The 71,199-nt window shown below is 43.5% G+C and overlaps 7 protein-coding genes across 7 annotated transcripts in view; 3 read left to right on the top strand and 4 right to left on the bottom strand.

Moving 5' to 3' along the window:
• The window catches only part of cdh26.1 (cadherin 26, tandem duplicate 1), a 12,925-nt gene extending 3,424 nt beyond the window's left edge, over positions 1-9,501 (top strand). The window contains exons 2-19 of the mRNA XM_080014887.1: positions 1,337-1,408; positions 1,501-1,593; positions 1,731-1,889; positions 2,217-2,364; positions 2,601-2,773; positions 2,879-3,007; positions 3,243-3,428; positions 3,518-3,795; positions 3,897-4,042; positions 4,133-4,363; positions 4,498-4,719; positions 4,884-5,008; positions 5,273-5,344; positions 5,957-6,019; positions 6,392-6,463; positions 7,711-7,749; positions 7,895-7,966; positions 8,197-9,501. Of these exons, the coding sequence (XP_079871013.1) occupies positions 1,337-1,408; positions 1,501-1,593; positions 1,731-1,889; positions 2,217-2,364; positions 2,601-2,773; positions 2,879-3,007; positions 3,243-3,428; positions 3,518-3,795; positions 3,897-4,042; positions 4,133-4,363; positions 4,498-4,719; positions 4,884-5,008; positions 5,273-5,344; positions 5,957-6,019; positions 6,392-6,463; positions 7,711-7,749; positions 7,895-7,966; positions 8,197-8,394 (2,478 nt within the window). The 3' untranslated portion in view covers positions 8,395-9,501. The remainder of the gene's footprint in view (positions 1-1,336; positions 1,409-1,500; positions 1,594-1,730; positions 1,890-2,216; positions 2,365-2,600; positions 2,774-2,878; positions 3,008-3,242; positions 3,429-3,517; positions 3,796-3,896; positions 4,043-4,132; positions 4,364-4,497; positions 4,720-4,883; positions 5,009-5,272; positions 5,345-5,956; positions 6,020-6,391; positions 6,464-7,710; positions 7,750-7,894; positions 7,967-8,196) is intronic.
• Positions 9,502-15,157: 5,656 nt separating this feature from the next.
• On the top strand, positions 15,158-21,445 carry cdh26.2 (cadherin 26, tandem duplicate 2; the record flags this gene model as incomplete). The annotated part of the gene is made up of 15 exons (XM_080015289.1): positions 15,158-15,193; positions 15,643-15,789; positions 15,950-16,094; positions 16,248-16,420; positions 16,553-16,684; positions 16,766-16,948; positions 18,095-18,378; positions 18,484-18,626; positions 18,711-18,935; positions 19,564-19,716; positions 20,338-20,456; positions 20,553-20,642; positions 20,760-20,864; positions 21,064-21,129; positions 21,218-21,445. The coding sequence occupies 15 exons, from the start codon at positions 15,158-15,160 to the stop codon at positions 21,443-21,445; spliced, it is 2,229 nt and encodes a 742-aa protein (XP_079871415.1).
• Positions 21,446-22,723: 1,278 nt separating this feature from the next.
• On the bottom strand, positions 22,724-24,582 carry LOC307241536 (uncharacterized protein SCO4629-like; the record flags this gene model as incomplete). The annotated part of the gene is made up of 5 exons (XM_080015685.1): positions 22,724-22,842; positions 22,943-23,152; positions 23,453-23,605; positions 24,147-24,270; positions 24,511-24,582. The coding sequence occupies 5 exons, from the start codon at positions 24,580-24,582 to the stop codon at positions 22,724-22,726; spliced, it is 678 nt and encodes a 225-aa protein (XP_079871811.1).
• A 2,600-nt stretch (positions 24,583-27,182) lies between these two features.
• On the bottom strand, positions 27,183-29,897 carry mtg2 (mitochondrial ribosome-associated GTPase 2). The gene is made up of 6 exons (XM_080014594.1): positions 29,458-29,897; positions 29,041-29,188; positions 28,767-28,882; positions 28,424-28,642; positions 27,881-28,019; positions 27,183-27,772 (listed from the first exon to the last, which is right to left on the bottom strand). Exons 1-6 carry the CDS (start codon positions 29,653-29,655, stop codon positions 27,384-27,386), a joined length of 1,209 nt encoding a protein of 402 aa, XP_079870720.1. The 5' UTR covers positions 29,656-29,897; the 3' UTR covers positions 27,183-27,383.
• A 3,737-nt stretch (positions 29,898-33,634) lies between these two features.
• Positions 33,635-41,361, bottom strand: LOC307240858 (calcium-responsive transactivator-like; the record flags this gene model as incomplete). The annotated part of the gene is made up of 11 exons (XM_080014750.1): positions 33,635-33,661; positions 33,863-33,990; positions 34,430-34,549; positions 34,670-34,762; positions 35,296-35,397; positions 37,816-37,980; positions 38,689-38,982; positions 40,076-40,208; positions 40,349-40,433; positions 40,549-40,625; positions 41,293-41,361. The coding sequence occupies 11 exons, from the start codon at positions 41,359-41,361 to the stop codon at positions 33,635-33,637; spliced, it is 1,293 nt and encodes a 430-aa protein (XP_079870876.1).
• A 1,158-nt stretch (positions 41,362-42,519) lies between these two features.
• lsm14b (LSM family member 14B) lies at positions 42,520-44,758 on the bottom strand (the record flags this gene model as incomplete). Its single annotated transcript, XM_080015288.1, has 6 exons — positions 42,520-42,670; positions 42,767-42,905; positions 43,017-43,163; positions 44,071-44,200; positions 44,289-44,452; positions 44,638-44,758. The coding sequence occupies 6 exons, from the start codon at positions 44,756-44,758 to the stop codon at positions 42,520-42,522; spliced, it is 852 nt and encodes a 283-aa protein (XP_079871414.1).
• A 1,475-nt stretch (positions 44,759-46,233) lies between these two features.
• LOC307240682 (transcription initiation factor TFIID subunit 4-like) lies at positions 46,234-62,630 on the top strand (the record flags this gene model as incomplete). The annotated part of the gene is made up of 16 exons (XM_080014524.1): positions 46,234-46,468; positions 46,591-47,253; positions 48,051-48,205; positions 48,377-48,496; positions 48,628-48,783; positions 48,918-49,040; positions 51,556-51,645; positions 53,001-53,240; positions 53,318-53,453; positions 56,077-56,191; positions 59,218-59,387; positions 59,493-59,623; positions 59,852-59,977; positions 60,073-60,129; positions 61,027-61,146; positions 61,262-62,630. 16 exons carry the CDS (start codon positions 46,234-46,236, stop codon positions 61,448-61,450), a joined length of 2,826 nt encoding a protein of 941 aa, XP_079870650.1. The 3' UTR covers positions 61,451-62,630.
• Between the last annotated feature and the right edge of the window lie 8,569 nt (positions 62,631-71,199).

The raw sequence follows: 71,199 nt of genomic DNA, 5'->3' as shown, positions 1-71,199 counted from the left end.
ACAAGAAAAAAATTATTATTAAACGTTTAATACTCAATTTCATTTTTTGTGCACATCAGCACAAAAGAATCTGCCCACAAAAATATTTTAAAATATGATAAGGTCAGTATTTTAATGTAGGGAGTAAGTTTTAACGTCCCTGTAAAGTTAAATCAATGATTCAATTATACATGTTAGAAAGTAATAGCTGAAAACGTGTGAAAAGACTGTTCCGTTTCATTTGTGTTTTATTTAATTGGAACCCAGTGACCGTTTCATGTTCTATTATTGTTCCTTAGTGAATAATGAATCAACCATGAAAAATAACCATAAACAATCATAAACACACAAAAAATGAGCAATCTCACTATTGAGGTAACTGAAAGCTGCAGCGGTACTCTGTATGTGCACGTGATCTGTGTGTCATCACGTGAGCGTGATCAGATCACACAATGTATTTGTCATTAACGTAAAGCAGATATACCCAATGATTTCTCCGATCGCGGATATAATCTCAAAATGATCGGATGACAATGTAAGAGATATTTAATAGTCAATGTTTTATTATGAACATACAATTGAATGAAATTCTGAATCAGCGGGTCAGTTTTAAAAAAAATCCGTAATAGGAATCGGCCAAGAAAATTGCAATTGGTGCATAGTTGGTAAACATGTTCGGTGACTTTTCGAGATGATGCATCTCAAGGGGTATGTCCTCATCAGATAAATTAGTTTATAGAGTTAGCCCTAGTAGCTACGATGTGAATAACTGATGGAGTCCTTTAGCTGCAGTAACTCAAACAACTCCCTGTCACACTATTGTGGTACTCACAATATTTTCCCAAGGATGGAAAGATTTAAAACAACGAAACTTAGCTTGGCCGCACAGAATGTCACATTTTATGAATAGACATTAGCCTGGGCAACATAACCTGCAAGCCTGTGTAGTAGTACCTGCTCCAATCGATTAAAAACAGCCAATAATGAAATTACAAAACAATACATGGACAAAAAGTACATACAGACTAAAATCTCTTAACAAATAAACTATTGCTTGTATATTTGCTTAACTATATTGCCTATACACATATTTATTTATTTGTCCATCTATTTATTTATTTATTTATTGAATTATATTGTTATTTTTATTATTATTATTATTATTATTTTATCATATTATTTTTATATTTCTGATTTAAAATATATTTCTTGTTTCTTTCAACTTTTTTTTTGCAAAGCCTTTGGGGTTTGCACAAAATGTAACAACTTGTAAGAAACAATGAAACAATACATTTACAAAAAAAAAGGGTTACTATGACAGAGTGTTTCTATAAGAATGCTTGACTCTTCACTTCAGGCCACTCTGACCCTGGTCTTGCGAGGAGTCCTCTGCGCCAGCAACCAGATGAGTAGCAAGCGGGGAAGGACGGTACGTGTTATACTGTATGTGACTAACACATATGTGACCAAAAATTCCCAACATAACACCGTCCTCTGACATTCCATACTTCCCTCCGACAGGATCTTTTACTGCGCTCGAAAAGAAGATGGGTTCTGTCCACCATCGAACTGGTGGAGGAAGACCCCGGGCCGTATCCCAAAACCACCACGCAGGTGACAGGATCTCCATGGATAGGAAACAAAATCCAAATATGACGTTAAACTGTTCTTCATGAACAGTATTATCATTGTGTGTGTGTGTGTGTGTGTGTGTGTGTGTGTGTGTGTGTGTGTGTGTGTGTGATCCCCAGATGTTTAATGACAGAACCAAGGACGAAAAGGAACTTATATTTCATATTACGGGCATGGGTGTGACCAAGGAGCCCCTGGGAGTCTTCTCCATCGATGAGATCAGTGGGATGGTCTACGTCCACAAGCCCATTGACAGGGAGAAGTACCCCTTCTTTCACGTGAGCCAACCAACCTGGAAAGCTTGTAAGGCGGGCCCTCTGTGCTTTTATCCACTCCTGTGAAAAGTGGGTAAAATGCAGAAAATCCGTTTTTACTGGTTGAAATTGTGAATCAGAATCAGAATCAGAACCGTGTGTTTTTAATATCAGAACTCCATTCATACATTGAATGAGTATAGCTGTGGCAGGATAAGAAATGGATGAACTGCTGAATCAATTGTTGAACTCGGAAGTTACTTAATTCATTAGTTTATCCATGATTAATACTGCAAATATATTTCAATGTATGTGTTGTCCTTCTTGTAAAATGACAATATTTTTCCGCAGATTAATTTTGACATCTTGGACAAAGCGACCAAACTGCCAATCGACAGAACGTTGTCTTTTGATGTTGCGATACAGGACATTAACGACAACGCACCTTATTTTGATCACAAGATCATGAAAGCAACCATTCCAGAGAATTCGCCGGCAGGTAAGCGTGAACAAAATACATTGCGACGTAAGCTTTTGGTATTACAGAAACATGCAACCACTATAGCTAAAATAATCATTTATAGTTGACATTTATGTGAGATACCCTCTTTGTTCTCTGGACGTCCTCCTCCATTTTGTCTCACCCTGCTGTTTTTTTTAATTTTTATTTGTAATTTTGTTTTAATTTCCCTTAATTTTCCCACCTCTGTGCTGTGTTGTTCCAAATACCCTCAGGGTTCCTCCCAGTGCAGCTGCAGGCCTGGGACATAGATGAGGAGAATACCATCAACTCCACCGTAACCATCAGGACGCTGTCGCAGGAACCGAAAGAACCAGCGATGGAAGTGAAGCAAATCAGCGGCGGCAGAATGGGTCAACTCAGCTTCTCTGGCTGCTTCGACTACGACGTGAGCTCAATATACAGATACGGGAACACGCGCGCATTGACAAAATGACATAGAGTATATCAGAGGTGCAACATCAAACGTCTGTCTTTTAATATGTTTTCTCAGAAAGCAAAGCAGTACAAAATCATTGTTGAAGCAAAAGATCATGGAATACAACCCCTTTCATCCACTGCTACAGTCAATGTTTTTATTGCCGACTCCAACACTCATCCCCCAAAGTTCAAGGAGAGAGAAGTAAGGGTTTGGGTTCATAAAAAAAAATAAAAAAAAGAATATATATATATATATAAATATATATAATTAACAATAACAATAATAATAATAATAATAATAATAATAATAATAATAATAATAATAATAATCATTATAATAATCATTATAATAATCATTATAATAATAATATAAATAAGAAGTCATCTGCCAGTTTAAGATGTGAGGTGTTAAAGTCAAACACTTTCCACCATTCCAGTACTACTGTGAGGTTCAGGAGATGAAGTCCAACAAGGAGGTGCTGCGAGTCTCGGTGGAGGACAAAGACATGCCGAAAACGCCCGGCTGGCAGGCCGAGTACTTCTTCATTGCGGGGAACAAGGACGCAAACTACGTCATCGAGACCGACCCCGACACCAACGACGGCATTCTCACCATTGTCAAGGTAAAAATGAGCTTCCCTCACAAGCCATCGGAAAAGTAAAAGCCATGACCCGATCGGTAAGGAGAGCTGCCTTCCTGTTTTGCCTACAGGGGCTGGACTATGAAAGGACGACCAAGGTGGTCCTGCAGCTCGGAGTGCGGAACAGGCAGGCGCTGTTTGTCTGCGGTGCCAAGACGACCGGCGATGCGGCGGCGACGATCCCGGATTCCGATTCAGTCAACATCACCATGAAAATCATAGACGTCAACGACCCGCCCAAATTCGACACCTCTGAGGCTGTGGTGTACGTACGGGAGGGAGAGGAACCGGGCATGAAGCTGCACACGCCGAAGGTCACCGATATGGACTCCGACGTAGACAAGATCAGGTTCGCGGCGACGCCCATACAATCATGCTAACCACAAGTCAACCTTGATGCATGTTCCCTAGTAATTTCTTCTTCTATTCCCCTCCATGTTTTATGACTAGGTTTAAACTGGTCGAAGATCCGGCCGGTTGGTTCACCATCGATGAGAAAACGGGAGCGATCACCACGGCGAAGAAGATTGATCGAGAGTCTCCTTTTGTTAATGCCGACAACATCTACAAAGTCGTGCTCGTCGCCATAGATGACGGTAGGAGATGACGGCGCGCACAGCTCGAAGAAAAGGTTAAGCTTAAATGTCTGTCATTTGCCGTATCGATATCTTTGCTGCATTCCTCAGGGGAGCCCCCAGCCACGGCCACAAGCGTCATCCTGGTCCACGTGACGGACGTCAACGACAACCTCCCGGAGCTGGCGGCCCGCACCACCGTCATGTGTTCCAATAAGGCCAACAAGGTCATGGTGCATGCCAACGACACCGATTTGCCACCGTTCAGCGGGCCCTTCACCTTCGCCCTGGGAGGAGATGACGAAACGCTGAAGGAGATCTGGAAACTAGACCCTGCGACCGGTTCGTAGACGCCGTTATTTGTACTTTTTTTCTTGGAGTTTACTTTTTGGGCCCATGAACAGTCAACGTCAACTTTCAGGTTGCTTCTGCCAAAGAGCAGGGCTTCATTTTATTCCGTGCAAATTCCTTTCCAGGGGATGCTGGGGGACTCGTGTGCCTGAGGAGCCTTCCCTATGGCAACTACTCTGTACCTCTGCTGATTCAGGACCAGCAGGGCATGGTGGGAAAGGACATTTTGGACGTGGTGGTGTGTGACTGCGGGACCGGGGACGTGTGCCGTGGGAAACTGCCGACCTCGATCAAACTGGGCGGGGCAGCCATCGGGCTGCTCATGTGCGCTCTGCTCCTGTTCCTTTGTAAGCTTTGCGAAAAAATAAACCTCTGCATTTTTTTTTTTTTTTTTTAATTGCCGAACTGATTAAGTTATTTCATCCTGCATTCATTAATTTCAATCAACATTCAATCTACATCCCGGAACAAATTACAGATCTATCCTCTCGCTTGCTTTATGTGCCGTCAGTGTTGCTGCTCGTCATCGTGTGCCAATGTGTCAGCAAGCAGTTCAAGCATATCCCCATAGGGCAAGATGAAGGCAACCAGACTCTCATCAAGTACAACGAGGAAGGAGGCGGTTCGGCATGCATGGTGTGTTTTGGTGCATATTTGTATTATGTGTGTGTGTGTGTGTGTGTGTGTGTGTGTTTGTGTGTAAAGGATGTGTCTGAACAGGTCAAACAGTCAAAGAGTGAGATATGGATCGGTGTGTCTGGTGAGATTAAATTGCTCCCTTGATGTTAAGAGTTTGAGGTATTCAATGTCGGAAATGTACTTTTATCATCCTTATAAACTTGCCGTGAACTTCAAAATCTTGTCCACCTCTCACCCTGTTCCTCCGCTTGTTCCCTCCAGACGGAGCCCACCTGCCTGCTGACTACCACCAGTGCAACTACGATGGATGGGCCGAACATGGCCCCCTTGCAGGTATGTTTACTGTATGGCACAATAAAAAAATCCCTCTCTCGTCCGTCACCTCATGGATACACCCGCTGGTCCACAGCGGGGCTATAGGCGTGTCAGTGTGCGCTCAGTTTCAGGGTGTGGATTGGACAGTGTGACGGAGAGGGTGACCCCCAGAGGTAATGGCCTGACTGCTCCAGTCCCAGCAAGAATGCGCTAATCGGGCACGGGCGAGACGTGAGAGACAGCCGCGATGAATTTGATGAACCGGCGTTGCTATTGTGAGCAGTTTAATACAGTGCCCGCATAAATAGGGGCTTAAGTTTCTGTTAAGGAATTGATTGCACTTGCTCACGAGAAACGCTCTGTTTTCCTTTCCAGGTGAAACGGGTTGCTGATATTAAATAGTCAACAAAAAATGGGTGCAAGAGGTTAACTCATGAGGACTGTCTGGCAGCAGTTTGACATGGATATATGATGGATCTAAGTCTTATTTGCACTTATTTTCTATTTAATAATATCTTTGCCTTTTTTTAGAATGCTGAGAACACTGTGGAAAAACAATAGACCACATGACGTTTCCATAACAATTTCACGAGATGGTTAATAATTATTTTCTTTCTGCTACTTTAAAAGTCCCAGATGTCGTACGTATCGACGAGGGAAGAGAACTCCAGAACGGGAACGGGAACCAACTTTGTGAGTCATATTTTGTTGTATGAAAGTTTCCATGCTTGTTGACATCCTTTTGAATGGCTCCCAAAAAAGCCGATTGGGTGTGAAGGCGAAGACTAAACTTGACCATTTTATAAAGCCAGTGTTTTCTAGTTTATATAACCTATAGACAGTGATGTCAAGTGCGACCCCAGAGTGGAAATAAATCCGAGAAGATTGAAGTGATGAGCTTCAGAGTGAATAAATTATATGTTTACTCATTTTATGTTTTGCACATGTAAAATACATATACTGTACATGAATATGCAATGCAATTTAACATTATTTCACAATGATGAAACTGAGTGTCAGCCAGGCCTTCTGTTACAGTATTACCTGTCATTTATACCTACGCAGACAACCTCCTTGGGCAGGCAGCACTACCAGCAGCAACAATTCGGTGAAGCCAATAACACTCTGCAGAGCATGGTGGGTGCTTTCTCTCCCCATGTGGCCACAAGTTAATGGACACTTGCACTTTGAAAAGTCCCGCCCTCGCCATGCAATACAAATGAATTTATTCATTTGTATTGCATCGTGTCAAACGTTTATCTAATGCGGTTTTACACCAAAATTAGCGGGTAAGCCCGGGCTCTTTAAACGTGGTAAACTCGCCAAAAAGTAGGCGATTGACACTGTTCCCACGCCCAGTGAACGAGTGTGCCTTTCTTTTTTTTCCGGTGTGTCATGTTCAATGACACAAACACACCGAAAGGGGCGTGTCTCATTAAAAATGTGAAATGGTCCAAATGTGGGAAAAAATCAAAAAGAAAATAAATAAAACTTTGGATTTTAATTTTGGATTCAAAATCAGATATGAAGTGATGGAATGATACGTGGATATTTCTGTTTATTTACATGCCAACGTCGGGGACTTCAACGCACGTCGCATTGCGCCGGTAAAGGGGCCAAAATGACTGGTCGACCTGAGTATCATTTTTCACTGCCGATTGGAGCCGATCGGAGCCCGTTACTATTGCAGAGTCATTTGTCCCAGGAATGAAACCCAGGCGTAACCGTTCCCACTAATGACAAACGCCGGATGTCAGCGGGTATAATACGGGGCGCGTTTGATACGATGACGATCCAGGGGAGCGCCATTGAGGCACCTTACCAAGATGGCTGCCGCTGACGTGGCACGTTCTGTTGAATCCGCTATCGCCGTTGAGGCACCTTACCAAGATGCTTTCCCCTGACGTGGAACGGTCTGTTGAATCTGTTATCGCAGTATCAATCACAGTATTAAACAAACTGAATGGTATATTTTCTCTAAAAAGCGTGATAAAGATGTGTGCTGCTGTACTTCCGACAGGATTTGGTTAAATTTACATTACCTAATTTAACTCACGCTCAGTGCTATGTTACACGTTTCGTTGCTCTGATTGGTTGTAGCTCTATTCAATGCACTGATTGGTTGTAGGTCTATCCAATGCACTGATTGGTTGTAGGTCTTTCCAATTGCGTCCAGAGTTCATTGCGTCCTTGCGTCCATTTTGGTCTGCGCCCATTGGTAAGGCCTCTTGGAAGTTGAAAATGAACTGAGAGATTCCAGACTGATACGCATTTGCATATTGGTCTGCTGATGTCAGGCTATGATTTTCCACCTCTGGTATTGTAAAGATTAAAGACAGAAATTGGGAAAGATGGTGTAGTGATGTTCATTTCTTAATTTTTAGCATTCTGCATGGGGGACAAATAGGATGGCCGTCAACAGAGTGAGTAATGTTCTCCTTTTTTTTTTTTGCGTATTCACTGCTCCACATAAAATGTTTCCCTTTTATCAGCCCACTTTACATTTTACAAATGTTCATTTTTCCTCACTTGCCATGTGATGTCATGACTCTCTTCCTTGATGCACAGGGTGGATCTGCAAGATACACTCATTCCTCAAGCCTGCTCTCGGAACAGTTCATTGCAGACCACATAGACAGAGTAAGATCTTATACCTCTAAATAATCGCACATACAGCGACATAATGCGTGATGAATATGATGAACATTAAGGATGTTACCACAGTCTGTTTCGCTCTGTAGAAGAAGTTCAACGTTATGTCCTCAGGATGGATCAATAACTGTGCCCGTGTACTGAATTGTAATTTAGGTTTCTGACAAGTTCCCATCGACAAGTCATGAGAACTGGTCTTTGTTTCCTCCACTCTGCAGAGGCTCTACAGTGTCGGGGTAGAACATGGAGACTACCCCATGTACCTGCCCTACAACTACACTTACGAGGGCCGCGGCGGCGGGTGCGAGTCCCTGGACAGGCTGTCCCTAAGCAACCTGGACAGCGAACTGGAGTTCCTCAACGACCTGGGGCCTAAATTCAAGACCTTGGGAGCCATTTGTGGACGGGATATTTAGGAGGGAAAACAAAACAAAATGAAAAGCACACGGCTTCAAGGATTTTGACACGATGCAACGCCTGCCCCTGTGTCAAGTTCAAAGGGATCTATGGATCTAGGGGCGCGTCATTTGGAGAAAAGTATCCTGCATTATTGTGGCGATATCAGACTTTAGGTGTCCCCACCTCATCACAGAAACTCGGTCTGGGCCGTTGGCTCCACTCAGCTGAGGCTGTTTTTGGCTATACACAAACAAATGGTGGGCAGTGGAACCATTTCTCCCAATCAAATAGGGTCAAGGTTTGGTGAGTCTGTTTGAGAGTTTGTTTTGTGATAGAACTGGGTGTGTTGGCATGACTTTTACATAACTGGTCTTTGGTTGATAGGTGCTCCACTCTTTACTGGTTTCAGATAATTTCTATGCAAAAATCTTGTCTTATCTTGTAAACATCTTAAATACTGAGATACAAAAAAAATACAATATCATAAAAGCTACTTAAAAATAAATTACTTCACTTGAGTTTCATTGTTGAGCCTGGGATTGTTTTCACATTATATGAAAAAATAAATAAATGTGTATATATATATATATATATATAATTTTTTTTTTGTCTATCATTTTTGATCAGGGATGATGGAGGGGGAATTTAACTCTGCAATCCATTGTTGTTGTTGTTGTGTTTGTATTCGATTACATTGTTGTGTGTAAATAGTGTTCTGTAGAAAGTGATTTATAGTTTTCATTACTACGAAAGCAAAATCCAAAGATTATTCATGGCTAGACCACGTATTATTTCACAAAATTATATGAGCTTACTGTTCACCTATAAATCGGCCCGATGTGAGCTTGCCACAGAGATGGAATGGTTGCAGCAACTGGTATGTGTTGTGTTGTGACAAGGACACTGCTTCAAAGTTAATTGATTTCCCTTTATTTGTTTACATTTATTATGAAATTAAGACTTTACAAGGTTTAATCATATAAAAGCATAGACAGATAGATAGATAGATAGATAGATAGATAGATAGATAGATTGATAGATAAGAGGGATCCAATTAAGACCCAATAAACTATACTGTGGCATCAAATTCAAGCTCTGTTTTTGACCAGAACGCTTTAAATAATAAAAACATTTTAAGATAAGATACAATAAGATATGAGATTGTACTTGATTAATTTACTTTATTAATAACTAGAGCTGAGACACTAAAAATCAGAAAACAAGACACTGACAGGTGAAGTGAATAACATTGTTTATCTCGTTCCAATGGCACCTGTCAAGGGGTGGGATATATGAGGCAGCAAGTGAACAGTCAGTTCTTGAAGTTGATGTGTTGGAACCAGGAAAAATGGACAAGTGTAAGTATCTGAGCGACTTTGACAAGAGCCAAATTGTGATGGCTAGACGACCGGGTCAGAGCATCTGCAAAATGACAGGTCTTGTGGGGTGTTGCTGGTATGCAGTGGTTAGTACCTACCAACAGTGGTCCAAGCCAAGGGAAGACAACCGGTGAACCAGCGACAGGGTTATGGGCACCCATGGCTAATTGATGCGCGTGGGGTGCAAAGTTTTGTCCGTCTGGTCCAATCCCACAGAAGAGCTACTGCAGCACGAATTGGTGAAAAAGTTAATGCTGCTACGATAGAAAGGTGTCAGAACACACAGTGCATCACAGCTTCCTGCGTATGGGGCTGTGTAGCCACAGACCAGTCAGAGTGTCCATGCTGACCCCTGTCCACCACCGAAAGCGTCTACAATGGACACGTGAGCGTCAGAACTGGACCATGGAGCAATGGAAGAAGGTGACCTGGTCTGAATGACGTTTTCTTCAACATCATGTGGATGGCCGGGGTGAGGGTCCGTCCGATCAAGCAGGTGTGGGATGTGCTGGGACAACAAGCCCGATCCATGGAGGCCCCACCTGTCAAATTACAGGACTTAAAGGATCTGCTGCTAACGTCTTGGTGCCAGATACCACAGGACACCTTCAGAGGTCTTGTGGAGTCCATGCTTCCACGGGTCGGAGCTGTTTTGGTGGCACGGGGGGGAGCTACACAATATTATTGGTTATTAGTGGTGGTATTAATGTTGTGGCTGATCAGTGTATATAGCCTGAGTAATTCATTCTGATATACAGTGGTACCTCGACTTACGACTGCATCTACTTACAAATAATCCAAGATACGAGTAGCGATAGTCGCGAAAATTTGTATCGACTTGCGACCGACTGATCCAAGATACGACCATGGAAATTTGCAATCAGCAGTCAGTCAGCGGGCGACCTACATGGTGTGTGCACGTAGTTCGTGGCTTATTGATATTTTTTTCATATTTACTGTGTTTGTGCTGTGTATTTTGTTTATTTTCACCCTTCATGATGAGTCCTAAGAAGATGGGAAAAAGAAAAAGGCAATGGCTCCCATTGAAACTAAGAAGGAAATCATAGAAAAATATGAGCGTATGGTGTATATGGGAAAAATTGCTTCGACATACGACTGTTTGAACATACGACCTTTCTTATAGAATGAATTACAGTCGTAAGTCGAGGTACCACTGTATTTCTTTTTTTCAATCCATGAACTGTTGACGAAGGCAGTTACATAGAGCTAAAGTGGTAGAACTTATTATTTTTATTAGATAAGTTAGAAGTGGAGGGTGAGAAGCATGTTTTAGGTGTGGCGTGCAAGGCTTATTTTTGTGGTTATTACTCAGACCAAAAACTCTTAATCACTCAGGGCCGTAGGACAGACAGTAAAATTCTACTGTGTTCTACTGCATCTGTACCATGAAGGTGGTGGAGGACCATTTCTAATGTGGTCTAAAGCAGACATAAAGAAGCTTCAAAGCTTAATTTAAGAGCTTCACTTTCAAACCCATGTATTCCCTGGGTTAGTTCTTTAGTCTGAATGGGACACTGGCTCCTTCTCCTTATAGGCAGGAGCTCCGATTCTTGTATTGTATATGAAATCTTGCCAATGCTCTCCTGCAGCACCGCACCCTGTGTGGATAGGGCCTTTGTTTGACTGCAACAAACATGCATGGCTGTGAGAGTCTTGCAAATGTCTCAAGTGATTGATGCTCACATTTTTATATGTATGTATATATATATATATATATATATATATATATATATATATATATATATATATATATATATTCTTACCTTCCTGCTCTTGCAAGAAAGGGTTGACTTAAGGTAAAATCATGTAAATTCAGGTTTATTTATTTTGTGCTCAATCTCGACAACATTCAATGCGGCATTATAAAATGAGGGGAGAGTAGATATGGCCAGGAGGTTGTCTTGATGGCACGACCTCCTGGGGAGAATGAGAAGCCTCTTGAGTATGTCAAAATTGGACATAGACCCTCTAAAATATGTTAAAAATACACGTTCAATGTACAGTATGATTTAAATTCAGATAGTATAATGTATAATCTCTCTCTCCATATACTGTATTTATATTTATGTTGAGAGTGCAAGGAAGGACAAATAATCAAAATATACATATATTTACTGTATATGTGTATCGCCTGTCCCAGTTTGGCTGACAGAATAAACAGAAGATCATCTTTCATCGAGTGTTTATTGCTTATTTGATTGGAAATTGCAACCAGTAATTAATTTCATGAAAGGACCGAGTGCAAGACAAATAAACTGACCCGCTAAAAGCCTTTCAACCCAGCGTGGGCGGAAAAGTATTTGTTGGTTTTCGTCATGAATAATTTCTGTGCTCATTTCCCGTATAAGAATAAGGAAAGGAGCCAAGGAGAGGATCTACAGTAATCCCTCTTTTTTTTTTAAGGTGGCAAAAAAATCACCAACATTCTATTTGACCAAAACCATTGCCTCACAGGCTTTTTTTCTGCATGGTGCCAAGTGGGAACAAAAAAAAGCCGGTACCATTGTTGTGCAAGATGAAAATAATTTCCAGTTTCTTGTTCATAGTGACACATTGGCCCTTTCTCAATCTGCGTTCTTGTCTGTACTTGTGTTCTTGTGGACTTGCTCTGCCCATTTTATCGAGGATGCATCTGTGGTGACTTGTGTGGGCAGCCAAGTATCCCAGAATGCATTTCGCAGAATGACCGTCCTGCGTCCTCTCGTCCCCGGGGGTCTGTACTCCCAAGTGGAACTTGCCAAGTCTGAACTACCAAGTGGAAGTGTTCCATGGAAGTGTGGTGCTGACGTTTTTTCTTCCATGGAAGTGTGGTGCTGACGTTTTTTCTTCCATGGAAGTGTGGCTGATGATTACAATGTAATTCGAGTTAACAAAGAACCTGTTGAACAGGTACACTCACACCTGTGTGTGTGTGTGTGTGTGTGTGTGTGTGTGTGTGTGTGTGTGTGTGTGTGTGTGTGTGTGTGTGTGTGGGGAAATGCATATCTATTTTTATTGCACTCATCCGTACTTACAGTTCCGTGCCTGTATCAAGGTTCTCTCAAGTTACAGACTTGTTTATTCTTAAAAATGTTTTTTTCTCAAAAGCTAAATGCAGGTCTCTCCTGCCTCTGGTGTCTGGATATGGCACGGCAGGAATTGTTTTTCTTTTTGGGCTCCGGCTTTTATTACACCTGCACGCCAATGAAGACACTGAGATGAAATATATAACTATATAATATATAGTTGTGAGTTTGTGAGACATCTTTATTTAAACCTTGGGACTGACCTCATATCATTCTCATGCTAAAAAAAAAAAAAAAAAAAGAAACAGCGGTGGAAGAAGTACTTTGACCTAAGAAAAAGTAATTTCTCTTAAGTGTACTTGCAGTATTAAACGTACAGTGGAAGTACTTGTCATGCCCAGCGTCCGTATAAAACGGAGCCTCTAATACGGCATGAAGTGCGACTGTACCTTTTTTAGAGATGAACGCTCGTGTATAGTTCTGATTACACTTTACAAAAACATAGTATAGGGTGGTGTCATGGTCATTTATATTTGTATGCATTTAAAAATGCATACAAATATAAATCCTGGTAAAAGAATAATAACCAGGATTACCATGAGAAAAAATGCCTTGTTTTAAAAACATTGAAAAGAGAACGAGTTGAGAAGGAATTCTTAAGACAGACACCTCTGAGGGATGGAAGGACAGATCATAAGTGCTGAGTGTGTATACAAAATACCAGCATACTGGCATTGACTGTACTGTATAAGCAATAATGTGCAGTCAGCCGGTCATTATAGCAAATAAACCCCCCACAGGATCATCAGTCTTACTGAGAGGGGTTGATTTGCGATACTCACCGGCTGGCCACACATTATCCAGCTATTTACCAAAACAGATACAGATTTGAAATTATCATATAACTACAATGCCAAGTTTAAGAGCTTCTGCAAAGAATACTAGTCCATGGCAACATAGCTAACACTGCAAAAATGGAGTGAACTATGGCTACTCAGAAATATCCGCCAAATAGAACCATATAAATAACAATAACATGCAATGAACACATACTAGTATATTAAAGGAAAACATGGTGTCAAGCACATACCCATCCAAGTGTAGGCTCTTTAGAAACAGGAAAAAAATCCAGACTTCATTGTTGAAAATACTAATCTGTATGATCTGCGAATATGTATCCAGATTACCCGAGCACCTGCCCCTTTGGCCCTTGATGTCCATGGAGCCCTTTTTATCAGGTGGTCTTTTTTTTTTTTTTTTTTTTAAGTGTTAATAGGTGGGAGGCATGGGGGCAGTGGCTCAGGAGGTATAGCGGGTCGTCCAGTAATCTGAAGATTGCTGGTTCAAACCCCAGCTCCTCCTGATAGCATGCTATACTGTCCTTGATCAAGACACTTAACCCCTGATGGCTGGGTCTATCAGTGTAAGTCGCTTTGGACAAAAAGTGTCTGCTTAATGATGATATCAAGAATCACTTTATTACTCATCTCACAGATGCACTGCACTCAACACACAGGGAGTGGTGACTGGAGAAATTCAGCCACTGCATTTTCCCCTCCTTGTTGCCCCTCCTCCAGGGGACAGTGGGCAGCCTAAACTACATCAGTGCCTGGGGACCAATTCCAGGTAGTGGATACATGTTGTGGTCAGGGACAGGACGGGAAAGTGTTCTTAATTGGAGTCCTTTTTTATGTCAGAGGAGATCCATGTGAGCACATGCAAACTCCAGACGGAAAGGCTCGTAATTGAGATAATCCACCAGAGCACAGTGCCAACAGCACCCCAGGTAGGAATGGAATCCAGGACCTTCCTGCTGTGAGGCAGCAGTGCAATGCATTGTGCCACCACACCAACATAACGATGCAATGCAAAACACTTCCTTGCCGTGCCCGCGATCAGGGCACCCGGGATGGCGTGCACAGAGGCACCCGTGACCTGCGCTGCACTGTGCCTCCCAGTCCCTCCGAATAAAACTAATGAAAACAGTGTGCTCCGTTTCATTACACCAGAAACACTTCCTTAGTCACTCTCTTACCATACCCTCCCTCCTCAAGAGCGGCTGGATGGCTGGAATTGATTTCACAATAATCTGTTAGGTCATCATTTGTAGAAAAACAAAACAAGGGAATGAGGTTTTGCACACCCACCCACACGTGGCTACGTTGTCCTATCAGGTGTGTCTATTTAGTCCAGTTGCCCTCCCACTAATATATATATATATATATATATATGTAAAACTATTTAGAGGTGGTTTCATTCATTCAGGCGCTTTCAAGGACCTTCTGTATCTGTCTTGCTCTTGTAGATCTATCCATCGCTTTCTCCTTTCATCCTAGACTGTTAAATGATAAATAAAAATGTTATACGGACACAACATGGAGAACATTTTTATCAGTATTCTCATCATCCTGGTAAGGTATACAATTTGATCCTCTGTTTTTTAATGCTTGCTTAGGTGAAAGTGTTTGTCGTCTTGAAAGATCATAATGCAGCCTCTTCTCCCTCAGCAGGAGACAAACAGGACATATATCAGCCAATTATTGGGATGATGTCGTGACCAATTGTGTTCAATGATTTGCACATGTTGTTGTGATATGTAAGCAAAGACATGCCTTCACGCGACAATGTATCAATGTGTGTTTAGTTTCTGGGAATCAACGGATCCTCAGACATTTTGCAGCGGCAGAAAAGAAATTGGATCATCGCTTCCTTCAGTATTGAGGAAGAAAATCAAGGACCCTTTCCATACAGTCTAGGTCCAGTGAGTATCCATAGAAGAGATCACTGTGATTAATACACGGTGTGAGATGCGGGTCCACGCAATTGCGGGGTTTCAAATTGTGTTGTGACCTCTTTTCAGGTTACAGTTGAGAAGAAGTATCCCATGCTAAAGCTGCGCGGTCAAGGTGTTGATGAGGATCCCAAAAACCTACTGCAAATCAACAGTGCAACAGGAGACATCACTGTCCATGGCAGCGTGGACTACGAGCTGTTTCAACGCCTCACGGTTGGATTCTATTCACTGTGCAGGACATCGTAAATATATACTGTATATGGAGTATTCTACTGTATAGAGTCCATGCGTTACTGTTGTTCTGTAAGCGTTGTTGTTATTTCAAAACGACATCCTTTTATTTTGTAAAAGTCTCCTCAATTTCAATTTGCAGCTGTATTTTTTGGCATATGACGGATTTAGCAGGGAACTAACCACAAGACTAGGTGTCGAGGTGGACATTTTGGACATAAATGACAATGCACCCAGGTTCTCAAGAGAAAAATATGAAGTCACCTTGAAAGAGTCCGTTTCACAAGGTAAGTCCTCCTTTATTTCTGACTGTGACATGAAGGGATGGCGCGTGGGGTCGTTTGACGAGGATCTTTCTATTGGCTGGACAACTCACTGCACTGCTTTTAATTTTAATTTTTTTTTATTTTTTTATTTCTGTTCATTTCTCATTCTGCCAGGCACATTTTTGGTGACGGTTGAAGCCAGAGACAAAGACTCAAAAAAAACCAACAACGGCACATTTGATTTTAAAATAGCGTCTATAACGCCTAAACCCATTGACCTAGAGTTCCACCTGAAGCAGAACGGACAAAGTGGAAACATTGTATTCAATGGGTGTCTGGACTACGAGGTGAGAGAATGTGCTGTTGGCGCCGCTTTAGCAATAACCCCGACGCAGTTTTGTGAAGGCCATCTCTAAATGGACGGTCGGATATTCTGTTTGGTCAAGACGATATGGTGTGGGCTTGTTTCCCTCCCACAGAGAGCGAAGAAATACACGATCCTAGTGGAGGCCAAAGACCGCGGGGAGAAAATACAGCTGTCCAGCACCTGCACGGTCATAGTCAACATAGAAGACGGAAACAACCACCTCCCTGTCTTCACGGGACAAACTGTGAGCCTCTATTCTTTTATGAGCGGGAAGCTGTGCGCCGAGGTCGGCGCTCGGCTGAAAGTAACGCAGCTTTTACTTCAGGGCCCCGGAAGCGTCACAGAGGGAGAGGCGAACGTGACCGTGTTACGGCTGCAAGTGGCGGACACCGACTCCCGGGGTTCCCTCGCCTGGAAGGCAAAATATTACCTCCACGGAGACAAGGAGGACAACTTCCAAATCAGAACCGATCCCGAGACCAATGAAGGAGTCTTGACGGCAGCAAAGGTACGCACGTTTTTGTTTTTTTTGGAGGGCAGCAGTGCACAGCACAAACTTTGACGCTGAAGGCAATGACGTTGAAGTAGATCCTCGCACGTCAGGGCGTTTCCGTCTGAGGAGACTGTTGCCCAGCTCTTTGCCGGCTCGTGGGAGGGTTTTCTCATTCAAAGTCCTGGGATTAATGTAGACGGGTTTCTGCGTCATACAAACACACCGTCTAATCCGCGCCGCCCACACATGTTGTTGTACAACCTCTCTCGGATGAGCTCCGGTGTAGCTCAGGTTCTCTGGCTGTCGGTCTGTTTCAGTCTGCGTCCATGGCGACGGAGACGTTCGTTTGGTTCTCTCCTTCATGATCACGTCTTCATGACAAAGTTAGTCGGTTGGGTTGTAAGTAAAAAAAAAAAAAAAAAAATGTTTTTATGTGCACTCTTCATGCCAAGCCAATCTTCAATTCACTGCACCCTGTGTTGACAGCCTGGCCACATCACACGATGTTACATACCTGATGGAGGGGGTGGAACTGGGCAATCGGTCAAACCTCAACTAACTTGTTGGGGTGGCCTTTTTTTTCAGGAACAATAATTTTCAAACGCCCTTGGCTATATTCTTTTAAGCCAGCATAATGGCACAAACGGACACATTAATAGAACTATTGAAGGGTATCGCCATCTAAATAAGCTTGAATTTAAAATAAAGACAGATAGGTTAACCCAGTAATGGCGTCTTGCCTCCCGTTGAGCCTCTGGAGTGAGTCATATTTTCCAAAAAAGTGGAAGTGTTGGGAGGTTGAAGCAGCGGAGGAGCAATAACTACCTAGCTCCTTAGTTAATGGTACGAATTCATCTCACCGGACAGCTTTTGCCCTCCCACACCAAAAGGAGTCAAAATGTCAGCAACATTTTGTAGAGCTGCCAGGAGGCTTGGTAGGTTCCGAACGACGGAAGGAAGACACGGACCGTCGATGACAACCAGTCCCGGTTGATCGCGTCTTTGTCCGGTGTGCCTGAATCTCATAGGCTTCTCCAAAAGCGTAGCCATCCCTTCGGTCCGTTGAGTGGGATGGCGATGAAAGTATAAGCTAATCTTTGCACCGAGGTGGGTGAGATATCGCCGTCTCTGCTTGACAGTCTCACCGTGGCCTCCTTACAGCCCCTGGACTACGCTGCCGGTTCTCTGAGGAACTTGTCGGTCAGTGTGGGGAACGAGGCGCCTTACCACACGTGCAAGGTCCGGCGTGTTGTGAGCAACGCCAGGTGGGACGTGGAGATTGTCACAGCGGCGCCGCCTTTGTCCACTCGCCACGTGACAGTGGCGGTAAAAGACACAAACAACTGTCCCGTGTTCACTGATAACCGGAGACACGTCACGGTGGAGGAAAACGTAGCCGTAGGATATTACCTGGAGACGTTCACAGCTACGGATGTCGATACTACGTATGGAAACAAAATAGTGTGAGTCAAAACGTGTATGCTTCCATATCTATGTCATGTATCGATTGAATTTCAAGACAACTTACATGGCAAAATGCTATGTTTCAGATACACCATAGAGGATGATCCAGGCGATTGGGTTGCAGTGGATTCCAACACTGGAAGAATAACTACAACAAAGATATTAGACAGAGAGTCGACCTTTGTAAAGGACAATATCTATGCAGTCACTGTGTATGCTGTAGACAATGGTATGAGCCTGTCAATAAGTCGACAAATATGTTAAAATGTTTACATTCAAACAAAAATGATCCTCCTGTTTTTGTGATCTCTAGGAGAGCCTCCAATGACCGGCACCGGGACCCTCCTCATCCATCTCAATGATCAGAATGACAACGTTCCAATTCTGACCGAGACTGCTCTCGACATGTGCCTCTCCGATACGCCTTCAAAAGCCAACCTCACGGTGGTCGACCTGGACAGGAGCCCCTACGCCGGCCCCTATCGGTACAAGCTCCACGGAGACGTCGCACACAAGTGGAGGATTGACCCCGAATATGGTAACGTTCTGGAACTTCCTTTGGACCACAATGTAGAGTCAGAGGCTAAATGACCTTAAAAGAGAATTTACGGTGAGGCGATATGTAAGGGATGGTGTGTAGGTACAGTACAGAGTGATATAAGACCTCGGCTTAATTTATGATAATGCCTGGCACCATGTTATTCCGCTTAAAATAAAAGATCTACAGCCATGAAGCTGAACGCTGCAACAATGTCCCAAACTATTCACCCGACAAAAAAAACAACCTTTGCCCTACATCTAGCTTCATTTATGATTATTCATAACTGAACGCTGATTGCTGCTATTGACATATCAGAATTGAGTATTCAACAGAGCCATGTCATAAATCGTATTAATATCTCTCTATATATCATGATATATCATGATATAAGATGAGATATCGTAAGGGATTTTGGTCATCGTCATATTGTGATACCAATAGTCATCCCAAAATATTGTCTAATTATCAATTTTGAGGCATTTGTGAAAACATTATTGTGATTTTTGATTCTGTAAGTATTGCCCAGCCTGAACAGAATTTAAATTTCACCGGATCATCCTATCTGTGTCCGCTATGTTTTAACATAATATTTAAATGCCACTTTGTCTGGACATTATATGTGCAGGTCACTCGGCCTCTCTGGTGCAGGAGACAGGGATTTACACTGGGGTCCATGAGCTGCTGCTGGAGGTGTTCGACCTGCAGGGAAAGTCTTCCGTCCAAAACTTCACCGTCACCGTGTGCAGCTGCCCGGAATCCATCGTGTCCACCCCGAACTGTCGAGTCCGCGGCGCCTCTCGTTCCACAGCCTTTTCAGGAAGATTTCTCTGGGCCATTTTTGCAGCCATGCTGCTCCTACTAGGTTGGGGAGTGTATGAAACTTAAAATCTTCTTCTTCTTCTTTCGGGCGCAAAATATATTGTTTAAAATAATCCGAAAAATGTACGTTTTAAATGTAAAAAATCACTGGCAAGATAAATCTGAAATTATTTCAGTTTGGCTGTGATACCATAGGATGGAACCTTCTCAAAGGCTTATTGTAGCTTAACGAGGTAAAAAAACAAAAACATTTTGTTGATCCAAATCCAACCATTGATCAAAATAACAATGTCAATAATATAACCAATTAATTTAGACTGGACAATGCCACAAATAAAGACCTGAATGTGTCATAATAAGCAAATATTGCACAAAAATATTTCAAAATTACATCAGAAATGAGAGGTCATATGACTTACAAATGGACAGGGTTTGGGACATGTTTGTAGTCATATATGATTTAAAGTACATTAACCAGCATCAAGATACATTTTTGCACACTTTAACTTATCAAGCCTCGTTTAACTCATGTTTTTGGCTCATAGAAAATTGAATTGACTCTTTCTTCTTTTTATATTAGGGATTGTACTTCTGGTATTCCTGGTGTCGTGGAAGAGCGAGATGAAAGCCATGCCGGATGAAGGTTTAGTAGAACATCTCTTCCCATGCAACATGGAGCTGCCCGGAGACGACTGCAAGGTGAAAGCGTGGATGTGTCAAGTTATGGTTCCCGGAGTTGCGGCGGAAACGCGATCACGGGTGAAGGTCGTGACTGTAATATCTGAACTGTGACAGGTCAAACTGAGCAGCTTGCTGCAAAGAGAAAGCCCAACCTGGAAGGCGAATCCACTATCCTGCGACGGTTCAACCAAAAGTTTTGATAGGGTGAGTGACGCCGAACGTTCTACAAGAATAAAGATGTATTATTCTAGATGTATATTTTATTTATAGTTTCATAGCAATTGGGGTTAATTTATGACGTGGTTTTTCTTTTCTTCGCAGTTTTTGCCTGGTCAGTTATGGACAGGAGGACAACACACAGGGAGATTCATGTATTACGGGGAGAAATGGGGAGGCCAGTTCAAGCGAGGAACCTCAGTACGCAAGGTAAAGCAAAGATTCAGAAAGGCCCTTCTGCTCTGTGCAACCAGGTTCCTCTGCGATATTATGACTCCATTGCCTTAGATTGGAACAGGGAACAGCTGAGCTTTCACTCTTTTGCAAATGTAATGAAATAAATTTCTATACTGTACCTTCATACTCTTATACCACCTCGTCTCTGATGCCCTGGATTTGAACAACAAAGAGCAATTACGCCGCTGTGGACACGTGGCTGGACATGCGTGTTGCCCTGTCGAATACGATCGTCCAGGTAATGACAGAAACAGTCCGTGGTTGTGTTCCTCGTTAAAATACAAAAGGTCCGCTTGAATTCTGACACCGCATTCCCTGCTGTTTAGAGGATGTCCGTGCTCCAGGCTCCGGGAGAGGAGCTGGGCGACCATGCCCCGTTTCCGTACGCTGAAGAAGGAGACCTGGATACCGACCCGCAGCTGGAGGCCATCTTAATCCCAGAGATCCCTTTCGACCCCGACATGCTGTTGTACCTGGGAGACAAGTTCAACATTCTGGCCTCCATTTGCCGTCCCGACGGCACGACCTCCAGGGGAGAAAAAGAAGCTTCTTGAGTACGTCAAAATTGGATATGTTGTAACATGTTAAAATACAGGTTCAATGTACATTATGATTTATACTCAGATAGATAAAAGCTGAATAAAGATTTTTTTTTTTTTTTAATTTTCACAAATAGAAAGGATAATCTCTCTCTCCATATATTTATATTTATATTGAGAGAGAGCAAGGAGGGACAAACAATCGAAATATACATATATTTGCTGGCAGACAGAACAAACAGAAGACTATCTTCAATGAGTTTTTATTGCTTAGTTGATGTGAAATTACAACCAGTAATTAATTCCATGAAAGGATCTCTTTTCAAAACGCTCACATTTCTATCCACCATGGAAAGCCACAAGGAGAGAGCTGATTGGCCGAGTGCGAGACAAATGAAATTGTGGCTAAAAGCCTTTCAACCCAGCGTGGGCGAAGGAGTATTTGTTGGTGTTCGGCATGAATAATTTCTGTGCTCATTTCCCGTATAAGAATAAGGAAAGGAGCCAAGGAGAGGATCTACAGTAATCCCTCTATTTTTTTTTAAGGTGGCAAAAAAATCACCAACATTCTATTTGACCAAAACCATTGCCTCACAGGCTTTTTTTTTTTCCTGCATGCTGCCAAGTGGGAACAAAAAGCCAATACCATTGTTGTGCTGCATAAAAATCATTTCCAGTTTCTTGATCATAGTGACACATAAAGTATGTCGTCTGTTGAGGAAATGTGATGCTTTGACAAGATTAAATATTTTGTTCAGTGGAAAACAAACAAAATCAGCGTCACAATTCCATGGAAGCTCAGTCTGATGATTACATTGTAATTCCAGTTAAGAAAGAACCTGTTGAACAGGTACACCCACACCTGCGTGTGTGTGTGTGTATTTGTGTGTGTGTGTGTGTGTGTGTGTGTGTGTGTGTGTGTGTGTGCAAATTCAAAACTATTTTTATTGCACTCATCCGTACTTACAGTTCCATGCCTGTATCAAGGTTCTCTCAAGTCGACAGACTTGTTTATTCTCAAAATGTTTTTTTCTCAAAATCTTAATGCGGGTGTCTCCTGCCTCTGGTGTCTGGATGTGACACGGCAGGAACTGTTTTGTTTGGGCTTCGGCTTTTATTACACCTGCACGCCAATGAAGACACTGAGGGGAAATATATAGTTGTGAGCTTGTGAGACATCTTTATTTCAACCTTGGGACCGACCTTTCTCATTTCATTCTCGTGCTATTCTCGATCCTGAAAACTCAATCCTGCCGTTCGTTTTCAATACATTGTTTTATACGAGGTGAGGGTTTATTTGGGGCTGTAGCCAGCCTCCAGGAGCCACCGGTAGGCGGACATGACGCTGGGGGTGACCTCCTGCTCCACTTGGAAGCCCTTCTGAGGGTAGTCCAGGATCCTTTTGACCGACCCTAGACATTGCGACAGAGCAGGGTTCACCTCAGGGTCAAGCGGAGAGAGAAGGAAGGGGCTTTTATATTTCTTTAAAAGTGGCTGACTGACAAACATTACCGGTCATGTAACTGATGAGGTCGGCGGCCGTGCCCACGCCGGGGCGAGGGTAGTCGGACATGTCCATCTGCGGCGAGGTGACGATGGCCTGCGTGCTGCCGCGCTTTTCTTCTTCTTCCCCCTCTTCCCGCGGCCCGGGCCACTGACGCAGGACCGTCGCGTAGACCCGGCGCTCCATGAACGGCTGCTGCACCCAGATCACCCTGCTGACTTTGGGAGGGGTCAGGACACGAGAGAAAAAAACAAAGGAAAATGACATTACACCTTTGAAGATGAGTGCTCGTGCATATTCTGATTACATCTGAGAAAAACATGGTGTAGGGTGGTGTCATGGTCATTGAAAAACGCATACAAATATAAATCCTGGTTAAAAAAATAAAGTATGTGACCGTGTTAGAAATGCGGTCGAATAAAAAAATTGAGATATCTGCTTTAAAATGTTGTCAAGTAAATGTTGAAAGTCAAAACAAACGCCAAACAATCATTGTGAGTGTGCAGCATTCACTCCACCTGGAATATTGTTCTTAGCGAGAACTCTGTGGCAGAAGCGCACGTTCTCCCCCGTGTTGGTGGCTTCGGTCTCCAGTAAGATCTTCTCCCTGGGGACACCCATGTTCAGCGCCACCTCCAGAAACACGTCGGCCTCTGGTTTCAGCCACACGCCTTTTTGAAAGAAGGAAAAGTACAGCGTATGCTCACTATACAACTGTATTCCATATACTACTGCAACTTTTAATAACACTGCAACTTCCAGCAACTACAATGGACAAATTGCTGATTTTAAAGTAAATTTGTGTCCATATTTAGAATTATATTTAGTTAAGTGATTTTTGTTTCTTCACAGAATACAGACCGGTGTTACGTTGGTGTCGAATTTAAGGGAGAAAACTGAAGCGAACCAGAGGAAACGGCAGACACAGCGACAGATAGGAGTCGCCCACAAAGACAACCAGCTGGGGCCTGATCCCTCACACCCACGTTCATCAGTTTGATATGATGTGCATTTGGTGTAAATACATGTTCAACATGTATTCTCATCTTGGGATGGGATCTGTTTATTATAAATTATATGATATATTATATCATTGCAAGTCGTATTGTGTTGTGTTGAATCCTGTGGAGGTGAAGGCACTCGCACTAAATACAGACAATGAAGTCCTACTCTATCCCAGTTGGAGGCATTTACTGTATCACACTCACTGACCTGCCGTTTGGTTTCCAAGGTAACCGGTGAATAGTAACCAAGGAGCCCATCCCTCCAGGAAAAGAGCGGCCGACCTTTCTGCAACACGCATGTCGTGACAGCCCAGGCCGATTATGACATCACTCTGCAATCAAATGGGATATTCACTGATTCTGTGATTTATGACATTGAAAATCATGTTGATAGATGACATTATAATGAAAAAGGACCACTGTCATCAGAAACAATGTTGATACCAATAGTTTAAAACAAAAGGCCCGATGAGAGGTGAGTCAGAAGGGGATCGAGCTAAACCTTTATCAACCGCATATTACGCCAGATATGTAGAATTTAAGATTCATATTTGAACTTGGGCGATGCTGACCTTTTCCAGAGTGTGATGCAGACATAGGTAGTCCCATAGCACTCTGGCCCGTTTCTCACTGTCACTGTCCATTCCCTCGCTTTTTGACCTGGACATAGAGAGAGAGAGAGAGAGAGAGAGAGAGAGAGAGAGAGAGAAAACCCCCAATACATGAAATACCACCATTGAAATTAAGTTTACCCTTCATTCTACCCCGAAAGGGAGGAAACGCTTCTTCCCTGATCAAAGAGGCTGAACAGAAGGACTGCATTGGGGCTTCGCTGACACAGGAAAAAGTGCCTCCGGGCGAACGCGGCTGACACCGTCCGGACACAATCCACGGTTATTTCACCCATTCTACCCATTTTCATTCCTCAGTCATTTCCTTTCTCTCGACTCCTGCAAAGATTTCCATCCTCCCCTCTTACACAAACGGGGTAAAAGTTCTCCTTTACCGAGTATTCGTTGAAAAGGTCGTATAGGGTCTGATAGGCCCACTTAAATGTCTGATCGGTGCTGGTTTCTTGATTTACTATCATTTATTTTACTGACTTTCAAGCACAGTTTGGAATTTTCATGTGGCGCGTTATGGTCAAATGCATCCTTTACAAGCAGTAAGGATTTTGTGGAGAAAAGGGATTTTGAATAATTCTATTCCAGCTGACGGAAGGTAGAACGGCACCGATTGAATGCCATGTTAAAAGCCATTCCTGAATATAGACACGAAAATATAGTAACAATATTGTTATAGATCGCCGAATAAATCACGCCGTTACGTCACATCACCCTGGCCCTTGCTTCACCGCGCACACCCGGCTACGAGCACTGGCACCAAGTCAACACCGACCTGCTGAGGTCGGAGGTCACTTCAGCCTCATGCCACGACCCGTGTTGTTGTTTTTTTCCGCCTACAAACAGAAGCTTTGTCAAACAACTGCAAAATTGCTTTACGCTTTTCAACAACGTAGGGGCTGTCAAAACACTTTCTCGAACAAGCGTCACCTGTTTATTTTTCTCTGGGCCCAATCAGCTCCGGCTCACAGTAAACAAACTACAAATGAAGTAATAATAATAGGCCTGCGGTGGCATCGGTTGCTGTGATGGCTGGCTCTATAATTTAAGTCATATATTTATTGAAAAAATACTCCAATCACAAGCAGCACTGAAAGCTGTTGAAGATAAAATGGTTGACAAGTATTTTTGTTGTTGTTGTTGTTGTTGTTGGAAAAACAGATGATCAATAAATAACAGAATTTTTTTTTTCTGTGCGTGATTCTATGGTAAGTATTATGTGTCACAATTCACAAATATACCATATATATATAACAAAATAAATACAAATAAAAATGGTGGGGAAAAGATTAATTAATACTAGAATAAACAGATCTCTACTGAGATTTTTACACGCAAATTATGTAAATATATTTCTCCATCCACAAATGACTGATGTCTAAGTTGTGTTGCGTGAACCATTTCGCAAATAAACATAGCATTATTTGTATGTGATTAAATACATTTTCATATGTTTTCATTACTTAAAACGTGTAAACACCTGATTCACGTGTGGATCCATTTACATTTGCATTCTTTTGTGACACACATCAGGTTGGGGGGAAAGGATGGGGGGGGGGGGTGGAGTGGATGCACAGAGTGGATCCTGGAGCGGATTCTCACTATGGTCCTCAATCATCTAAAAAGATGATGACGTCTGTGATGATGTCAAAACTTGCCAAAGGCAGGTTGTTAAAATGTTACTGTCCCGCCATGTTGGTGATGGCTGTAAGTAAATTTAGCACTTTGTGGTACTGCCCACAATCCGCCAAAATGAGAGGCCACTCCACTCCAGGATCCAGTGGCTCCCCAAAGTGAGAGTCCACTCCACTCCAGCATAAAGTCCAGGATCCAGTCCAACCCCAAAGTGAGAGTCCTTTCCACTCCAGGATCAACTCTGTGAATCCACCCCAACCCCTCCCCTCCCCGACGTAATCTGTCACGGAAATCAACAATTCTAAAAGCGTGTCTAGGCATTAAAAGCTGTGAAGCAATACAAGAAAAAATCTCTTGGTTGTAGCATTATCCTTCTTCTTACATTTGTACTTTTATTTTTTATATTTGCGAACTGTGACACACAATTCCTCCCATAGATTCTAAATAAATTGACTAACTTGTGTTTTCTAGTAACCATTGCTCGGTCAGTTACCTGTAACTTGGGGGATATCGCGCTCGCACACACACACACACACACACACACACTGCACTTTACCTCCTAACTGTTCCTGCCCACCAGTCCTGAGGATCATGCACACTGTGGCTATACATAGTTGGACACAATCCTTAAATATGCACATTGTTGCTGTTTTCACTGTTGTCTATTGTCTATTGTTCTTTTTCTAGTTATTGTCTTGCAAAGTTGTTGCACATGTCCATTGTTCACACATTGTTCATTGTCTGTAAATTGTTTACACCATTTCCGTCAACTTAAGAAGATAGTTAGACAATGATTATGTCGATGATGACTCTTTACGGGAAAATAATGACGGATAATCTCAATGAATGAAGCTGATTGTGGTTGTTAGGTTTTTCTAAGTAAGCTACAACAAACCCCAAATATATTTAGTTTGGTTCCTCGTAATATTCAGTGCTCTCATTGCATCTTCATATTATTGCCGTACATCTGCCAAAAATTGTTTATTTTATTGTACATTTGATAAAATGATCAAAGGACATTATAAATAACCCATTGGTGGCGTTGTTGGAATTGTACATGCTATTTTCCAACAAATAAAAACTAAAAATGTTTTTATAAAAAAAAAAAAAAAAATTATGAAATTCTTTTAATAACACAATTTCATATACAAATACAATTTAAACCCAAAACTTGAGGAGAGTTTTCGCTACCACCTAGTGGCTGTCCCGTCGCCCTCGCGCTGAAGGTATCCGTCGTACAGCTCCCTTAGGTGGAGGATCAGCTCCTCCGTGTTCTGTCCGTTCAGAGCTGACACAGGAATCACCCTCTGGGCGACCTGGCTCTTCAGGGTTCCTAGATTGGCCCGGGCGGCGGGCAGGTCCATCTTGTTGGCCACGATGACATGAGGCCGTTTGGACAGGCTGGGCTCATACTGATCCAGCTCGTAGCGCAGGTGCTGCAGCTGAGTCCAAGGTTCCGGAGCGGACATGTCCAAAACAAAGAGCAGGAAGCGGCAGCGCTCTATGTGACGCAGGAAGGAAACGCCGAGGCCGCGGTTCAGGTGTGCTCCACGGATGATGCCTGGGATGTCAGCGACTGGACAAAGACAAACCGGTATTTATTTAAAAGAAGGGAATAAAACATGGCCTTACAACAAATCTTATGCAAAGATTGCTAAATAAAATGCAGTTTAAAAGCACATACCTGCTACCTGCTCATGGTCCCTATATTTCACAATGCCCACATGCGGGTTGAGTGTTGTGAAGGGGTAGGCAGCCACGGCAGGTTTGGCGTTGGAAATGGCTCTGAGCAATGACGACTTCCCTGCATTTGGAAATCCAACCTGAAGTGGGTCCATAATAAGATTGTCAATATTAAATTCCAATAACAAACTTTAGAACTTATAAAAGAATGGCATATGTATTTTACAATAAAACCTCAACCGTAGTTAGTTCACACAATTTCAAACCAGGGAATGACAAAATAAAACTAAAATACCAACAATAAGACGCAAATTCGTTAATAAAACTGCCACACATTAGAAATATCAAAAGGAAACCTGAAGAGGATGTTATGTACAATTTAAATGTCTGAAGTTGTATAATGTTGCAAGGAATCAATCAATCATCCTTATTTTGTGGCAAAGGGTGTGCTTGCCGTCATGCTTAACAGCTCTGATTGCGCTCAAAACCATTTCGCATCATTTCAGGCACCTTGGCCTTCTGGGATATAAGCGCTCTCTCTTACCAGCCCAGCATGAGCCATGGTGCGCAGCTCCAGCTGAAGGACCCGTTCCTGGCCTTGCAACCCTGGGGTGGCCGTTGTTGGGGCGCGGTTTTCGTTGGACAAGTAGAATCTGTTTCCTTTCCCTCCCGACCCGCCAAACACAGCCAGATACTCCTGGGTGTTCTGGGATAGATCCAGCACAGTTTTCCCCTCCTCCTTCACCACGGTGCCTATCGGTACCTTTAGGAAATGGAAAAAATACCAGGGCATTGGGTCACACGCTAGGTGAACAACAAGACCAAAATATAACTGTCTTTACGGTTCCTTCTTTCCATAAACAAAACGTATGGTCGTGCACACTCACCGAAATGTAGGTTGCGCCGCCGTTTCGACCGTAGCAGTTCTTGCTGCCTCCCGCTTGCCCGTCTTCGCCTTTGTAAAACGGGGCCACCTGCGCCAATGACTTGACAAGATGGTTGGCTAGGACAAAGGGATCAAAAAGAGATTCATCGTGAGGTTTGCAGTAAACAAACACATGACAAGTAGTTCAACGAGAAGCAAAGCCAAATCGGCTTCTCAAAAACAAATAAACACATCAAATTTAAAAAAAGCAAAAAACGCTCACACGCATAGCTTACCTTTGATAATGATGTTCCCGCCGTCCCCTCCATTCCCTCCGTCAGGTCCCCCCCACTCCTTTCGGGGCTCGCTGTGGAAGCTGCACACCCCCTTCCCACCGGCGCCGGCCACCAGCTTCACGCGACGATAGTCGACAAAATAACGGGTCTAAGGGATAGAGGGGAGATTAATGTTGAGTGTTCACATACAAAACAGGAACACATACCGATTGTATATTAGATATACATATTTACACACACACACACACACACACACACACACACACATATATATATTCATATAAAAACATAAGATCAACCTAGTGCCGAGACAGGACTCTGATGACGTCATCTGCATCCTGCGTCGGCCCGGTTGACCTGGCGGCAGGCTACGCGATGACGTCATCCGGCCCACGTCTCACACGCAGAGCGTCATACCAGCTTCTTTTCCGACAGCGCTCTCCTCTGCTGGACCTCTCGGGCTTTAGCGCACAGCGTCCACGTCGCGCTGAGGCTCCTCGCTCCGACGCAGGCTCCCCCCCGTGCGGACGACGTGTTGTTCACCGCGCTCGACCCGCTCCATCCGTGTACCAGCAGCGACGGCGGAGGAACCCGTGCTAATGTTTTTAGCATCATAGGCTAGCCGGTGTGGACGGACGCTCGGGTCGACCGTAGCGATGTGACCTCCGCACATTTAGCCAGGCTGAGGGGGACACTTACCCCCAGTGCCGCGTGGTGAACGAGGCTGGAATGTCGATAAGTGAAACGTCAGTTGTGTGACGACGTCACCGCAGATGAAACGGCGACGGCAACTACAGCAGCGAACTGGAAATAACCTTATTTGTCGGCGCCGGCTTGACAGACAGCGGCGCAGCGTGCGTAGCTTTACGGGCTTTCCGATTGGCCGAACTGTCTTCTTCGTGTGGTCGTTTTTATGGCAGGCTGAACGCGCCAAACGCCCACCGCTGCCCTCCGCAGTCCATGCGTTTCATTATATATATATATATATATATAGAGATGTTTTTATTTTCCACGTATTTTCTCTCTTTCTATGCCCCCCGAAATAAATATTTTGAGAACTGACTACGGCATTTTCAAAAGAACGTCTCGCACGCACTAATAAGCAATACTGTAACCTCACAAATAACAACAGTAAGTACATATACGAATTGAAAAGGATGAAAAGCTTGCTACATGCGAATAAATGAAGCATCAGTTGTATCTGATTAAACACTTTTTCATGATTTTTTTTTTTTTTTTTTTATCGCTTACAACTTTGAAACACCTAAACCTGCTTTTAGATGGTTGATCCATGTGTGGATCCGTTTACATTTGTATTCGTGTTTTACGACACATATCACGCCCACTGAAGGGGGGTTGGAGAAGATCCTGGAGTGGATCCTGGAGTGGATCCTGGAGTGGATCATGGAGTGGATCATGGAGTGGATCATGGAGTGGAGTGGGTTGTCACTGTGGGGTTGGGATGGATCCTGGAGTGGTCTGACTGTGGGGGGGGGTCCCAACCAACATCCTAACATTGCCGTTAGTAATTTGTAATTTGGTTTATAACTTCGTCCGTCACAGTGAGTGAGACCACTCCTACCAGGATCCACTCCAACCCCACATTTAAACATTGATCTTCTTTTTTGGGCTGCTCCCTTTAGGGGTCGCCACAGCGGATCACCTGCCTCCAATACCTTCTGTTCGGCGCATCTTCCTCCCTTACACCACCCGCCTGCGTGTCCTCCCTCACCGCATCCATAAACCTTCTCTTTGGCCTTCCTCTTTTCCTCTTGTCCGGCAGCGCCATCCTCAGCATCCTTCTCCCAATGTAACTCCTATCTCTCCTACACATCTCAACAACCATCTCAATCTGGCCTCTCTCACTTTTCCACCAAACTGTCCAACCTGAGCCGTCCCTCTAATGTACTCGTTCTTAATCCTGTCCATCCTTGTCGCTCCCAATGAAAATCTCAACATCCTCAACTCTGCCACCTCCAGTTCAGCCACTTGCCTTTGTGTCAGTGCCGCCGCCTCTAAACCGTACAACATAGCTGATAAGCCTTTTTATTTCTCTTTGCGATTAATAATATATTCATAACTATTCATTGTGTAGTACATAACCCAGTCTGATGTTTTCCAATCAGAAACAAAGCATTTCAGATTTTTATTTTATTTTAATTTTTACAAGCAATGTCCACTTTTTCTTACTAACTTTATTTCTTATAAACAACTCTTAACAGGCTTAATATTTATCTTAATCATTTTTTTTAAAGTGTGAAAAATTTAAATCTGTTTGAATGAATATGTTAAATAATACTGTCATTCTATATTACTGAATTAAGTGTTCTTTCTCTCCATTTCCAGAAATATTGTATCTACTGGTGGAGGAAAGAACCACGGTGGAATAAACCATGGTGGTATACTGTAACACAACAGTAGTGTAAGTACTGTTTATTTAAAAAAAATTCTTATTTGAAACCATGATAGAAATAAATTCATTTGACATTTGGAAACCTTTGACCTTCAACCACTGGAGGTCAATTTATTAATATAATCAACAGTAATAAAAGACAGGTTGAAAAAACAGACAGTCTTACAGTAGAGCCGTAAATAACATTCATATATAAATATTCACACCACACCTGCTCTTTCTCTCTCTCACTATCTCTCTCTCTCTCTCTGAGACACACACACACACACACACACACACACACACACACACACACACACACACACACACACACACACACACACACACACACACACACACACACACACACACACACACACACACACACACACACACCAAAAGAAACAGGCAAACTAATAGATTAGTTATGAAACACACAACAAAAACTTGAAAAACTGAATATTGAATTGAAAGCAAACATGTGTACATTTGAGTGTAGAGAAGCTTTTGATTGTCAGTGTTGTGGCATAATGTAATTTAGCTGTCAGACAGCTAGGTAGGTAGTGTTTGGGATTAACCTGCAATCATACTGCGACTGTCTTGTTTTCCCCCTTTGGGATAAATCACAACCCAAAGATGCACTTTCACAGTAATACTGTAGGATACTCAATACAAATAACATTCCTATACAGTGAACTGCAGCTGATTAATGAGGATATCTGAACTGTTTGGAATAAAAACATTATATGTAAAAACTCCAAAGTAACAAAATGTACCTCGTGGCAAAATGAATGACAAATAGAAAGCGATAGACAGAGAGGGAGAGAGAGATAGACAGACAGGCAGACAGACAGATTCATGAAATAAAAATAAGGCTAATGTACTTTTGGAACATACAGTATACTGTACATAAGCATACTACTACCCCCTCTAACACTTCATCTCATTATCATTCCTCTCAGATAAAGAAGATAAAATAACATTTAAAACATTTTCACTTTAAAAAGAAAACCTATGTATCCTTTTACATTTTCCAACAACGCTTTGTACTGTGTAAATGCACCGCGGGGCCTATAGAAAATAAAGGAGATCAGTTCCCCTACTCACACGAATATGGTACTAAATATTAAAAATCCAGTCCCCTACTAGACTTTGCCATCTTCGTACCCAGAGAAACGAGAAAGAAAGTCACACAAGTCTAAAACTAGAACCGAACAAAAGAGCATATTGCACTTATTGAAGTCGAGGTGCAGGACACGTTACATTGGTGTGCCTGTTACTTTGGCTTTTGAGGATCATTTCTGATAAACAGCTAGCGTCACATGGTAATAATAATAATAAAAATAATAAAAAAAAGAACACCTTCACTGTAAACTAAATTAAAGTGCAGACAAAGTGGCAAAGTCTTACGATTTAAATCATAACTGATTGGATCAGTACTGTGTGACAACTTTCACTTTTTGTACCATAAAAATATCTGTGTGCAGAGTAATGCCATGGAATAACACTAATTAAAAAAAAAAAGTGCAATGCCAAAAAATACTATATACTATATGATTATCACGGTAAATGATACACACGCTCAATCAGTCGTCTATCTAATGAGGAAAAATGCAGTTATTAAGACGCAGCTAAAACACAGAACGCTCTGCCACGCGTGTACCACGCGTTGCAGTTGAACGAACAAAACATTCCTGATCAGATCAGCTGGAACGAGCAACACCTCCACATCCGTCTCTCTGCACCCCTGCACCAGAGTCTATTAGATTAACATCTGCACGGATTTATCTTAACTTGTTTTTGGACCCACAATGCCACACACGCATCACTTGTTCTGTGCTCCTATCGAGGACAAGCGGCTTGAAAAGTTTATAAAAAATAAAAAAAATCGAAATGTATGGGAATCAACATCAAGTCAAATAAATTCATCGCAAAACTGAGACGAAGCGCCGAGACACAACCAGCGTGATGAGCAGTAACGAGTCTCCATTTTGGACGTACCCTGTTGCTATCAGCGCTCACACACCTTCATCTGGATACTGCAGTGATTCAAATGGATAATGTAACGGTCACGTATGGCCAGGTGATTCATGATCTGCCTGAAAGAAGATTACGAGAGTCAAGAGGATAATGCTTGTGAAGTCTTCGGATCCACAGCCTCTTCAGCATTTTTTTAATCCGACAGGAAATGGAAGGCAAACTTTATTGCTGATAGTTTCCGTACTGACCCTATGAGAGAAAAAGAACGAATGACAAGAATAGGTTTATATATTATTATTTGTTTTAATATTTTTTTATGTCAATTGAAATGGCTAGTGTACTTAACATTGCATGACTGTAAGTATGATTTAGTCATCCGTAGTACAGTACCGTATTGTGAAGCTCTTTGAGACCGCTAAGGGCTATACACGTAAACTTGACTTAAAGTACCTGTTCATAGGCGTAGGGTCTCTGTGCCTGAGCTCCGGGAGCTCCTTGGGTGGAGCGATAGGAGCTGTACTGCTGGCCCTGACCCTGTGGATACTGGGAGTACTGAGAGGAGCCGCCCTGGCCAGGACCTGCAGGGTGGACAATACATGTGTTTCTATGTACATCTGCATTATTAGGGATGGATAATTCATGCATTTGGATTATTGATGTTATACAGAATATAGAAACAATATGGACCCAAGTCATCATTGTAAAGGATTCACCAATCAGTGTCAAAAATGGCTATTAGAAAAAAATAAAATAGTACATTACAGTACACATGTGTTGTGTATATTTTGTCACATTGTGTATGTGACTATGTGTGTGCTATACAACTTTTTGTGCACACATGTGAATAGCGTGCTTGTGTTTGTGTATTTTTTTTTTATATATACATATAAACATACAACACCAACAACATATCATTAATTTCAATGACAAATGAAATTACATTACATGAGAAAAATACGACTACTACTACTATGACTAATAATAATAATAATAATAATAAATAAAATAATTTCTAACCGTATCCCTGTTGCTGTCCGCTGTAGCTCTGTTGGGATGAGTACTGCTGCTGACTGAACGGCTGCTGCTGTCCAGAGCCCTGCTGATACTGGCTCTGCTGCTGGCTGTACTGAGAGTTTCCTGCAGGTTTACATACACAGGTATTTAGCAAAAAATAAATAAAAATGATGCGCTATACTTTTTTTTTTTTTTTTCAAAATTCTGATAGGTTCAATATATTGATCTGAGGATGATTTATACCTCCTTCGTAGTAATGTTGTGAGGATTCGTCAAATGGCCTCTCGTAGCCTTGTTCCCCATATGAAGACTGTTGATATGAGTAATCCCCATGACCTGCAGAGGACAGGATTCAAAACATGCAAAAAAACAACTCTGCAAAGGTAGAAAAGCCCATTAACACTCGGTGCAGGGATCTTTTCTTCTCTTACTTTAAAGCATAAAATACTCATCCTAAAGCTGCAGCGAAAAAACGACAAGCGCAAACATCACCATTGTCTAGGCCTCCAACTAGTACATGACCTCAGAACACACAAAGCACAAAGAAGCGCTCGAGAAATAGTCTAACCGTGGACATTTTAGAAATCTGAAATTTCGGCACACCGAAAGGGGACAGTATGGACACAGACACACTTAGAGGAAAGAGAACCGAGGCCAATGCCGGCCCTTTGAAGACGCTTTAGGCGATCGTTTTCAGCCCCACAACGAGGGAAGGGAAGCCCATGACTGCGAAGGACGGCTTTAAGATTCACTGCTGGAGTCACTGAACTTTGGGAAAATTAAACCTATGTCAGGACATGAACTGTGAAAGGTGTTTTGAGTGTGCTTTCTTAAGCGTGTGTATAAGATTTAAGGCTGTGTTTGATTACCATCGGGGTAATACTGCTGGTTTATGGGCTCGCTGGAGCTCTGAGTGTGTCCATACTGCTCTCCGTAGAACTCGTCTTGTCCAAAGTACTGCTGTGCAGATCCTGCAAGACAGGCGACACCATGACTGGTTAATCAGGTGCTGGTGGACCCATTGGCTCATGGAACTTGGTGCGGGGACTAAATGGGCCGGGGCCAGATCAGCTTGGCAGCCGGATAGCTGCAAGGTAGTTGTGAAGTTGTGTATCTGTGTGTGTGTGTGCATGCGTGCGTGCGTGCGTGCGTGCGTGCGTGTGTGTGCGGCTGTGAACGTAAAAATAAAAATTAACTGTTAAGCTGGGAGTTATACTACCGCTCAGCACTCATTTTCAGATGTCGTCCAATTTAAACAAAATAACTGATCCTGTGTTGCTGTAGAAATTTAGGACAAACATGTGAAGGATGCTGACTGAAGCTCAGCTGAATTTCAAAATTCGAAGAAAAAAAAAAAAAAAAAAAAAAAAAATCGCGTGAATCAACGTGGACGGAAAGGATTCCGTGTTGTCAATTATCAGAGGTGATCTCATGTCTTCTTACTGGTGGTGTGCAGAAACTCCAGATTCCCCTCGCTCCCTTTCATTTCTTTACGACCCACTAAGAAACAGAAACGTGTGAGTCGTACACCGCAATGTGCTTTTTAAATCATGACAATGGAATCGCCCTGTTGGAGAGCTGAGCTCTGCCTCTTAAAATATCCCTAATGCCGCGCTGGTTCTAGTTACTGGTCAGACACTACATCTTCGCTCAATCACCTGCTTTACACTGCTACGCCCAGGTCTTCTGATGAATACTCCCCTTGTTTAACCCATCAGGTGTGTTCCAAAACCAGCCCCATCACACACTGATTGTGCAATAGTCTTTTCAGAGTAGGGCCATTTTGTGAAAAAGCTTTGAAGAGCGTACAAGAGCATCCCGAGCAAGGCAACCAAACAACCGGAAAACTATTCAAATGTGGACTGTATTTTTCGTACCAACGAGACACAACACTTTTTATTTGATTTAATTCTGAGACCCTGTCAGTCTGCACTGACAGGGTCAGACGAGGGGGCAAATGGGGCAAATGAGTTTGACCAGGTGGACGTCTGTCCACTCCAATGGCTTTAGGTTGTTTTTGTTGCGTCATTGAGAAATATTGCTTTCCTCCTGCTACCCCCTATCCTCCTCTTTTCTACTGTGGACGTCTGTTTCAAATGCTGGAGGATGCTTCACTCATCTGGGAAGATTTCATGACCATTGCTGTTCTCTTGGTACATACTGTATAGTTGAGAGATTTCAAAATAACTTGTTTAGATTTTAGGTACAGTTCTGAAAAACTGCAGCTAAATCACATGTTAAATGAGCTTTCAGTCTTCACATTCGTATAGCATGTTAGTGGGACATTACACAGCTCATTACGCAGCAAACATCAATTTATTGATTTCCCAGGATAGGTGGCATTTAAAGGGGGCGGCCTTGCAATCTATCAGAGGACGGATGGTTTTTCCCCAAACCAATAGCTGTCACAACGCCATCACACTGTCTTATTTAAAAATAATTCACCTATTTGAGCACCAGCACAAATTAGGCCTTACAATCCCAGAATAGAAGCTTGGCCTTTGTTACCGTGGAAACAGTCTACCCTCTTTTTCAAGTATCTGTGAGGCATGTGCCTCGTCCACATCCTTCAATAGAGATGCGATGAAACATCGAGCTATTATTAGACTGATGCTGACACAGCATGGGCAAAGTGATTTACAAAGACAGGGGCTCGCTACGGCACAAGCTATATATCTCTTGTCTGCCTCTTAAAGTGGCAGCAGGTCTCTCGGCCAGTCCATATAGCAGAGCCTCAAATCACAAAAAATGACAGTAGTTTACATTTAAAGGAAAACACTGGTATCTTAACCTAAACCGTAGTACAGAGAAGGGAAACCACAACCATGGGGCGACCACATTCTAAACGTCTCTACAGCGACTGCCCCATTGTACTATGTATTGCAGCTTGGTGTGTTGCAGACAGCTGAAGCCATTCTCTCAATCAGATTTCAAATCTTCTGATGCCAATCACTTTGGTTGACTCCCAATGGTCGAAAAATTTGGTTAGTTAAAAATAATACGTCCAACAAAAAAACTGCAGTCTCGAATGGTTGCCACTCGAGACTTTGGAGGGGGTGGGGGGGCTGAAAAAGTGTCAGGATGTCTTAATCAGAGGAACTATCTATGAGAATACTACGTATTATGTATTGTGTATTATGTATTATGCTGTCGTGAAAACAGTATCAAGCTCAACCTTTTCTTTCACCTGAACACAGCCACTTGACTTAAGAAAGGCCCCTCGATGACTACTCCATTCCAAACGCTCCCCAATCCTGACTTCACTATCAAATCATCCATATAGTGCTTGAGCATGCTCCCACGCATCCGCTCACGCCTTTAATAAATAAACGTGTTCCCCAGTTGCCAAGCTGCGGCAGCTTAAGCCTATAGAAAATGTCCTCCCTTACCTTGCTGCGAGGGGCGGTAGGCTCCCATGGGCCTCTGTGACATCATGTTATTTCCTTGGCCGCCCTGTCCCATCATGCCCATGGCCGGCTGGCCCTGGTAGTGTTGGCTACCAGCCTGGGCCGACGAGTAGTGCGGGGTGGCTGACTGTTGGTGTATCATAGAAACTGACAGGGAGGCGGGGTTATGGAGGAGAGATCTTATACTGTACGTAAAACATCGCAACATATTCAAAGTCAGTATTAACGCAAAAGCATTATTCTTAGGACGGAGACCGGCAGACACTAATAAAAAGGGTGAGAGGGTACAGAAGAGGGTCGCGGCAGTCGGGAAAATCACGAAATCGCTGAAGAAACACTCAGAAAAACGCTCCAAACTTTGAATGCGAAGGAAACGAGCGGAGTCAGTGTATAAATAAAAGATGAATACAGGTAGACAACCAGGGGCGGAGGGGCTGCATCTCAGGGTCGGGCATTAGGAGGGGTGAGCCTGGAGCAGGAAGGTGGGGAACAAGAACGGCGTAACGAAGGTGTTCATCGACACCTCGTCGACGACCTGAATATGTTTGGTCAAGGCAAAGAAGCCATTTGCACTGGACAACAAATTGAGGACGTGCAAATTTTAACCAAAAGTTAGTTCTAGGTTTCAAGGTTATAATAAATTCTGCGCTATCTGTACTGTTAACATATTCGGTCTCTTTTTTCCCCAAATGACTTCACATCCATCTTTGTTTCTTTAATAGATCTTGCAGTCTAGATTTTGTCAAACATGAAAGTAGAGCAGAATTTTGGCCATCTACAGGCCACTAAACATCCATTTTCAAAGCTCAGAACGAACAGGTTCCTGGTGACTGAACCCCCCTACACCTGGCTCACCTTGGTTTGACTGCATGTTGAGGTTGCTGCGAGGGGAAGAGAAGGATGAGGAGGAAGTGGAGGGAGAAGAGGAAGAGGAGGAACCATAGCCGGGCCCGGGGCCCTGGATCATGCTGCCCTGGGAGGAGGGCGCGGGGTGGCTGTAGCTGGAGGCTGAGGCTGGGCCACTGTAGCTGCTGGCTGGCAGACTGAGGGATGAGGAGGGAAAAGCCGACGGCACCTGACCAGGCTGCTGCTGCTGCTGCTGCTGCTGCTGCTGCTGCTGCTGCTGCTGCATGGGGGTATGGCTGGGGCCTGACGACACACACACACAGTCAGAGCAGCCAGCACACAGTGCCAAGGGCAACAACACTACCATTCCTAGCGGCAACCCATTCAGTTTATCTATAGAATTTCCAGAATGAACATTAGTACAGGGCTAGAATGAATGTTAATCATGCCTTTAAAGAAATATGGAATAAAAACAGAAGAGGAGAAATATGGTAGCTGTATGGGACTCCAATAGGGAAAGGGATAGGAAAACATTGGACTGGATGCTTGGCAAAGGCCCGGTGCCAGGATGGAGTGACTGAGGGGGCGGTAAAAAATGGCGAGGGGGCAAATCTTTTTATAGATATGGGGGGGGGGGTTAACTTGCCATGCTTGACACAGCACAGAAAGCACAAAACCACTTTTTGTTTTCTTCTGAGAAAATGTGAACAGGGACGTGCAACGGATCACTTTTCTGATCAATTGGTGCACAGGGCCGGCCTTCTGTGTGCGGGAGCTTTCAATTAGGACACAGAGTAAATTAAATGGATCTCCAATAAAAACACACTGTTTTTATTGCTTTGTTTGGAGAAAAAAAAAAAATCACTCTGATCGTGCTGCAGAGTTGACGGCACTGATATGGCAGGCTACAATATTGCTCTTGCGAGCAGAGATATTCTGCGTGCGAGTATCGTGAAAGCGCTCGCAAAAAGCGCATGGATTTCATTTGCGCTCGTGGATTTTGGTCATAACATCGCTTCTGAAATATATCCTGCCCATGTTATCAAGGCGTGGTGGAAAATGCCGCGGTCCGGCACTGGTCCTCGACCCGGTGTTCTGGAACCTTTAGGGCACATAGACAAACTGAGAAGGGCAGAAAATACAGCAGAGCAGGCAAAGCCCCCTCTTGCCCCCTCGTGGCACCGGGCATGGCTTGGAAGAGCGCAGAATGGGAAACATGAATGCAGACGTCCAGAGAGGCAAGTGCAAGACAAGACAGCAAATAAGATGCTGTGTGATGCAAATAAGTGCAGTTTTTGCGTTTGTGTTTTTGTGCCTTCATAACAAGTTGGAGTGTTGTTGACATGCACATGAGCCAGAGTTAGTTTGTTTGTACAACCATCTGGTTATCCCTTACCGTTGCTCATCTGACCCTGCATTATCGGCGTGGGGGGCAGTCCCGGAGCGATGTTGTCATTGAGGTTGCTCTGAGAGTGTGCCCCGCCCTGGCCCATAACCCCAGAACCCATAGGCACATTGGGATTGGGAGGCTGAGAAAAGGAGAAATACATTGATGAGTGATTGGCTCGAGGAAGGGAGATATGGAGTGGAGAGGTGTGGCGGGACAGGTGGACGATTATTGCATGACATAAACGCCCAGTGCCCCTGGAGTATCTTGCGATGGACCTACCGCAGGTAGCAGTGACTGCATGTTTTGATTGGAATCTGCTATTGTGGCCAAGTACACGAGGTTTCTGTGCAGGATCTGCTGATACCTGCCAACAAAATCCAAAAGGTATGAAGATACCACATGTTTGCTTTCACCTTCCTGTACATGTATGAAGAATAAACAGTGTTGAAGAATAAACAGTGTTGTACAGTTTAACCTACTGTGTGCATTCCGCAGTCTTGCCTTTGCTTTGGTAATCCATTATGCACTGTATTAGATGATGATTTTCATCCAGCATCTTTTGAGAAAACAACACATCTAACTTTAGAATAAATTATGCTCTAAACAGATACTGTAGAAAGACACACACACACACAGTTTTTGGGTCAAGAGATATTTTGGGGACAAGACACTAAACTTAGATGGAGCCACTGAGCATCTCGCAGTCCGTATTTAGGACATCGTACGTCCGTGTTTGCTTTGATTAACGCGGGTAAATGACCCTCGGATCAAGCAACATGCATCCTATGAGACCACATCAGTCAAGGTAAAATCGTACCGAGATTCTCAATTTGGTTTTATTTTATCGCCCAATCTTAGTACATGGAGGTTTTACATTTGTCTGTGTAAACGCAAATCATTATAAAAAAAATAAATAAAAATCCATATGAGAAGACGCATGGTCAGTAAAGTCCCTTTAAATGCCCGTTTTCTGATGTAAACCTATCAAACCATCCGTTTGTTTTTTATTTTTTAATAATAGCAAAGACATAAAAAGCCCTCGCACGGACATTACAGAGCCACCCGAGATGAATCATTGCTTTGTTGAGATCACACCCCCAGCAGACCATACAACCTTATAATAAACCATTAGCCATTTCTCAGGATGCCGCTTTTTCGTGGTCCACTTTCCTCACACTCCATTTCGGACTGGAATTAAAATGACCATCAGAATGACTTTTTACCTTTTGGATCGTCTGTTGTGTCACCTCCCCTTTATTCCTGGGCCGCGCCGATGAAAACGCCACGGACATTTTGTCATATGGGAAATAAAAAAGCGCTTCTTTTTTCTCCTAATGTTTATTATCTGGCGCTCAGCCCTCTGTGACTGTATAGCAGGCTGTTCCAGTGCCGGGAGGGGGGGGGGGGGGGGGGTGGGAAACACGAATATCAGCGGTCATTGCAATGCGAACGACTGAAAAAAAAGAATCCCACTTTAACAGCGTCCATTGCGTTTATATTGTTTTTCGCCTTTTAATGAAAACTAGATTGCTGTACAGTAGAACACTTTCACAAGGCAGCGACGCGTGTTCGAAAATACCCCTTCCTCAGGTTTTGGTGCAGTCCGACCAGCGACTACCACTTATCTCACGAGCCTGGAGAAGGCAGGTGCACGCGAGATGCGCGTGGAGGACGAAAGCAATTTTAGATAAAAAATAAAAATAATAATAATAATAATAAGTTTTACCTTTCCTCAATGGCAGTTATGTTGTAAATGATAAAAAATAAAAAAATGGAATGTCTCAATGAACATGATGCAAACAACCGTCCGCGTTACTTAGTTTATTTACATTACAATATAGAGTTCTCAGAAATAGAAACAAGTTTATGAACGGTTTCACACATCCACTGAAATCTCATAAGGATAATTACTAATATTCTGGCAAGGAAACTGTCTTGGGGGTGGGGGGGGGGGGGAAGCAAAGCAAATAAATATATTCTTAGAGCAAAGAAAAAAAAAAACCTCACCATTTATACTTAATCTTGCCTGTCAATAACACCCCCCCCACCAAAAAAAAACAAAAACCAAAAGATATAAATCTCACAAGTCATATTTCGACGGTAGAAATAATCTATCAATGTAATGAGTCAAAGTGGGCTATAAACACCGGCGTCACTGTTAGAGGTCCGCAAACTATTCCCAAAATGGCACCTAAGGACAGAAGCAGAACACAATTAATTGGAAGGATTGAAACGCATACTGTGTAACCTATGACCAAACAAGCAATGAGGAACACTTTATTCGACGTGGCATATGGCCACACTTCTTTTTAATGGCTTGACTTGGCACAGTCACGGCACTCTCCTTAATACTAACAAAGGAGCACAGTCGCCCAAAGAACGAGTGAACGTTGTGTGAGTGCAGTGCAACCTAAGGGGGAGTTCCCTGCAGGGTCTGGTCTTACTGTATTTCACAGCTGTCCACTCCCAGCTCTCTGAACTGTATAACTCTGCACAACATGTCGTCCTCGCCACCCACCCCTAAATCCACGACCCCTCACAAACAGACCAGGAACACCAAAGGTCTCAACATTCCTCTTGCGCTCCTCTGCCCAAGTTCCCCTGAAATAAGGGAGTCTCAATGTAAACACAGACAACAGAAACGTCACTGCATTCAATATATAGATGCCCAAAAATACATGTTTCACTATGGTTTACCTAGAGTTATAATCAGAGGAGAGGTGGTCAAAGAAGCATTTTCCTTTGTCATAGTAGCACTTTGGCCCCAAAACATCCTCAGCATTGGTTTCACTCTGTGAATCTGCTTCTGCCTTTATTTTCCCCTCAGAGTTTGCATCTGCAGAGAAATGTGAGAACCTTCTGTTACGCGTACCAAGAGGGAAACCATGGACGCCTGTTGAGATCAAGCAAAGCGGTGCATTTGTAGTTTCTTTACAATGCGACCAACCTTTATTAATGAACCTGTCCTGCATCTCTCTCTCCAGCTCCTCCTTAACAAATTGTGCATTTGAGGAATCAAAGTCAAAGTCTGTCTCAAACATCAGGGTGCTGGATGTGGCATTCCCCACCGTGACTCTGCTGCGCCTGTAAGCTCCTGGAGAATATGAAATTGACATGCAATGCAAAAGGCAGATTGGGATGAATATTTCTGGAAATACATTTAAAAAAAAAAAAAAAAAAAAAAAAGCTGCATTTCTTGTTCTCTGGATAAGAAATGTAATCTTTTTTCCATTACGTTTTCCTAATGCAACATGCATGTGGCTTATGTACACACACAACCCCCCGTCACAGCAACATATCCAAGGTTGGCATAGCAACACAAGCAAAGGGCAAACATTGAGTGAAGGGAGCTAAAGAAAAAACATTTTTTGGCCAATAGCTTGCTGACAGGTTGTGATTGACACAAAGGGAAGGGCTTTAAGATTCACCACAAGCATTCGGATGCACAGCAGGAAACTGAAGCCATATAAGGCATTCTTTTGCCAAAAAGACTTAGATTGAACACATTTCCGACCATCCCTCATATTAAACAGTTACCTTGACGACTTCTCTGTGGTAGACCATTTTCATTTCCTTCTGGAGGCATTTGTTCCTGGGCACTGGACACATATGGAGCGGTCCTCCTTTCTTTTGGAAAAAGAAAGGGGGGGGGGGGGGGGGAGTATTGTCAACCTTAAATATTGCACAAAACTAACAATGCAAAATATTATTCATGTTCCCCATCATCATTCTCTTGCTTACCAGCAGATCTTGTTCCACTACCGGACTGTCTGGACCAGTGGGGCCTCCCGCCTTCCAAGCCACGGCTCTGGGGAGCGGACGCCGCTCTTCTCTGCTTCAAATGCTCCACATCAACAGTCTGCACTTCCTTTTCCACCATGGGACCCCTCCTGGCAAGTTGGCTGGGAAGAACCGGCGCTGTGTTGGGAACGGAAGCTGTGAGCTGGAAATCAAGCAAAGAGAAATGCGTTCTCCCTGCCCTCTGCGCCGATTTCAATTACCAAGGCCAACAACCGCGGCATACGGTTGACTGGGTAGAATGCTGGCAGCGAGCTGGTTGTAGGAGGGGATCTTCAAGGGACTGAAAGGCGCCTGGGATGCGTAGAGGCCCGTGGAGCTCACGCCAGACGACTGGACGAGAAAGACAGCGGTGTTCTGTACTGAATTTATTAAACCCATGTCCATTTTCTACTGCGGGGTGAGCCGTGCGGTTCGTTACCTGCACTATGGCTGGGTCGTGGAGCAGGTCATAATGTGATCTTAGGGGCTCACACAGCGTGATGTCCTTAATGTCACTTCCCCGGAAAGTGATGTACTCGTAGACATCGCCCTTGGGCGCTACTGGATTATCGGTGGGGCGCCGCTCCGTTCCAAAACACATCACTAGTTCGGGGAAAGAGCGTTTGTTTAGAACCTCTGCATTGAAGACGATATTTGGTGTTACGACAGCAATGACACATCACACACACACACACACACACACACACACACACACACACACACACACACACACACACACACACACACACACACACACACACACACAGGAGTGTGAGTTTGTAACCTACCTTTTGCCAGCACAACTGTTGAGTTCACGGCATCGATTGTATATAAAATACCCTCATAACGATTTTGAGCTTTGGAAATCAAGCTTATTGTGCACCCAATGTAAGGCCTTTCACCGCTCATCGCTGTGCACCGTGAGCTCGGGAGAAGCCAGTGGGAGGAGCTTATATAATGTCACACACTGGTGGCCCTGGCCGCGCCCCCTCCCCCGGCAGGCGCACCTGAGCATAATTATGTTGCGTTCCAGTGGACACGGAAATCGGTCATTCCCACTTCGAGCTCAATTGGGAGAAGTGGGAACCGACTTGGAAATTGCCCGCAGTCGATGTGTGTTTGCTAATTTTGTTCCAAACCCCCCCCCCCCCCCCCCAAAAAAAAAACACCCAAGCAAAGAGAAACCGTTAATAAGTACAACAATAATAGTCAACCATTTTTTTCATTTGAGTATTATTATTATAAAGGGCCACATACTGTATACTATTGAACACGCCGCAGTAATGGTTGCCTCTTGGCATTAAATCGTATTAAACTTACTTAATAAAATATATCGATTGGATAGAGGTGGGTCCTTTTTTTTTCTCTGATCAATCTTGTCTAGGTAGTCTTGTCTAGGATCCCGTGCACTTTTTGGTTCGTGCCTGTTGCAAGGAATGTATTTGACAACTTATATATATATATATATATATATATATATATATATATATATATATACATATACATATATATATATATATATATATATATATATATATACATACACACACACACACACACACACACACACACACACACACACATATTCATATATACACATGGACACGTATATAGCTATAATAATAATTATAGAAACATCTTATTACACCAATGTTCCAGATAAGCAGGGATATAAAATCAATGAATAGTCCTGGTGTAAAGCACCAAAATGTATGAGTGATTATTGCGTGCGTGCTTCTCTTGGGTTTTGGATGTGATGCTGCGCATTGCCTCGGGTTTTGGAACTCAGAACACCCCACCCGCTTGGCACTGCGCAAAGGTCCGAGTTCGTCCGAGAAAACGGACCACAGAGTTGAACGCCATCTACCGGCAACAGGTCGGGACCGCTCTCGACCTCTCCTAAATAGTTTCCGAGAGCGACAACGCTTTGACTCCTACGCCCAAATGTGCGTCCCCCCGGGAACCCTTTTGGGGCCGTGTGGGCCTCCGCCCCCTCCCGGTGTCCAGGCACCAGAGCAACAGCTGCTGTGGGCGCGGACCTCGCACCGATCGCAGCCATTTTGTGTCCGTGAGAGTGCGGCCCGAGTGGGGAGGCTTCCGTGTGCTTTGAGCCGCCTCTGTGCGTACAGCGGCGTCGCTCAGCGGAAGCGGCACCGTCTCCACACACACGCGTGTCCGTCACCCGGGGAGCGGAGCGGAGCGGAGCGGAGCGGAGCGGCGCTCGGCCTGCCGCTCCGGAATGCTGCACCCGAGCGTTACCCCCCCCCATCTTTATCCCTCCCGGTCAGCCAATCGGAGCGCAGCGCGCGCCCGCGACGCGTCGCCGGAGAGCGCTGCCCAATCAGCGCCGCGCGTCTCGCGGGCACGAGCGTAGCGGTGCAAAGATGGCGGCGGGCTCCGATTTGCTAGACGACGTTTTCTTCAACACGGAGGTGGACGAGAAAGTAGTGAGCGACCTGGTTGGATCCCTGGAGTGCGAGCTGTCGGGAGCGGGCCGGGCCGCCGGCGGTGGCGGCGGCGGCCCGGCGAGACCGCAGCCCTCGGCCAACCGCACCGGCAGCCCCGTTGGCAACGTCCACGGAGGCGGGATGGGACTTTCACAAGAGCCCGCTAAAGCAGGTGAGAGAGCGGGGGAGTCCGGCTAGCTAGTGTTAGTAGCGCTGGTGGTTTTGTTTTTAGTTTTCTTAGTTTGTCAGGAAACACACAAGTCCGTTGTTTTTGTGTTCCTTTTTCCCCCCCAGGCGCCGGGGTGCAAGTAGGTGTCATCAACAACAACAACAACAACGCGGGGTCCCACGGCTCTTCCAAGGCGGGCGAAGCTGGCGGAGCCTCCTCGGCAGTGACAGCCGCTCAGAGTCACCCCAGGACGGGGTCGGTCAACGCGGTCTTTGCGGCGAAGAAGTCCGATCCCGCCGCCGCCGCCCCCACCGTAGCCGCCGCCGCCCCCGCCGCTGGTATTGTGGTCGGTAAACCCGCAGCGACCCCAGGGCAAACTTTGAATGGAAGCAACGTGGTGACCGTCTCTCACGTGCCCGCCGTCACAGTTGTCAATAATGGACCCAAAGGAAATACCATCGTTCAAACCTCCAATTCACAAAACCCGACTTCCACTGTGATCTCCCCTCAACTCCCCCAGAACGTACCCACCGTGACTCTGGTGAGACCACCTATGCAAGCCCCCTCAGCCACTTCATCAACGGTTGTCAGTCTGAACAACAGCAAACAAACTACGACACAGACCGCGATAGTAGCTCTAAAAAGCCCCGCTGTTCTGCAGAGCGTCAAGACTTCAGTACCAACAGGTCCTAGTGGAATAAGAGCCATCGCTCCTCAAGTTTTGGCCCCGAGACTTACACAGCCACAGCAAAGCGCTCCCAACATACAAAACATCCAGCTCCCCCCAGGTATCTTTGGCTTTTTTTTACCCAACATATCAGATCAGATGTTAAAAAATAACAACATACAGTTTCATTTTATTATGCTGTTATGTACCCAAGGCACACACGCACAATTTCCTTTCACTTTCAAGTTGTTAATGCACAGGTTTTCTCGATTATTGATTGTTTATTGTATACTGCCATGTTTTATCTTCTAAACGTAGTTTTTTTTTTTTTTTTTTTACTTTATTGTGAACGCCTATTTGTTCTGGTGTGTGCTGCTGTGGCACCGCACTTTCCCTCTGGTGATCAATGCAGTGTTGTTTTAATCTAATGTTTGATTTGCACAGTTATGTGAGAGATCAATGGCTGACTACAGATGTTCCTGTGTCTTGTGTTTTGCAGTCTGAAGGGCCACAAGTATTGACAATATAATTTGAACTAGAGGAGATTGGACAGGGACAAAGTTTGATTGTAAGACAGGAGTACCCACATAAGCAGTCATCAAAAGTAAATATTTCACAGTTTTTGAACAGAAGTGGAATGAAGTCATCAATTCTTCATCTACAAATATATATGGAAGCTGTTTATTTTGCAGTATATTGTTTAAAGTTAAACATATCTTAACTCATCATAACTGGTCTTATTTGAATACCAACAACTATTTATTCTATATAGATAACGTGCAAAAGTTCACAGTTGCAATCTATGATTTACTTTTTTCTTTTGTTTATTTTTTTATTTTCTGTACACAGTTTGAAATAAGAGGAATGTCAACCACAGGTAAGCCTTGACCTTTTAACCCTTTCCCTTTAACCTGTCAGGGATGGTCTTGGTGCGCAGTGAGAGCGGGCAGCTCTTGATGATTCACCAGCAGACCTTGGCCCAGATTCAGGCCCAGGCGCAGTCCCAAAGTGCCATGACGCCTCCACCTGCGACTCCCACCAGCACTCCTTCTGTTCAGATCACCTCGGTGCAGGTACTCTTTCCCACACGTGCAATCTCCCTCTACACTCATACATGATGACAAACATAAGTATTATAATTAGTATGTGATTATTATTTTATTATTACATTCTTTAATTATAGTTTCACATTTGGCATCATTTTGTGAGAAAGGAAATGCATTCTCTTCTATTATCTTCCCCAGGCTCCAGGGGCCTCCCTGTTGGCCCGTCAGGCGACGCCCAACACCATCATTAAACAGGGCTCCATAGTCCAGACCAGTATACAGGCTACGACTACGCTCCAGAGGCCTCCTGTACTGCAGGTAGATGGACACACCTCTCTTGCTATGCCTGACATTGCAAGCCAGTGAGGGGTGGTCTTGTGATTGGACATCTGCATTGGGACAGTAAGTGAGAAACTGTTCCCTGTGTGTGTGTCCGCTCGCTCTCGCAGAACACCGTCATGGTAGGAGGGGCGGCCACAACCCCAGGACAGCCACTGGGGACCACCACCGCCATGCAGCCTGGAACTGTAACCACAACCATGGCCCAGAGGATAGGTCCGCCTACGGCAGAGGTCACCACTGTCAGACCGACTCAGATCTCAGCAGTAAGAGAGTCATTTCAACCCTGGATACTTCTCTCACTGCAGCCTCTCTGCAGGTTTTGCTGTTTCTTTCAGTGTATTGTGTGTGTATATACAAATATGACTTATATAATCCCATGTTGTCTGTGTGTTTGCAGGAGACACTGGAGAATGTGAAAAAGTGTAAGAATTTCTTGTCCACGCTCATCAAGCTGGCATCTAGTGGGAAGCAGTCCTCTGAGACCACGGCCAATGTGAAGGAGCTGGTCAAAAAACTCCTGGTACATACTTCTCTATATCTGTGTATTGAACTTTTAACTTTACCTTATATCTGTGAGGCCTGGGCGATAGGTTGATTCGGTTTGACAGCTCACGTGAGGCAAATTAATCTAGTCCTTGTTGTATTTCAATTCATTTACATGAATATTCCTTCCAAATTGCATGTCTGCACAAACCTGCCAAAAACCTCGTGCAGGCTATCCATAACAAAAAGTCCATAAGCTGTGGAACCACATTTGGTCTGTCAGCAGATTGCATGAGGAATAACATATTACCTTTATACATGCAAGTCTTAAGAATTAAATCTGATTTATGTTTTTTTTTTTTTTTTGTTTTTTTTGCCTGCTCTTGGCTGCAGTGTTGCAGCCAATGAGATTGCTGAGAGGTGTTAAAAAAAACAACAACAATAAAGGACTTTAGGATAGGGATTTTCTGAGGTCATTGAAATATTTGTAGCATTTCCAAGCGTCTAGTGCAAACGGTGAGCTCTCTTTTCGTCCATACCACGGCAGAATCCCAAGGGCTATGTACGTGGAGATGAGAGCGGATCCGTGAGGTTTAAATGTCGTTCACCTTTATACATTTTAGCATTTTAGCCTGACTGGGATCCTCCATGTTTTCTTATTTGATTGTTAAAGTTGTAACTTTGGCATTGCACTGCAGGTCAAGGCCCAATGTCAACAGGTGGTAATCTAGACAATAGTTGATTCCCATTTAAGAAAAACAATTTGAAAATTACAAATTTGGGCCAGAGACATCCCATATAAGTAATTTGAGTTTATTTACATAAACCGGTGCCTAAATAAATGTTTAATACCAATGATAAAAATAGAGATGGCTCTCCCTACTATCTATACTTATAGTGGGGCAAAAAAGTATTTAGTCAGCCACCAATTGTGCAAGTTACCCCACTTAAAAAGATGAGAGAGGCCTGTAATTTTCATCATAGGTTCACTTCGACTATGAGACACAGAATGGGGGGAAAGAATCCAGGAAATCACATTGTAGGATTTTTAATGAATTAATTGGTAAATTCCTCGGTAAAATAAGTATTTGGTCACCTACAAACAAGCAAGACTTCTGGCTTTCACAGACCTGTAACTTTTCCTTTAAGAGGCTCCTCTGTCCTCCACTCCTTACCTGTATTAATGGCACCTGTTTGAACTCGTTATCAGTATAAAAGACACCTGTCCACAACCTCAAACAGTCACACTCCAAACTCCACTATGGCCAAGACCAAAGAGCTGTCAAAGGACACCAGAAACAAAATTGTAGACCTGCACCAGGCTGGGAAGACTAAATCTGCAATAGGTAAGCAGCTTGTTGTGAAGAAATCAACTGTGGGAGCAATTATTAGAAAATGGAAGACATACAAGACCACTGATAATCTCCCTTGATCTGGGGCTCCACGCAAGATCTCACCCCGTGGGGTCAAAATGATCACAAGAACCGTGAGCAAACATCCCAGAACCACACGGGGGGACCTAGTGAATGACCTGCAGAGAGCTGGGACCAAAGTAACAAAGGCTACCATCAGTAACACACTACGCCGAGAGCATTTGGATGATCCAGAAGAGGATTTGGAGAATGTCATATGGTCAAATGAAACCAAAATAGAACTTTGTGGTAAAAACTCAACTTGTCGTGTTTGGAGGAGAAAGAAAGCTGAGTTGCATCCAAAGAACACCATACCTACTGTGAAGCATGGGGGTGGAAACATCATGCTTTGGGGCTGTTTTTCTGCAAAGGGACCAGGACGACTGATCCGTGTAAAGGAAAGAATGAATGGGGCCATGTATCGTGACATTTTGAGTGAAAAGCTCCTTCCATCAGCAAGGGCATTGAAGATGAAACGTGGCTGAGTCTTTCAGCATGACAATGATCCCAAACACACCTCCCGGGCAACGAAGGAGTGGCTTCGTAAGAAGCATTTCAAGGTCCTGGAGTGGCCTAGCCAGTCTCCAGATCTCAACACCATAGAAAATCTTTGGAGGGAGTTGAAAGTCCGTGTTGCCCAGCGACAGCCCCAAAACATCACTGCTCTAGAGGAGATCTGCTTGGAGGAATGGGCCAAAATACCAGCAACAGTGTGTGAAAACCTTGTGAAGACTTACAGAAAACGTTTGACCTCTGTCATTGCAAACAAAGGGTATATAACAAAGTATTGAGATGAACTTTTGTTATTGACCAAATACTTATTCTCCACCATAATTTGCAGATAAATTCTTTAAAAATCAGACAGTGTGATTTTTCTGGATTTTTTTTTTTCTCATTTTGTCTCTCATAGTTGAGGTGAACCTATGATGAAAATAACAGGCCTCTCTCATCTTTTTAAGTGGGGGAACTTGCACAATTGGTGGCTGACTAAATACTTTTTTGCCCCACTGTGTCTGTCTTTTACTTGTGTAGGTTCACACTTATACCTCATAATTTCCTTCCTTCTTCCTTCTATTTTACCTCCAGTTGTCCCTTCACCAATTAGTCAACTTAAAACCTTCTTGTCTGATCACATCGTAGGAGAGCAAGATCGAGGCGGAAGACTTCACCGGTCAGCTTTACAAGGAACTTAACTCTTCACCGCAGCCGTACCTTGTGCCTTTCTTAAAGGTGAGACATCGACAAGTGATACATGGGCGACACTGTTTTGCCCGCTCGTTGTCCGCCCCAGAGCAGGTGATATATACAATAAGAGAAACAATAACATTATGTAGTAGTTATTTAAAAAAATGTGCTATGCTATGAGTGTCTTCTCATTTGTTAATTCCTGTTCAATTTATTGACCCATTCAATTGTTATTTGTTGTTCAAATTTAGGGCAATATCATTTCTCCAAGGTAAAGTGTGTACCTATATTCTTACTCCAAATTCTTAGTAATCTGCAGTAGGCCTTAAGGGTTGGTTGCACTTTCATTTCCTCCTGAGAAATATGGTGTGTTTGCATAAAAAAAAAAAAATGCAGATTATGTTGTTCCATTCACAAAAAAAAAAAGGACAAATTTCTGAAAAATACTCCAGAAAGATACGACAGGAATGCCCCCGTCACACACCCATTAACTCAAATGTAAAATAAACTTCCCATTTTGTTGACATGCCTTGTATTCCATGTTATACGTCTGTCTACTTGTTTGCCTGCATATGAAGTTCATTGTTTCAAAAATGTCTCGAAATAAAGAACAAATGGACTTATACTGTACTGAACAGCCGAACCACAAGCTCTATAGCCGGCAGTACGTTTACCCCTTTCAATGAAAATAAAGATGTGAACGTGCCCCAAATAAAACTCTGCAAAACAATCTCTGTTTGTTTAATTTCTTGTAAACCAAACCAATTGAATCGAGAGAGTACAATGTTGTGTTAGTATCAACTACTTTAACATGTAGCCTGCCATTGTATAATGTTAACTAATGTGTTTGGCATCGTAAGAATTTGTAGTGTTTCCTGAACTTTCATAAAAAATTGACAAAGTAGGGAGTTTACTCAAAAATATGAAAACCTGTCTTGAAAGGATGAAATAACCATTGTTTTTAATGTCTGTAACTTGGCAGCTTTTTAAAAGTCGTTCCTTACTGCTATTTCTACTTGAAGGTGCAACCAACTGCTTATGGTCTGAATAACTTGTCAGTATAATTCAATATTTACCATTTATCATTATTATTGGTCAATGTGTTATCAGTGAAGTATTTGACCTTTATAAGTTTACTAGTTGTTGAGCAGTTAGCAAGACTAGAGTCGTAACGGTATGTAGATGTTAGTTTTTTGATTCCACACCCTAGGAACAATCTTAAAAACCTCTGGCCTCCCTGGTTTAAAAACCAAACCAAAAAAAAAAAAGAATAATATATATATATACACACACAAATTAATTAATTTACTCCACTTTTTGTTTTCACAAGAACAAATTAATTGAAAGCACGGTCCGTCAGTTTGACGTTTTTTGAGTTCTCTCCTCTGCTCTTCTTTCAGAGAAGTCTCCCTGCGCTGCGTCAGATGACCACCGACTCCACCGCCTTCATCCAGCAGAGCCTGCTGCCGCAGCCCAGCCCTCCGACCGCCGCCAATGCCACCACTGCAGCCTCTATGGCCTCCACGGCCCTTGCCGCGGTGGTGGTTCGACCCCCTCCGTACGCCGCGGCCCCCAGCGCCACGGCGACCAAGGCCCCGCTCATCGGCCTGAGCCAGGCGCCGCACACCAAGTCGAGCCTTGTACGTCTGCGGCTGATGTTACTTCACTTTCTACTCGAGGTCTGTTCGTTTCACTCAGTGTGCGTGTCTGCGTGCAGATCATGCCCCAACCGCACGGGGCGATGGTGAGGCCTCAGGTGACCCTGGCTCAGTCTCCCATGGTGACGCTCCGAGGACAGCCCCACGGTCGCATCATCATGAGCCAGCCGCAGGTGGTCAAACAGCTGCCGACAGGTGTGTGGTGGTTGGAGGGGAGGCCTTGGCGGGCATACGTCGTGCAGGGTCTTTGGGTGCGTGTGGTATGTGTGTTGATGTTCCCAACTGCTGTCAGCAACTGGGGGGTCGGTGGTTCAATCCTCGGCTCCTCCGGGCTAATTTGCTGAGGTGTCCTTGAGCAAGGCACCCTCACCCCTAAAAGCTGCTTGTCTCCTTGCATGGCCTTGCTGACACTGCCAGGTGTATGTGAATGGGTGCATGTGAGGCATGTAACATATGAAGTGTAACACTCAGAGGCGGAGGACATAGAAGGAGAACGTCAGACGGATTTAAAGGGGCCCAAACGAGGGCTGCAAAGGTTCACGAAACTCACGGTTTGGATCGTATCACAGTTTCGGGTCACAGATCGGATCATTTTTGGGATCAGCAAAATTGAAAAAAAAAAAAAGGGGGAGACGAATACAGTATTACTTTTCTTTCCATTTATTCTGTAAAATGCTTCAAAGCAATGCAACATTCAGGATGTCCAATGTTTAAGTAAAATCTTAAACTATGTAAAATATTCAACACTCAATGGTTAAATGAAAGTGCAATGTGAGGCATGCATGGTACTGCCCCTTCTTTCTTTAAACATGGTAGTGAATGAAAAAATATGATTAGATCCGCCCCCAGTAACTGGATTTAATTCCAATTAGTAACCAGTATCATGTTCAATTTCTCACATTTATAACAAACCAAATTTCATGAAAATCAGTTCATAATAAAGCAATTTACAGTCGATTTTATAGAGAAGTCCGCATCTCTCAATACACATTGCACTTGCGGACTTTGAGGTCTCCAATTTGGCGAACCGAAGCCCAAGCTTCTTGAATGTTGTTTTCATTTAAGGCCATGGGCAAAGGTTCCTTGATTTAGGTGTTTTTGTCTCCCTTTTTTATTTTTTATTTTTGCTGATCCGAAAAATGATCCGATCTGTGACTCACAACTATGATACTATGATACGATCCGAACTTGCACCCCTATTGTGCACATATGTTTGGGTCTCTGATTAGCCTTATAACACACTCACTGTGAAATGAGACAACTCAATGAGCTGTCGATTTCAGAAAACATGTGGTCAAACAGCCCGCTCAGATAGACTGTAGGCTGAGGCGCGGGATCCACTGTACGTTTCTCCAAACAAAACCAATAAGAATAGTGTGTTTTTATCTTAAATGTATTTATTTTTATTTCATTTTGTTTTCCGACGTTTCCTGAATTAAACAAAAAGGAGCCCTGCGCGGTTTGCCCTACGAGGGTCAGAACAAACTTTTAAATGAGTCCTTGTAGATGTAATGTGAGTAAAGATTCTGCAACTGGATTGGTTATTTCGATTTTTTGTTTTTGTTTTGGGGGGGGGGGATCTCAGAGACCTACTGTATATCAACTTGTTGAAAAGGACTGTAACAGGTCCCCTCACCAGCTGCTGTTCCACCTGTTGTGCTTTATATCAAGGTGCACTCTAAAAGAATACTGCCACCTTGTGGTACTAGTGTGTAATAGCAGGCTACTCATGACCATCCAGGTGGACTTTACTGAACAAGAATAATATGTTTTTAACAAGGATTTCTCAACCCTCTTTGGAACATGATCCCGTTTTTAGGACCCCAAATTCTTGCCACAACAGCAATTTGAGAATGTGACGAATTTTCTTATTTGTCACACCACATTTGGTGCTTTACAACTGACATTTAGGTCTCTAAGCAATTGATTGAGGCCAAATAAAAATCTTTCTTTCTGTACTTTCAAAACAAATAGTGCAGTACTGGTCTAAATGCAGGTATTCCACATTGCATATTAGGCTGTGTGGAACTGTAGAACCGTCATGAGAATTTGATGATCACATAGGATATTTTTTATATATCATAGAGCATGGAGGGCACTCCAAATGGATTATATAGGAATTATTATATATTTCAGATATATTTCACTAGTTTTTATTAAAATAGACCAATCAAATCTTAATATATCAGTCCAGGGTTCTTACCAGGTCCTTGAGGTGCTTGAAGTACTTTCATCCTCAGTAGTTAAAGTACTGGAGTACCCTTAAAATAGCCCCTTTTGTGCTAAAGTGCTTAGGTCCTTGAACAAAAATGCTATCATTGAAAACCTGCGGTAGCCCCCCTGGTTTTTTTATTCAAATCGTAACGTAATAAACATTTTCCTAGAATGGTGGCTTTCACAACATAGATTATGCCAGGGAAATATACATTTAATCCAGCATGGTTGTAAATAGACACTTAAAATAGTTGATGACAATTTGATGAATAATAATAATTTTATATATATAGACACTATATACTTATTATCAATAATAAACAATGAGATTAAGATATTATATTTTAATCAATAAAGATCACATTAAAAATGTATTATATTTGTTTTGATTAAGCCCTTGAAAAAAAAATAGTACTTAAAAAGTACTTGAAAGTCCTAAAGTACTAAATTTCATTTAGTAATGCTAGAATGAACCCTGTCGGTCTGCCCCCCTCGACCCCCCTGTGCATATCAAGCCTCCCCAAGGTTAAAAATGTCTGTTATAAACTGTTCTCGCCATTCTCAGTAACTACAAGCTTCACGCTTCTTTGTTGCTGAATTGTAGCTCCGGTAGTGAAGCAGACTTTGGCTCCGGGGCCAAAAGGAGTGTTCGCCGCCCAGTCGACACTCACTGCAGCTCAGAAGAACAAGCTGAAGGAAGCTGCTGGAGGAACCTTCAGGTCTATCTCGCCTCAAAACATCAACAAGCAACCTAACTGCTTCACTGTTACAAAGTCAGTTTAAGTTCTAAAGTCTTTTATGGGTATTTAATGGTCCGACATCAATACATTTGCATGGAACAAAAAAAGAACATATAACACACAATACAAAAAAAAGGAAAAGAAAAAACAGTGAATGTGTTTTACATTCAAAACTAACTACATTTTTGGTCATCCATGTTGGAAAGCACCAATGAGTTTAATGATGCTTAATATAGTACATTTTCAGTGGACACAGGCTTCTGGTGTTTATTTTGCAGTCTTATTTTGAATAACAACAACGACTTGCTCTTTAAGTCCGGCATGAAATTAGAATACATGGTTAAGACACAGTTATATGAATAAAAATCACACACACAAACAAAAATAACAGGTGAGACCATCACATTATAGATTCCCAGAGCCCGAACCACCAGCAGCCTAACGGAGCACAAAGCTGTTTCTGTGGCGGTAGAATGTCTCAAAACCGCAACAAAAATAAGGTGGCAAAACACTCTTCCGTCATATTTGAAACAAAAAACAACGTTTTTCTTTGATAAAGTTTCAAACGTTAAATTTGCTTTTGTGGAACATGTTAGGCTTCTAACAATTTGTCTATTTGTGGGCTGCTATTTATTTGTGAAATGTAAGATATTGCGCCGGATCACTCTTGTTGGTGCAAATGGAAGGGATTTGGTGGATACACTGCCTGACATCCTTGTTAATCACTTGATTTATATATTTATTTGTAGATTCTTACATGTGCCGCAGCAAGAGATGATTTAGCTTTTGAAACTATTCTACTCCCTCAGGCTTATATTACTTCACCTCACAGTAGAATGGATTCCAGTGTACTCCCAGAAAGCTTGATTTCCAAATCTAAGCCTACCAAATTGGTAAAGCTAGTAATAATAGTCACATTACCCCCTGTCATAACACACAAGTAACAAACTCCTAATCATGGCCGTATTCAGAGCACTGCGTGACTGAAAGGACGGTGAGGTGGTGACAGCTCTGGTGTGTTTTCTTTCCTCACGCTGCTGTGAGGCCCATGTGCACAGGGAACAAAACACAACCTTTGTTTTTCATTCAGAGCTTCATTTTCCACACTGAGCTCCGAGCTGCAGCGGAGCATCCGCACAGCCCAAGGTTGTTTCTCTGCAGTTAACCAACGGCTTTTTTTTTTTTTTTTTTTTTATACCCGATTGAAAAGTTATGAGTTAAGTGAATATAGAAATACAATCAATATAGCGAGGCATCAACAGAGAATATCCAAACGGACTCCTTGACTGCATAAATGACAAAACGGTTGTTATGCTGTCTGAACACTCTGGATCCTAAAAACCAATGTGTCTCAACCCCACAAACAGGATGAACCCAAAAGGATCCCGGTAATTATTTTTCCTTCGTCCCGGTGTGTACCGATGGCTCTGCATACCATTATTCACAGAAATCGTGGTTTTGTTTGAGTAATAAGAATGTGGGCAATTAAAGATGAATTTGGCCTGAAATTCCAAGGTGAATTCAATTGAAAACAAAAAAGAAGTTGTTATCTGGTCCAAAGGTGATATCTAATACAGACAAAAGAAAGATGGCTATGAAATGTAAGGGGAGGGGGGTATAATATAGAAATATTCACAAGTGATTTTCAGCCACTTTGTGCAACAAAGGAGAAAGAGGTTTAAAAGACATTTTATTAAACGGTGCGTATGAAAAGCCAGACATGACTGGCAGAACAAAAGCCGACCGCCCGCCTCTGACTGCTCCGAAGAAAGGCTTCACCAAGAAAAAAAAACGTGACCAACTCAAGCACGCACACACACACACACACACACACACACACACACACACACACACACACACACACACACACACACACACACACACACACACACACACACACACACACACCGTTCAAAGAGCTAAAAGCTGCCGTGTTCTTTGTTTCCATTCCCAGCCTTAATAATATGAATTTAAAACATTTAGTGAGTATTTATGAAATCTCCCCGTGAAGGGATGAATCTCCCGAAGTAAAGTCTTGTGTCGAGGTGTACGGGGTTTTTTTAAAAATTGTGTAAAACCTCCATCCATCAATTACAAAAATGCTCCGAAATCAATCAAAGTGTTGATTTACGCCTTGCCAGCAAAAAAAAAACCCATTATGAAGAGCCTACGTGACGTCTTAACGGTATGATCTGCACACATACAATGATGCATTAAACCTACAAGTGCAAAACAAAAGGATAAACTAAAGGATCCTAAAATTCTGATATTTTTTAATCCAGAGTAACTGGCATCAGATCATCTTTCAAACTGATCCTGTGTTGCGAGAATAGCCTTAGCCAACAATAAGAGGCACGGCAGGGGAATGGCTTTCCCTAAAGAACATCCTCTTAAAGCCTGTTTTTGGCACCAACAGACATCAACCGACTCTTAGAAGTGGAAAAAAACCTTAAATTATGGAACGACAGTTCCATCGAGACCGCCAACATCAGCCAGCGACAGGTTCCGCTCTTCACAGCGATAGAAGTTCTGATGCCACCGTGTTGACTCCCAATCATCGAAAAATAGGGCTCAAGTTAAAAAAAACAAAAAAAAACAATTTTCCTTTACCATTGGGTAATACTTAGATCTATCTGTACCTTTAACACCAGTTTGTATGTGTAAGCCTGAGTCCTGTCAGGCAGATTAATGGGCAGCCATAATATTTTCAATATCTATATACTGTAACAATAGACGATTATAATAGAATCGCTAGTACGGTGCATTATATGCTACATATCATATATTCTCTCAGGGAAAAAGGGATAAAACAAGCTGGTTTGGTTGACCAGTAAGTTAGGGTAGTTGAGGTATTAAACACGTTTCCACTGTGTGACAAGAAATAATTCCACATTTCTGTGGTACCGACAGTTTTCGCCGCAGCTCAGTCCGTCCGCAAGGTCCGAGCCTCTGCAGTCTGCGCCTTCATCCCCTCTCCCCCCGCCTCCCCCCTTTCGCTCGTCCAGGGACGACGACGACATCAACGATGTGGCCTCCATGGCCGGAGTCAACCTGTCGGAGGAGAGCGCCCGTATCCTGGCAACCGGTTCGGAGCTGGTCGGCGCGGTGACCCGGTCGTGTAAGGACGAGGCGTTCCTCTCCACCTCCCTGCTCACCAGGAGAACCCTGGAGATCGGTGAGAGACCGGCAAACGCACACGACCCCCGTTTTTCCCGCGTCCGCGACGGTCCGGGCTGACTCGTCCCCCCCCCCCCCTCCCGCCGCCGCTCGCTTTCGACAGGCAGGAAGTTTGGCGTGAGCGAGCTGGGCCCCGAGGTGGTCGGCTACATTTCCCACGTGGCGCAGTGGCGGCTCCGGGACCTGCTGGAGAAGGTGTCGGAGGTGGCGCAGCAGAGAAACACCGTCTTCAAGGTGAACGCTCCCCCCGATAAGTCGCACTTTGACACGCAGTCACACCGCCGTCCTTTCCAAACCTCCGTTGCTCTCTCTCTCTCTCTCTCTCTCTCTCTCTCTCTCTCTCTCTCTCTCTCTCTCTGTCCCGCTCTCTCTCTCTCTCTCTCTCTCTCTCTCTCTCTCTCTCTCTGTCCCGCTCTCTCTCTCTCTCTCTCTCTCTCTCTCTCTCCGCCCCCCCCCTGGCAGGAGGACCAGCGCCACGAGCAGGTCAGCGACGTCCGGGCGCAGCTCAAGTTCTTTGAGCAGCTCGACCAGATGGAGAAGCAGAGGAAAGAGGACCAGGAAAGAGAGATCCTCATGAAGGCCGCCAAGGTGACCCATGCGCGGGGAAAACGACTCGCGCCGCAGGTTTCCGCGGTGTCCATTCGTCACCGCCATTCACGGTTTCATCTTTTGTGTCACTGCAGTCGCGATCGCGGCAAGAGGATCCCGAGCAGCTTCGACTCAAACAAAAGGCCAAAGAGGTGAGTCACCGCCTCACGGTGTGGCCGGGATAATTGTATATCATCAGTTTGCGCACTCAGAATACTCGATTCCGATTGGTCGGCTGCGTCCGTCGGCGGTCAGTTATTTCTGAATGATGTTGCCACGGACGACCACTTTTTCCGACCGTTTTTCTATGGCCCTTGTTTCACTCCGCTGATGTTCATAGTTAGACCCAACATCCCATTCCGCACGTCTCATTTCACAATTCATGTAAATGTCCAATTAAACACTAACAAGAGTAAATAGCTTTGTCATATGTAGGTTTAAATACGTAGGCACAGTGTTAGTTACTGTACATTGGTGTGGACTATATTTCTTGGCGGAAGCTCTTAAACTAGGCACCCTAGTGCTAAAATCATTTCCAAACAATATTCCATCTCAATGTATTCCTTTAATTGGCAAGTAAATGTGGAATGAGTGGGATCATTCAAGATTCAAGAGGTTTATTCGTCACATACATATACATACCTTCATACATATATGCAGTGAAATGTCTTTACAACGCACCCGGAGATTATGCACAAAAGTTGCTAAACCGAACATAATAGCTTACCTCGTTCCTACTGAGCTAACTAACTGAAACTACCTGATTCCTAAAACGTAATGCAGTGGGGGATCGATTCATAAAATAAATAAATAAAATAAAAATAAATGTGCCACTGGCTGCACATTATCCCTTACTGAGAATATTTCTGCAGCTTTGTATTTTCACGAAATAGAACAATCGTCTTATAGTGCGTTTCAACGACACAACATGCTGGAGTTGAAATTAATTTGCAATTAATATGAATAAATCATGATAATTATCGATAGCGTGTAAAATTCCGCTCGACTGTGATGATAAACGATGTGTTGGGTCACTGCCCCTGTTTCAGATGCAGCAACAGGAACTGGCTCAGATCCGGCAGAGGGAGGCCAACCTGACGGCCCTGGCCGCCATCGGTCCTCGGAAGAAACGGAAAACGGATTCTCCCACCGGCGCCGCCAGCGCAGAGGTGCTGAGCATGTAACAAACACGCCCCATGACCAGTCCATCACTTTCAACTGCCCCAAACTTCAACCGCTACCTATTTTTGTGGGCGTCTCTGGTTTGTTCTTCCCTTCCGGCAGGGCTCGGGATCGGGTGCGGCGCAGTCCGGAGGCGCGGGCGGAGGAGGAGGAGGGGGAGGAGGAGCGGGAGGGCGGCAGTTTGCACGGCAGCGCATCACCAGGGTGAACCTCAGGGACCTGCTCTTCTGCCTGGAGAACGAGCGCGAGGGCAGCCGCTCACAGCTGCTCTACAGAGGCCTGCTCAAATGACACACGCTGCGGCGAGGAAGGACGGAAGGAAGGAAGGGCCGAAGTTTCCAGCGCGGCGACGCCGAGCGCAGGCCGCGGCGTGGGCGGAAAGAGGACACCTTCGGCGCCGCGAGCGACCGGCTCCCGCCTCGCGGAACGTCGACGCCCGCCACTGAGGCGAGTCACGCCCCGGAAACGCGCCGCCCGAGGCGTGGTCACTGCAGGGACGTCGGCGAAGCCCCTGATACTCCGATCACACTACATTCAGGTTGATTTTGATTTTGTCGATGACTTTTTAGCAGTTTTACCATCGCACCCCGGACACTATCGAGGTGAAACACAGACGTGTTGATTTCAGGTGTATGTTTCTTTTTTGGCAGGGGGGGGGGGTGTATATTTTGGCTTTTCTGGTTCATTTTATACCATCATTTTTAGTCTGTGAACTTTACGGTGATTAATGATTGCTGCCTTATTCCCAAAGTAAGCCATATGCACAATGACTGTCACATCGGGATCTCGCTTCGTCTCACCGTGCTTTACGTCATTTTGAGTTTGGTCGGAAAAATTCTAAATGATTATTTATGACGTCGAGCTTTTAGCTGGCGACATCGTACGCGGTGTCGTTTCTTATTCCACCTCATGCGCCTCCAAACGCCTGTAACTCGCGAGCCAATCGGAGTGAACGGATGGATGGTTTTTAGAAGGAAGGGGGAGACTGTTTTGAAAAGAGATTTGTCGTAGTGATTTCAGTCTTTTAGGTGCAAGACTTTGTTGGATGTCCATATTTATGACGGGAGCGAGGCCGCTGCGTCACCACCGAGATTAAAAACAACACTGCACTGCTTTCAGAAAGTGTCGCTCAAACGTCTATACTGCAGTTTTTATATTTCTTAGTGCACATACTAATTCCTTTATACCTTTGTTATTTTATCACAGAATTTTGATGGCTTTTCTGACTGTATATACTTTGGTTTGATTTTATTTTCTAAATGTCCTTGAAAAATGTTTCTGTTACACACCTTCCTCTGGATTGGATTATTATTTTTTTTAACACTACAAATGTGGACGCATAAATGTATGTATGTATGTATGTATGTATGTATGTATGTATGTACCGATAACTTGTACATTTTTGCACAGCTACTTGTGAATATGTAAATATTCTGATGAAGAAAGTTTTTAATTGCTGTTTTATAGCAGACTGGGCTAGAATCATCTCTTTCATTAAAGAAAGGAGGGAAACCCATCGCATGGTTTGATGTTCTGTCTTTACAATTTCGCCGACTGTGCTGTTTATTATCATCTAATGTTTAATAACGAAAATATGTCATGATAAAAACATAAAGTATATGACTTAGATTAACACCAACAAGATGGAATCGCTACAGTGTCCACGTTATCACAATGTAGATTGTCATAAATGCAGCATTTGTGAGAACGTTGCGAAATTTGGGGATCTCAACCTTGCTTCCTTTTTGTGCAGCCCGATGTTGGACGCGGATATCAAGCCTTTTTGAAACACGTCACACGTATGATTCTGTTGTGCGTAAACGCATATCAAACAAACTCCGGTTGTTGCCTGCAGCATAACAAGTTAAAGTGATAAACTCTTACCTGGGATCACAGGACGAACCTGCATTCTGCACCAGGGGAGAAAAAGATACAAAACAAAGAAGCAAATAATGATTGTGGAATTATACATTGGCATGTTTATTTCATTTTAATTAATCTTTAACTATATCGTATAACACGATCCAAGGCCTCAGGAATACAATTCAGTGGTATTCACATTCAAGGTAAACCGAGAGCTCCAAGTTGATAAATAACAAAGATGCTTCATTTTTTTCCTCAGACATTTCTATTCTCAACTAATGGAAGTGCTGTGAACGCTCCCTTCTGTTTGATATCTTCTCCGTACAGCTGTACAACTAGAGCAGTGGTTGCCAAGCTTCTTCTTTGCACTGTGCTCTAGTAGAACCAGACAAATCTAGAGCTCATGTTTAATTTGCTCTGCAGAATACGTCTGGCCACCCTCCCATTAAAACAGATGGAAATGGGCCAATCACAACCGTTTGTGTAATACAGCACGGGTTTGAAAAGATGGCGATGCAGAGGATCGCCATTCACCTTACCAAGATGGCTGCCGCAGAACAGTCTGTTGAATACGTTATAGCCATTGAGGAACCTTACCAAGATGGCTGCCGCTGATGCGGACCTTTCTGTTGAAACAGCTATCGTTGTTAAGGTACCTTACCAAGATGGCTGCCGCGAAAGGGTCTGTGTAGGTCTATCTATCCAATGCTCTGGTTGGTTGTAGGTCTATCTATCCAATGCTCTGATTGGTTGTAGGTCTTTCCAATGCTCTGATTGGGTGTAGGTCTATCTATCGAGTGCTCCGATTAGTTGAAGGTCAATCCAATGCACTGATTGGTTGTAGATTTATCCAATGCACTGATTGGTTGTAGGCCTATCCAATGCTCTGATTGGTTGTAAGTCTGTCCAGTTGCGTCCAGAGACATTTTGGTCTGCGCCCGTTGGTAACGCACCTTGGAAATGGAAAAAGGAAGGAGAGATTCCTAATCATAATACACCTTTGCTTGGAGTGGTGATGCCGCTCTACTAGTAGCTCGTTATCATGAGCTTTCGCAGACCACCATGCAAACCGTAAAAAGGAATGAATTCAAACAGGGCTGATGGTAGCGATCAGCATCATTTGAAATAATAACCATACCACTGTATTACGCAACGATTCTCCTGTGTACTGTGGGCTACCACCAAGGGAGCTGCCATGATGGTCATGAACTTCATAATGAAGAGGTCATAAGGTCAAGGAGGTGACCGCTTCACTGTGACCCATGTTGGTCAGTACCGGAACGCCCCCGCTCCCCCTCCGTCCTACGAGGGTTGCTGGTTCAAGTCCCAACGGTGGCAGAGCCTACATAACAATCAGTCGATGTGACAACTTTTTCATTTCTTATTTATTTTTCTAATTCAAATTTCCTCTCCGGGTGACTGTTAGGCCCTTGGAAGGCGACCTCCTGTCCCGATGACCAGGCACTCGGCTCGCACCGCATAGGCACTCACCGCTGCTGCAGAAACACCTCCTGCGTGAAATTACCCAGCACCAGGAAGATCGGTTTGAACAGCCGGAAACGCTGCTGCTGCTGCTGCTGCTGCTGCTGCTGCTGCTGCTGCTGCTGCTGCTGCTGCTGCTGCTGCTGCTGCTGCTGCTGCTGCTGCTGCTGCTGCTGCTGCTGCTGCTCCGTTAACGGCGACGTCATCCTTCCCGCCCCAGGAACTGATGACGCCTTCCGTCTTGGAAAACGTTAACGTCCCCTTAAATCAGAGTTCTGTCACTCACGCAGACTCATTAAATATACAAATATTACGGATTAACGAACATTCTCTCTCATCACGATTGACTTGCAGTCAATTCATTTCAGTTATATTATTTTGTCCATTGTCTGGCAGCGGTCCCAGCGTTCCGCAGGCCACGGTTTCGGGAACTGCACTGGAGTCTAATCTGATCCAGAATTCAAGTGCACATCGAAGCACAATTTTGATTTACATGCAAAATGACATCATCATGTTGTGCCCACGTCAATACACGTCTGACGACAGTGAGAATGAAGAATTTGAAAAGCATCATTTAAAAAAGTGTCGTTGAACCATCATGACTGTAGCTGCAGAATTTGAGGCGCAGGGAGGGGTTTTCCCCAGAAGGGGACACTGTTCCCCCACATAAGGAAAATAAATAAATAAATAAAATAAACTCTGAATAAAGCCTTGGTATGTATGAAGTATTTTGACCATGGATTTACATTCCAGTGGGAACCAAACTAATTAAGGGCACATACATGTATACAAGTGTGAGATTTGAAATGGAAATTTATGCCGAAAGTATTGATTTCAGCATGTATCCTGAATTCTATAGCATTTAATTATGCATTCCATGTAGTGTAGCAGGAAGCCTCCATTGTGCTCCAGGAAGCGGAGCATCACACAGACACACCCTCACAGATGGACGGATCTCCGTCGGCGATCCCGCTAAAGCACCGGCTCACATTTCTTTAGATCTGTCGGATTCGGGGCCTTAAAAAGTTGTTTGCTTCACTCCTTCCGCAGACAAGGTAACTCATGGCCCTTCTCACCGAAATCCAGAATTCCTTGTCTCCCCCGGTGCGGCTCGTCAGGCGCTGTTTGCTGACGTTGCTCTGGGACCCCGAACCCAATTCCACTGTCTTGTTTGGTTATGCATGATGAGAGTTCCGCTGCTGGCTGCTCGCAGGATAACGTCTCTGAATGACTCCTTTGAAATGAAGGAACTAAAAATATATATATATATATTAAGGAAAAAAAAAAGTCCCACATCAACACTCAACTCCTTCAACTCTAATGCATGATGTTTAACAGAGCGTGTCACACAGCGCGGGAAGGGCAATGGGGAGCCGCGTGCAGGTCCGCGCTACCTTGTTTGTTGGAATATCATTAGTGACAAGAAAAATAAAAAGCACTCAAACACCGGGACTAAAAAGATAACGGGAGAACGATGGACTGCGCCCCTCCGTTGAGTACAGTAATCTTTGGCTTTGGGCGTCGTAATAGAAAAGATCGGATCTCTGTAATTCATCGCTTTGCCTCAAGCGAAACCTTCCAAACTCTAATCTCCGCGCTGATCGTCTGAGCTGGTTCCGCTTTTATTTTACTCTTTTTTTCTTTCGTTTTTTTTTATTAAAGTCAACGCTGCGTTCACCTCCACCTTCCTTGAAAAGTAATTGGTCATGGGTTCGTAGCAAAGTACAAAAACAAATAAAAAAGGCGATGATCTTTATTAACCACATTTTTCTAGAGGCTCCGCGTACGCCTCCGTATAGGAAGGTTCTTTCTTTTTAATTATTTCTGAAATGAAGCTGTAAAACTTTTTTTTCTCGTCTTTTATTTTTATCTTTCTTTTGCCAACCTGACTATTCGGTGTTGACTTGAGACTCATTTCTGGTGACTTAAATCTGCAGAAATAAAAATTAATCCACCACAACAAATTACAATGCTTCGTAACAAATAAATCCAGAGGTGGAAAATAATCAAAAAAATAATCCAAAAGCAACAAAAAACACTCCTGGATTTTGAGTCAAGCTGCTGAAGCACGAATAGAAACCAAGAAACTTCAATTCAGGCGGAGGGGCAGGAGGTTAAGGGAGGAAATAAAAACAGGGAAAATGAAAAAAAAAGTCTATTAAAAAAAAGTCATTTTTTAAAATTGTGTTTTATTATATTTTATTATCATGTTATCATGATAGATAATAATAATTACATCCGTCAATTCGAATATGTTATTCGGTATAAAACATTTCGAACCTCCCAGCACTCACAGCCGGAGGCCTTGGCAGGATGGCAGCACTATTGACGCATCACAACGGGCCGTTGCTGTATTTTTGGGTTTCCGCGTGTGATTAGCATCAAGCCAGACGTCCGGCCGGGTGAAATCAGCCGGATCGGTTGCGCGGCTGGAGCCACGACATGGCAACGAGAGTTGAACTTTCTGGACCCGGACCCCGAGTCAGCGCCGCGGTGTGTCGACGAAGCCGCCGGAATGGATTCGTGTTTGAATTCACAAACGTCAGATGGTGAAGACAGCCAACGGCGAGACCCTCGAAAGAGTTACGATTCGAGTGAAGCGTTAAAAATACGTATATGCACGTGCTGCATGAAACAACGTTTTTTGTTACCGGCATGAAGACAGTTGGAGACCGAGGGCGATTTTGTATTTGTGCAATCGCCTTTTGATCAATCTCTTTCGTAAATTACTGGAAAAACAAAAGCCGAATTGAAAAAAAAAATAATAATCCTTATTCCTATCACGCCAATATCTGGCCGCGCTGGAGCCACATCTGCATTTCGACCGTGAGAGCGGCAGAAACGTCCTCTGTGTCGTTGGGGTATGGGGTGTGAGGCGTGGGGGGCGGGGGTGGGGCGCCGGGGTCCCGCCGGACGCGCCGACAACCTCCGCTCGCGTCCTCGCCGCCTAATTGAACGAATGAGCCGCGAACAGCTGTTACCTGCTGAAATGACCCGCTCTCCGTTTTACCGCCGCGGACACGGGGCCCGAGAGCATCTGCCGCGCCGCAGCTGTCAGGCGTGCGGAGGGCCGCGCCCCCGTCGCCGCTACCCACGCATCACGACAAACACAATTACAACAACGTCTCCTTTTTTTTTTTTTTTTTTAAACGGATCCTACAAACCGCCGGCGCGGGAAGAGCGCGCCGCGTGTTCGTCAATTTGAGCCGCGTGCGAGGGTTCCTTCCCACTGGGCGACGTTCAAGCTGTTTTTTTTATTCGATTTGATTCATAATATACTGTCGATGGTTTTATGCAACGACCAAACGTTTTCCCCGTGTGAGATCAAATGTGTTGACGTTCTAGGTTTGTAGCATAAGCTTCTAGTATTCTAGTATTCTTGCCGATTAAATGCGCTCTTTTAATATCTTCTGCAAGAATTTGCATTCACCACGAATATCAAGAGATCAGACATGTTTTTCAAATAAACATCATCTTCATATTATTATTTTTTAATAATACATACTTTAAATATAATGCAAGATATACCATTTATTTCCAATTTGAAGGATTTTTGTAAAGTATTACACATTATATTTTCCAAACAATATCATTTAAAATGTACTGGATTAATGGAAAGATAAATTAATTTATTTATATAAATATTTTTCCCGCTACTTTATGTCGTTATGTCCACTACTAGACGTTGATAATATTACACCGACCTCATCACAATTATCTGCATGCTAACTGTGTAAGCTCAATGCAGGTCTGCAAAGGGAAACAACTGGCCTAGCTCCTGGGAAATACACTATCAGAATCTCAGAGGCTGAGTTACATCAGCAAATCAAAAATAACGAGAGCTTATTTTGTTTCAATTGCAGTTACATTCTGAACTATTTTTGACTCCATCATTTTATCCACCCATGATTATGAGCTGGGCATCGTCTGTTAAAATCCACGCATTGCAGGGTTGCCCAGTTAGGCCAACTGAGTTTTGTTGACCGAATGTTCTTGTGCGAGGCGTTGCAGCTCATACCTGGCAACCCCCAACTCACTCACTTGAAAGCAACGCTTCACACTTAAGAATAATATGATCAAATATACTATTAAAGAAAAATAAATCTGCCATTAAATGGTTTAAGAAAAGTTCCCTCATTTGTGTTGCAAATTGTTATATAAGTTAAGGCTACTCTCACAAAATAGGATAGATAGAATATAACATATATAGGATAGAATATAATATATTCCTTTATTTGATTATAATATATTTATATATTAAATGACACACCGAGATTGATTTACAGAGACTAGTATTATTGACAGACTGTATATTTTGTTGTGTTGTCTGCACTTTTAAACTTTTAAACTTTTACACTTAAATTCCACTTTTATAAAACATGTATATTCTGACTTTTAAATAAATATATTTTTTAAAACAAGGATTTTGTGTGTCGATGATGCTGTTCCACATTCCCTATAAACACAAGAACAATGCAGAGATTGCCCCATTCAGCAGGGTGTCAAGTGGCCATGTGGCTCTGTTGGTCCTCCAAACCATTTGCATTGTGGGAGCTGGCTGAATGAACCAAGTGTGAGGGAAAACTTTGAAGGTGATCATCTCAGAAACACAGTTTTCCACACGCTCGTCATTAACAAGCCATAGCTTTAGAAATATTTGCTTGATTCGCACAAGTGACACCTTGTTTTGAAGCTCTGATTCATCACTTTCAGATGACATGAAAAAAAGTCAAAAGGTACCAAATGTACCTCAAATCCGGGGTGGGTCACATATATAGGAAAAAACCATGTGTTAATGACAGGAGGCTGTAATAGGCCCACGAGCCAGAGGTTCCCCACCCCTTGGCTGCCAACTGCAGATTACAATAAATTAATGCTGCTGCACCATTTCTATTCTAACAGCAACAATTTGATCTTTTGTAATTTCACTAAACCGGCAGAGACACAACATTGCACGATTCGAGCGAGCCTCCTCTTATAATCTGCTCAGCAGCGCTCATGTATTTCTGCAGCGTCTCAAACGCGACCACAGCGGGATTGAAAACGTTTTTACATATAACATTATGGTGAAATGACTTTTTTGGATCAGATTAAAATTGCATTTGGAAAAGCATTCACTGCGCTGCATTCCTCCGAAGTTAAAGTGCCAATGTCTGTTACATCATAAAACAATTTATCTTTTCAATTTTGGATCTGAACCGGAGCAAAAGGGGAAAATATGAAATGTCATTCCAAAAACCTGCATAACTGAGCCACCAAAAATCTGTTGGGTTATTTTTGCAAGGAATCAGATCTTTGGGTTTTAAATCGATGCATCAATGCAAATTGATGGATCATTAAAGCATCTATATCATAGCAGCCACGTTTGGACAATGAGGTTCAATCTGATGAAATGTCTTTTTTTTAATTTAAGGGCTCGTGTACGTAAACCCAAATTTCAAAATGATGTGAAATGGGGAGGAAAGTTTAATGTGTCCAAGTTTGGAAGAATAACAAGGGGAAGAAGACACTCAAGTGGAAGTAATTATTTTGTCGAACAGGCATCAATTCTAACACGGCGTGCAACAAAACTCCTCCACTTGCACCAACCTCCGCTCCACATTTTGATCCTTTTCTCACTCGCTATAGGGCCACGGGCGCCGAATAACACAAAACTCCCGTTCCTCCTCCTATCTCGGTGCTTGAATGTGATGGCTGTAAAGAGAAAACAATTTAAAATTTTCCACAAATTGACAGTGACTGAGAAAAATAACTCATTGTCACATAAGGGAAATAGAGCTCATATAAATAGAAGATAGGGCCATGGGCGCTGAATGACACAGAGGCACCCGCTCCATTCTTTCCAAAATGGTAACAACAAGTGCGCCAAATAAGTTGGAGGTGCTGCACTTTTTAATTTCCCAAAAAATGACATATTTTAAATGCACCTTCCTCGCTGATGATGTGTAGATGCAGAAACAGACACCCGTGTTCTGTCACGATGTCACCCTCACGTAGAACTTAGCGGGATTGAACGTCGAGAAGTTTTCCCTCTTTGCGGTCGCCCACAGACTTTTTTCTCGTGCAGATTATTAAAACCACGATGCCGCTCCTCAGCTCAGCTCCTCGTCCTCGTTTGAAAGGTAAACGGCGGGTGTCCGTCGCCGTGCGGGTTAGAGAAGACGTCGCTCTTAAGAGGCGAGAAAAAAAAACAACTCTGCAGAGGAAGTCACGTCTCTGGGAAGAAAAGGCGGAAAACTGTGGCGGATTCACTGGAGCATTTGGAAAGGAAGCAGTGAGGCACCGCGAAGCCCGCCTGCCAATATATATATATATATATATATATATATATATATATATATATATAATTATTATTTTTTTCTTTCTTACTCATGAAACCATAGCAATTCTCGCGTTGCATCTCACAAAACAAACGTATGCCGCACCGCAAAACAGCTTGGGTTTCATCTGTTTTTTTGTTTTGTTTTTTCCTCTTATCGTCACCGTGCAGTAAAATATGTTCCTACTTAAAGTTATGCAAATTTTACCGACAGGAGTTTTTTGTGTTTAAAAATTTGTCTCAATTCTGTCTCATGAATCAAACACCAAAACGATACGTACTGTACAGCCGTACGGTTCCCTTAACTCCCGCACGATGTTTAACTCGGAGTCTGGTAGCGCCGTGCGGGTTTTTAAGTCGACTGACGGATGGTCAC

The sequence above is a fragment of the Zeus faber genome (genome assembly GCF_960531495.2).
Source record: "Zeus faber genome assembly, chromosome: 15".
NCBI classification, from domain to species: Eukaryota; Metazoa; Chordata; class Actinopteri; order Zeiformes; family Zeidae; genus Zeus; species Zeus faber.
This window is presented reverse-complemented; position numbering and strand designations above follow the sequence as displayed.

Bases quoted from the DNA above. Each gene is read 5' to 3' on its own strand.
- mtg2 (XM_080014594.1), bottom strand. From the start codon at position 29,655: ATGATGCTAAAAACATTAGCACGGGTTCCTCCGCCGTCGCTGCTGGTA. The intron at 29,189-29,457 runs GTATGACGCTCT...TCTATCCCTTAG, and splicing joins CGCTGTCGGAAAAGAAGCTG to ACCCGTTATTTTGTCGACTA. The intron at 28,643-28,766 runs GTGAGTGTGCAC...CATTTCCTAAAG, and splicing joins GCGGCGCAACCTACATTTCG to GTACCGATAGGCACCGTGGT.